The sequence below is a fragment of the Lactuca sativa genome, chromosome 7 (assembly GCF_002870075.4).
Source record: "Lactuca sativa cultivar Salinas chromosome 7, Lsat_Salinas_v11, whole genome shotgun sequence".
NCBI lineage: Eukaryota > Viridiplantae > Streptophyta > Magnoliopsida > Asterales > Asteraceae > Lactuca > Lactuca sativa.
In genome coordinates, this window is record NC_056629.2 from 80,916,865 (window position 1) to 80,988,626 (window position 71,762).

The window sequence follows — 71,762 nt, forward strand, 5'->3', positions numbered from 1 at the left end:
TTTAAAAAGAAAACCTCCATGACGCTTCTCTTTTTCCATTTGATTTATGTTTTTCAAAGTTGAAGATTACAATTACACATTTAAGCTTCTTATAGAAAATAACATTAGGTTAATGCATTACCACTTTGATCGGATAAAATTTAAAATATGTTCTTTTAGCTATCACATTACCGTTTTAAAGTTGCCAATATGTGTCGCCAATTTCTGATGTATAGTTTCAATAAAAAAGTTTTTGCTCTAACAATAAAGAATAAGAATGACTTTTTCAAATAAAAAGTCATAGGTTCAATTTTTATTACAAACGTAGATGGTAATTTATGAGTATAGATTAGTTTTTCATTCAAAAAAAAGATTATTCCAATAATTTTTATAAATTTTTATACGAGAGAAAAATAAAATACACCTTTCAATTAAACAAACATCATTGTTGAACCTGAAGGATAAAAGAGTACAATATTGACTTATAAGAAAAGCAAAAAGATTTTTCAAATTACCCGGATTAACTGGAGCAAAAGGTTCTACTTGCTAGAAGTGGCCCTCGCACACTCAATTCCTGTATCTCATCCAAATCGCACACACATATGGACACAATCCACAGTTGGAAGACAAGGTCATCTCGAGACTCGACTGCCCTTAATCAACAATCACCTCTTCTTCAATCTTGAGTCACATCCAATCTATACCCAATTCATAAAAACCATCGATTTCTGTCCCCTTTTCTTCCAAAACCCTCAGAGTTTTGATCTTCTCCGTACAAAAATGGAGGGCACATTCCTCCCAAACAGACCAGCTCTCCCTCTCCAGTTGACAAAACCTACACAATCAACCCAACAACAAAGACTCGGATTCAATCCAACAACTCTCCCGCCACAACCACCGTCTCCACAATCTTTCCCCATTGATCCTCTCGTCCAACACCTCATTCACCTCTCTTCACCGCCACCGACCACCACCCACAAGCAGAAACCTATACGATCAGTAAAATCAAGCAACACCCACATCGAATTCCCTTCTACTCGCAGTTACTCAAAAAAGCATGCCCCCAATCGAACACATTTCAGGAAGCCTTATTCAAGTTCACTCCTTACCCTTGAAGACCCGAAAGTTCAATTGGCGGGTATTGATGGTGATGGTGATGGGTCGCTTGATTTTCTTTCAATTGAGTGTAAGTCTATGCTGGATTCTATCTTGGAACAGTCTTCATCCAGTTTACATTTATTCTTTTATTCCGTTAAGTTCAAGTTGATTGAACTCGATTTGGTTAGCCTATTAAAGGGTTTAGATCGTTCGGGTAACTGGGAAAAAGCCCTTTCTTTGTTCGAATGGGTACTGGAGGATTCAAGGACTAATCAAAGCTTCAATATTGACAACCAAATGATCGAATTAATGGTCAAAATCTTGGGTAGGGAGTCACAACATACGATCATGTCAAAGCTCTTTGATAAGTATGGTGTTGGGGATTATTCTCTAGATGTTCGTGCTTTCACTACTATTATCCATTCGCATTCATGTACAGGAAAGTATGAAAAAGCCATTTACTTGTTTGATCGCATGAAAGCAATTGGACTTTCCCCAAATTTGGTCACTTACAATGTAATGTTGGATGTTTATGGGAAAATGGGTCGTTCTTGGGACAAAATCTTGAATCTGTTAACTGAAATGAAAACCGAAAAGCTTGAATTCGATGAGTTCACTTGTAGTACAGTGATATCCGCATGTGGTAGAGAAGGTTTATTAGAGGAAGCAAAGACATTTTTCGCAAGTCTAAAATCTCAAGGCTATAAACCAGGAATCTTTACCTATAATTCTCTACTCCAAGTGTTTGGGAAGGCCGGAATGTACTTAGAGGCATTAAACATCTTGAAAGAAATGGAGGAAAACAATTGCACACCCGATTTAGTCACTTATAACGAGCTTGTGGCTGCTTATGTGAGAGCAGGGTTCCATGAAAAGGGGGTTGATTTAATCAACACAATGGCTCAAAAGGGTCTAAAACCGAATGCAATCACGTATACAACGGTTATAGATGCATATGGGAAATGTGGAAAAGAAGATAAGGCGTTGAGTCTATTTAATGTAATGAAGAAATCCGGTTGTGTTCCTAATGTTTGTACTTATAATGCGATTCTTGGAATGTTAGGTCGAAAATCAAGGTCCGAAGAGATGATGGAGATTCTTCTCGATATGAAATCGAATCGAATTTCACCAAATCGTGTCACATGGAACACGATGCTTGCTATGTGTGGGCAAAAGGGTATGCATCTTTATATGAATTGGGTGTTACGTGAGATGAAAAGTTGTGGTTTTGAACCCGATAGGGACACGTTCAACACATTGATAAGTGCATATGGGAGATGTGGATTGGAAATTGATGCGGGTGAAGTTTATCGGGAGATGATTAAAGTCGGGTTTAATCCGTGTATTACAACTTATAACGCGCTTTTGAACGCCTTGGCTCGTAAAGGGGATTGGAAATCTGGGGAATCGGTGATTCTAGACATGAAAAGTAAAGGGTTTAAGCTTAGTGAAACCTCATATTCTTTGATGCTTCATTGCTACTCAAAAGGTCAAAACTTTAAAGGGTTAGATGCTATGGCAAAAGAGATATACGAAGGGAAGATCTTTCCAAGTTGGATGCTTCTTAGAACCCTAATCCTCGCAAATTTCAAGTGTCGATCGCTTTCCGGGATGGAAAAAGCATTTCAAGAATTGCAAAAACATGGGTACAAACCGGATCTTGTTATATTCAACTCCATGCTTTCGATTTATGCAAGAAACAAGATTTATGATCGGGCCCGCAAGATTCTTGATTTGATTCATGAAAACGGATTGCAACCGGATCTTGTGACTTTTAACACATTAATGGATATGTATGCAAGAACTGGCGAGTGTTGGGAAGCCGAAGAGATTCTCAAAAGTGTACAAAATTCGGGTAGAAAACCGGATCTTGTGTCATATAACACCGTGATTAAAGCGTTTTGTAGGCAAGGTTTAATGGATGAAGCTAGAAGGGTACTTTCGGAAATGACAAATAACGGGATTCGGCCATGTATTGTTACATATAACACATTTGTTGCGGGATTTGCGGCTCAGGGTTCGTTTTTAGAAGTAAACGATGTGATTAGTTATATGATTGAGCATGATTGTAAGCCAAATATGTTAACTTATAAGACAATTGTGGATGGATATTGTAGAGCTAAGAAGTATCAAGAGGCGTTAGAGTTTGTGGGGAGTATTAGAAAAATGGATAGTTCGTTTGATGAGCATAGTTTGCAAATGCTTGCTTCTTGTGCTCGGACAAATGTGTTATGACGATTTTGCCCTTGAAATGTTATTCGTTGTTTTGTGGGTTGATGTTGCTTTTGAATATATTGCCCTTGCAATGACAAACTTCCATGGTGTTGTTTCTAGATTTGAAGGGCTTGCAACGGAAGGCAAACATTGAAGATCACCAAAGGTACATTTGTGAAAGGGAAAATTGTGGGAAATAGCAATGTACTTTACTCTTACCCATAATAGCAACATACTTATATCTGTTTGACCTCAAAAGTCAAAGCTTCAACTCATTAACTCTTATAAATATGCTATGGAGTGATTGAAAATCTTTATCTTTTTTCCAGTTATTCTGTTACTTTATTCATCAAATTATATCACTATTGAGTTAAAGATTTCTTATAAATAAAAATATACATCTCATTCTTGTTATGAAACACCTCTGTGAAACTATAAAATTTTCAACTGATTCAAGTAAGGCTGGGTTTGTTATATGTGACTGGAAAAGCTTTTTAAGGCTATTTTAAATGATGAGAGGGCATTTATGTCTTTTTCACAGATTAGAGACTTAGAGCTTGTTGTTGTCCCACCTTTTTACATCTTTTTGGACGCGATAAAAAGTTGCAATTTCTTGTAACAGATTTTTAACCAATTTGTTCTTTGCAGGAAATAAAGCTTCAAGCAAAATCAAAGGATGAAGGGTTTTGTGTTAGAGTCCAAGATTTCAAAACAAAAGTTATGTTTTATTTACTTATTGGTAAGAAAGTATCGGGTCTCTTTTTGTATTTAGAGGTATGTTTATTTATAGATCGGAATTTTCATGTAAATGTTTGTAATTTATACCAAGAATTATGGGCTTTTTGGATCATATTTGTGTGTGATTCATTTTACATATGCTTTGCCCTTTCATCTTAGTGAATTCCCGAACAATAATGTTACAAAAACGTGTATCTTATGCAATAAAAATTATAGATTGTTTTTTAGTTTTTTTTATGGTACTTGGTGGATCGTGTGTGAATTTAATCAAATGACCAAATTCAAAGCTGTCGTACAATAATCTGAAATTAGATACATGCTTAAATGAGTCGGTTCATACAATTTTGAGTATCGACATTTAATGTGTGTGTTGGAAGATAAAAGTATTTGTTGGAAATAGTGCTTTGTCACAATTGTTTGTTAATATGAGAGTTACTTTTGGTTATACACGATGACAAATGTAAACGATATCGACAAAAGATGAGTTATAAAGATCTAGTTTGTTAATTAATTAAGTCTTTAATTAATTAAATGAAACTTGTAGATCTATAACGACTTAAATGTAATAATCAGAAATTCAAATAAGTATCAAACTTAAGGATAATTACTTTGTGATCAAGTAATTATCCTTAAGGGTCTAATCTTTCCCTATAAATAGAGGACTTCAAAATCGATTCGAGATTAATAATCCAAAGTGAGAAAAACTCTAACATCTCATTTTCAAGTTTTATAGGAAAGAAAAGAAAAAAAGAAAGAGATTTCCTTTCCTTTTTCTTCTTTTCCTTTTTTTTTTTCTTGCTCTCGTTTCCTTAGTGATCATCCCCAAAATGGGAGGAAATATTTAATGCAAAATAAGTTTTTTTTTTCCTTCCATTTTTTTCCTTTCCTCCTTAACATTATGTTCTCACGATTAAAAAAATTAAAGAGGAGGAAAAGGGAAGGGAGGGTAAAGAAAAGAAAGAATATGGAAGGAAAAATGGGAGAGGATAGATGTGTTCTTGAGTTTAAGAAGGAAAGAAAAAGTATTGTTAAATGACAAATATACTTTTGAATTTTTGAATAGAGTGTTGAAAATTTGAAACTAAACTCCTTCTGCACTTATCTTTGTTAAAAAAATTCATGCTAATTGTTCTTATTGTTGTTGTTGAGATAATAAAATTTTATTTTATTACTTCTTCTATTACTTACTTCGTACCAAACACTATTAAATATTGTTAAAGATACAAAATATAAATGTCAAAGTATAAGACATCTAAAAATTTATTCGAAAATTGCATCAAATAACTTTATTCTATATGCAAAATACTCAACGTATTATATACTTGTTTTTTATATTTTTTCTAGATTAATTTTTTTTTTTCAAAAATAACCCTTACAATTTTTATTTTTATTTTAATTTGGCCATTTTAGCATTTTACCCATAATCTTTCTGTTATATATATATATATATATATATATATATATATATATATATATATATATATATATATATATATATATATATATATATATTCATAAAAACCTTCATATTTTACAAACTTTTTTTTAACCAACTATTTTTGGTTTGGCTCATTATTACTTTGTTTTTAATGTTGTAGTTGTTGTTTATGTTGTTGATAGTTTTGGACATTAAAACCTGATGAATGCATTTGATTTTTTTCAAAACATAAAGAAAGGATGTTGTGTGTGATTCTTATTGGCAAAATGGATATGAACATTCATTTATAGGATGCTTGATGTAACGTCTCAAAATCATAGTAATTTTTTTATTTAAAAAAAATGACATTTCCATAGAATCATAAGTCACCAAAGCATTGTTTTACAACCATATCAAAATCAAAGTAATAAATCAGGGTATCTCTCAAAACATAAAACCAGTAGAAGATGTGTACAATCATGCATTTGATAACATCCCAAAAATATGATCCAAAAAATCCATTTTTAATTTAAATAAAACAGTATTCCAAAAACATTATACATACATCTCAAATGAAAATAAGTATCTCAATGACATAACAATTAGAGTGATTTCTCAAAAGTGGAATCCATGTGGTGAGTGTGATGCACTCATCCTACGCTCTTCCCCTTGAAACCGGAAGTACCTGAAACATAAACTAAACATCGTAAGCACAAAGCTTAGTGAGTTTCCCAAACTACCTCATACCATACATAATAAATCACATATTGCCCCCTACATTGGGCCACGCCCGACATCGGGCCCCACACGACATCGAGCCTCACTCGGTTTACAGATCTGTTATTCTCAGGTCTCGCCTGTCACTGGGCCTCGCCCACGATACAAATACAATATATATCACATAATCATGCTAACACATATAATGATCATAAACACTAACATATGTTCCAATCCTCAGACATCGCCTGACATCGAGCCCCACCCAGTATACATAGCAGCACATAACACATGCAAGGGCCACGCAGACTCCTAGCATCCTAGCATAATCAATAAGGGTCGGCATTGGTGTCTTAGACTCGCTAAACCGAGTGAGGAAACTCACCTCGAATGTTGAATCTTCCTGAAAGAAATCCTTAGTTGCTACCTTGACGACTCCCCGAGCTAAACAATCCATACTTGGAGTAAAATAACCATTTTCCCCCTGACTTAGTTTGAACCAAAATTGAGGCCCAAATCCACAAACCAAAAAGGCCCAAAACCAATTGTTCCTCCAAGGCCCAATTAGTCCAAAAGCTTGATTTCAGATGGCCCAATAAGGACCAAAGCAAAAAGGTCCAAATAAGTGGCCCAACCAAGGCCCAAAAGATACGAAGCCCAATCAGACCGAGTATGCGGGGCGTACTTAGTTGTATGCTAAGTGTATTTGCTGCATGGCTTTTATGTTGTGCGTACTGACTTGTACGCCCAACGTACTCCTCCATTAAGCCAACTTTTCCATTAAGCTCTTAATGCTTAAGTCCAATGGTCCAAAACACATATCTGAGTCCCAAAGAGTATCTAGAACCATAAAGTCACTGACTTGGTGACTTTGCATGCCCCAAAAGATCCCAACTTCGATTTATAACATTCTACATTCATAAAAATGGCCATAACTCATGCATGGATGGAACTAAGCTTCAAAGATGACAACTTTATGAATCTAGGACCAAAAGAACACCAATAGTGGCAACTCTAAGCTTCATAAGTGATATTAAACCACAAGATCTCATCTATGGGACCAAAAAGGGTCCAAAACTCAAACAAATGAGATCTAAGCTTCTAAAGAGCAACATTAAAACTTTATACCTCCAACAAGCCAGAAATGGAGTAGATAATCCAGATCTACAAGCTCCTCCTTGAACCACCACCTAGCTCCAACCTTCTCCTTCTTGAAAATGGGACAAAATGCACCAAAATGGACACTATAAGCTCAAAATGCAAGAGATTTCGAATATGATGCTTAAGGGTCTAAGGAGGCTGAGAAATGAGGGTTTCAAAAGCCATAAGGATGCTTATATAGTGTCCACACTTGAAAATTGTAACATTCATAAAATTTCAAGAAAATTTAAACTTTTCCAAACCAACCAAAATCATAGTTGTTTACGTTGTAGTTTTCAAAACATGTTCATTATCAGAGTTATTCCTAAAATCACAAAACATAACATGAGGAGGTGCATGATCAAACCTTTGCCTTCCCACAATCATCTGAGGTACCTGAAACATAACCATAACCGTAAGCCCAACGCTTAGTGAGTTTCCTCAGAATACTACCACAACACATAATCGTTGATATCACAAACAACATACATACAGAACCTTCAACATGTCTGGACCGCCGTACCGGGTCTTCAGCATGTTTGGACCATTCTTCGGGCCTTCGGCCTAACTGGTCTACCTCACAGGCCTTCAGTCTATCAGGGTCGCTCTGGGTTTGTTGGCCTTCTGCACACAGTATGACCGCCTTAACCCAAACATCCATCAGATATCCACATATAACATAATCTAACACATCTAACATATACAGGTAGTCATATAAGTCTAGCAGATCACTCTAGCATAGCACATCCTATCTACCAGGATGTCAATCTAACAGATATTACAGCATAACAAGCATACAATAACCAGGACAACAATCCAAAGGGCCGACATTGGTGCCCTCGACCCGAAAGTATAGTGAGGACAACTCACCTCACACTGACGAACTACACAGAAAACCTCTGGCTGTTGGCCCACTAAAATCATGAAATATCATAACAAATAAACATCCAATTAAAAATTGGATTACCACCCCTAACTAATAACCCAAACTTAGGGCAAATGACATCTTTACCCTATCCATAATTGGGCCAAGACCCGGACTCAATTCTTGATCCAAAAACCCAAAGTTATACAAGGCCCATCATTGGCCCACTTTTCCAAACTAGGCCCAAACTCCTTATTGGGCCTTATCCTAAGGCCCAAGTCTTCACTTGGCCCAAAACACTCATACTCATATAGACCAATAAGGGCCTAAGCATTCAAGCCAGAGTCCGAAATCCGACAGAAGGCATACGCAAGGCCTCCGAACCTCGCATTCACCCACATCGGTGTGGTTGATCGAGTACGCGGGGCGTACTCCTCCTTATGTGAGGCGTACCCTCGCAGATCCAAAAGTCCCATTTTGTGCTTAATGACTTAAGCACTTAAGCCCAAACTTTAGATTCGTGGTCCAAATGCACCCTAAAGTCATAAAGTCTCAAACTTTATGACTTTACACGTCCAAAAGTTCTTAATACAAGGTCTTAATCCATTACGACCCTTCTACCAAATACATGGGGACACTTCTAGCCATTGGGACCTCATTGTTATGATTAAGGATCCCTCCAAGGGTCTTAAAGGACGACTCAAAACATCCAGAACATACCATACTCAAGATGGAGAATTTGGGACCAAAAAGAAGCATAAAAAAACCCAACAAGAGATCTATTAATTAAACCATAAAGGTATTAACTTAAAAAACCCAAATAATATTTTGTAAATATGTAAAAGTGATAAATTGTATTGTCTTTCTAATAATGATTATAATTTGGTTAATAAGGTTAAGGAAATATCAAACCTAAAGTGTAATCATAAATAAACTAAATTTCAATATTAAAATAATATATTACTTCTACTTATAAAGCTATGTCTTTAACTTTTAACATATTATACTTAATTTATTATATTTAATATGTTGTTGTGTGTAAACCATTATTACTTTAAAGCTACAACTTTGAAACAGTTTGGACAAAATACTTAAACTGTTAATTTAAATATAACATTACAGTGTTAACTTAAATATAAATTTCAGTTCCACTTAAAAAATTCAACGAGTATTTTTCGAATAGTTAAAAGTGATAAATTGCAGTGCTAAATGCAAAAACCTAAATTATAATATCAATTTAACTAAAATATTTCCTAAAGATATTTATATAATCATTAAAAGTTTTCAAATAAGTAGATTAAAATAACTTACAATAACAATAGTTAAAAATAAGTCTATATAAATAATTATATTGTTATCTTTAAAACCAAAAAACAATGTCTGATATTTTAAATAATTATAAGGATAGAAATTAAAACGTTAGGAAAATAAATTTAAAAAAATTAATTAACAATAACAAAAACTATAAATAACATTAAGACATATATTATATTTAATTTTATTCATGAGTAACTTGTGGATAGAAGTCATTCAAATGGTTGATATTATACAATTATAATAGATGTATATATTATCATATAGCTCAAAATAATCAATATATTATATAAACTTAGTACACGAATCATTTAAACGGTTGGGTGTAAATAATTATCATCTTAAAGCTATAATTTTTGAACAATTTATATAAAATATTTAAATTATAAACTTAAATATAACATTACGGGACAAACTTAAATGTAAATTTTAGTTTAACCTAAACAACCCAAATAATATCTTGTAAATAGTTAAAAGTGATAAATTGTACTGTAAGTAAATATCAAATCTAAAGTGTAAACATAAATAAACTAAATTTTAATATTAAAATAATATATTACTTCTACTTATAAAGCTATGTCTTTAACTTTTAACATATTATACTTAATTTATTAAATTTATTATGTTGTTGTATGTAAACCATTATTACTTTAAAGCTACAACTTTGGAACAGTTTGGACAAAATACTTAAATTATTAATTTAAATATAACATTATAATGTCAACTTAAATATAAATTTCAGTTCCACTTAAAAAACCAAATGAATATTTTATGAATACTTAAAAATGATAAATTGTAGTGCTAAATACAAAAACTAAATTATAATCTTAATTTAACTAAAATATTTCCTAAAGATATTTGTATAATCGTTAAAAGTTTTCAAATAAGTAGTTTAAAATAACTTATAATAACAATAGTTAAATATAACTCTATATAAATTGTTATATTGTTACCTTTAAAATTAAAAAAACAATGTTTGATGTTTTAAATAATTATAATGATAGAAATTAAAAACGTTAAACAAATAAATTTTAAAAAGTTAATTAGCAATAACAACAACTATAAATAACATTAAACCATATATTATATTTAATTTTATTCATGAGTAACTCGCAGGTAGAAGTCATTCAAACGGTTGTGATTATGCAGTTATAAATGATGTATATATTATCATATAATTCAAAATAATCAATATATTATATCAATTAGTATACAAATTATTATATCAAAGTTAACAAGAACGTTATTGTTATATTTTAAAAAAACACATATATTTGTAAAGATTTCAACTATATAGGTGTTTCTGCGCAATGTGCGGACATTCACCTAGTTTTATATAAAATGGTGATGTCCTACATGTATTGGTTAAATGGTTGAGTAATCCGAAAGTACCACTCTTCCAACCTCCACAAGCTAAGACCTTTTAATAGCGTTTGTATTTTACATATGTAGCGCCTTTGAAATATGGGAAATATTGGATCTTAGCATACCTATTAACCTCCATTCTTCGATTTTATCTTCATTGGTATTTTGTTCATCGATATCAATTGTCGCTTCATCAGTTGCCATTGGTATTTTGATAAACAATGCTAAATTCTTTACTAAACAGTAAGAAATGCTCCTAAATTTTGAATATCATTACAACCTATAATGTTATTGAAAAAACACAATGTTACTGATTTTTTTTTTGCTAAATTATGAATGTAAAACAATCTAACACAAAGATAAACCAATGCTACTTGTTGAATTTGAAGTTATATGGTGCTACCGTCAAAAAATAACATAGAAGAAAACCGATATACATAATCTGTCGGAGATGTGAGAGGCATAGTCAAAGTTGTAAGGCAAAGATGTGAGCGCCAGAGTCAGAGATGCTGTCGCATCCTTACAACTGAAGTCAGAGTTGCAACATGAGAATGAGGAGTCACAACATGAGAGGGTGGAGTCGCAACATGTGACAATCGACAAAGGTATGGTGGACTGGTGGTCGTTGACCGAATTTCGATTCATCAGCAAGCAAGTAGGTGCAAAATTCTTCTTTAAACCACTGCCACAACACTTTGAACCATTAAAAGAAAGTCTAAGTTCATATATCCTATCCATAGTTTATTGCTTATGATGTGATTGAGAACTTATTGGTTTGTTTATGACGGTGACCGTTGTGGGGAAGGAAGAGGGTGGTACAAGTTTCAGGTCGAGGGTGGCCAAGAGGTGTTAAAAAGAGAAAAGAACCCACATTTTTCTTTATGATGACACATTGGTTTTTGGAAAAAGTTATGGTTCAAAGATATATTAGGTGTTGAGCAATTCAAAGCCTTTTTAACCATTTAGAGTTTAATTTTGACGTTACCAAATGACTTGAATGTTGAACAATTAAAATGTTGTCTCTTAACAGAACCATTAAGAGACTTACCAGCTAGCTTTAAGTCCACTTTAGGTGTGATTAGAAAAAACTTATTATTTTTTATGCTAATATATTCAATACGATTAAAAAGCTAATAAATAAAAGTAAATATTATCACACAAAATAAATAAATATTTAAATAGACTAAACCGCACAAATGATCCTTGTGGTTTGCTCAAAATTGTGACTTTGGTCCAAAAAAGTTTGGACTGGCACCAGAGGTCCAAAACTTTCACTTTGTTGCATTTTTGGTCCAATCTATTATGTCTTTTTTCAAAATGACGGATTTACCCCTGCTATATATGATTTTCTTTTTTTCTTATTTGCTTTTCTGATTAAAAAAAATAATACTAAAAATTAAAAATAAATATACAACTAATAACCCACCAAACCCCACCTTACCTCTCTCTTTCTCTCTCTGGAAACCATCTCCATATCGGCGCCCCTTCTCCGATCTTCGATCTCCGCTCCAGGAATTTTCTTTATCGGGTTACCCCTTCTGATCAATACAGGAATTTTGATTTATGGAATTGATGAATCACATGGCTTTCTTCTTCTGTTTTGAATCTAAAGATCAATTCGTTTTTTATTTTTGGTTTGGTGTTAAACCTATTTTCTTTTTTTTGGTTCAGTAAGCTGATGATTTTTTAATGAAATATATGAAATACATTTTGAAGGGCTTGGCTAACTTCTTTTGAAGAGCAATATGTGGCTCTAATCAGAAATTGAAAGACCATGGCAAATCTCTTATATGTTTTTGTTCTCCTGTGATTCGATTCTGTTTTATGGGGCTGACTAATCGATGGCCCCTTTTGACTCCTTATTCCATGTATTGTTCTCTACAGTTCAACAAAAAAGAAAGAAGAGACCTGTCGTGGCTTCTTGTGTGGGGGCAAGAGAGATTTATGACCAACCAAAACTCGAATTCCAGACATTTAAAGAAACTACTTCTTCTTCAACTCTTGTTGGCAGAAAGAATTATGGGATTTTCCGTCTCAAAAAGAGAAACTTGAAGAAGGAAATTATCTTAAAAGAATTGTTGTGGGTGGTGACCTTCATCATGATCATCTCTGATTCCTTCATCTACAATGAAGATCTGGTGAAAAATAGGGGTATGGTGTCCAATTAGTGGTAACGGGCAATGGAGATTAGGGTGTAATGGTATGAAGCCATAGAGAGAGAGAGAGAGGAAAAGTATTTTATTTATTTTTTTCTTTATAAAAAAATTATTAAAGTAAAATAGCAAAAACAATTAATGGAAAATCAACACACGTTTATACCCTTTGTATTTGATACTTTCGGTTTCCTTGCGTCAGAAGCTGTGGAGCTACTCAATAGAGTCTAACGGGTCATGCATTGTAATGTTATGACTCCAAGATTTATAGATGTTGTTTTTAAAAGAATTAGTTTTGCCATCCAAAAAAGGGGTTGCGACACAGTTTGTTGCTCGTTTACCCGCTATGTATGTAATTTTCAAGTAAAAACATTACAATGGAAAAAAAATTGCAAAAAAAAAATAAATAAATAAATAAAAGTATTTAAATAAATAAAAAACTAAAAAAGAAAAAAATAAGAACAAAATTGTCATTATGAAAAAGTTCAAAACAAATTGAACCAAGCTCGCAATAAAATAAAAACTTTATATGATGCTAGTGCAAATTATTTTAAACCAAAATAAAAATTTTGAATAAACCACAACGAACATTTGTACAGATTCGTTTAAACAAAGGTAAATAACAATAAATAAATAAGTATTTGATACTTGCGCACCACGACTGAAGTGTGTGTCAAACCGAATAAATACCGGGTGCCTTAACCCTACCCGCTAACGAATTTCCAATTCTATCCTTTTTCTTTCATACTAGTCCTACCCGCACACACTTCCGGCCGTCTTTTCAATCAGCTTCCAGAAACCCTAACGCCATTACAGATTCTTCCACACAATCTTCCCCTACAATGGCGGACGTGGATGCTACCATCTCAATCGACAATCCTGTGTCCGCTCCACCGGAGTCAGATGTTTTAAGCAAAAAGTGAGTTTTCATTACCGCTGCAACCATTTACTATCATTTCATGTTCTAAAGCGATTCTAGGGTTTTATATTCATTGCTTGATTTTGATGAAGCGCTCGCAAGAAGGAGCTGAAGAACAAACAGAAGGAGGAAGAGAGGCGTCGCAAGGAAGAGGAGAAGGAGAAAAAGGTGAATTACGGTTGTTTTCAATTTAGAATTATAGACCGGTATAGCTTCGATTTTGTGCTCATCAGACTAAGCAAATATTTTCTCTTCCCGTTTCAGTTTATAAATTCATTTTTTCTAACTCAATTTTTATCAAACCAGCAAATAGAGATTTTTTTTTGAACTGGGCAAGCTTAATGGACCTATTTTTTCTCAATCTTCCGTCTAATAAAGTTGTATGAATCTACTATCCACATTTCTCGAACATTAAGGATGTGAATCAAGTGGTTAGTCGACTATAAAAAACCCATTTCAGAGGCTTAATAACTTAACTAGGTTCTTAGTTTTCAATAATTACTGCACTGAGTATGAAGATAATGTGGCCTGCCGTATTTCTTCTTTTAGTGGCTTCTGAAATTACAACCTCTTTACCTCTGAATTGACTACAATAGACCATCTTCTGTTATGCTGCATTATTGTATAACGAAAGTGGCTATGCAATTGCCATGAGATAGTAACTATAATAGCTCATCAGACATTAGTATTATTGTGTGAAATTCGAAACACAATGCCAGATAGTGCGATTGTTTGTATCTGTAACTCAAAGACCCAAATATCATCATGGCTTTGTGCATTTTACAGGCTGCTGCCATGCCAAAATCAGCTGTCCAAAAGCAGTCAGCTGCAGATGATGAAGACATGGATCCAACGGTATAATTGTTTTCTTAATTATTTTTACAAGAGTTTTGTCTTAGTACTCATCTTTACTTGATTATCATACATGTCTCTTCTTTGGTTGCAGCAATATTTTGAAAATCGCCTGAAAACACTCGCTACTCAGAAGGCAGCAGGAATGAACCCCTACCCACACAAATTCCATGTCTCTATGTCCATTCTTGAATACATAGAAAAGTATGAAAGTTTAAATAGTGGAGATCATCTGGAGGATGTTCAAGTTTCTTTGGCTGGTGAGTATGAATCTAATACATGACCTCATCCATAAATTTCCTTCTTCATAATGATGTTGATAATTGTACTCTTGCAGGGCGACTTATGAACAAACGATCTTCTTCATCAAAGCTCTTCTTTTATGACCTCCATGGCACTGGTGGAAAAGTGCAAGTTATGGCTGATGCAAGGTAACCCAAATTTAATATTACTTTGAAATTGAAATTGCATATTACCTTTATATTCTTTTTAAATCTAAAAGCCATCTTTATTGCTAATTGGTTTTACAGGAGATCTGATTTGGATGAAGCTGAGTTCTCTAAGTACCATTCTGGTGTGAAACGTGGAGATATAGTTGGCATTGTTGGGTTTCCAGGTGTGTGATTTTTTTTTTCTTTTTATCTTTTAGTTCTACATTGTTTCTCATGCTCTTTTTCTTTATTGGCAGGAAAAAGCAAGAGAGGTGAACTGAGCATTTTTCCAAAAACATTCATGGTGCTTTCTCATTGTCTTCATATGATGCCAAGGCAAAAGAGTGCAGCTGTTGCAGAGAACGCCAATGTGAAGGTAAAACTTTGTTATATTGACCTATTTACCCCTATTTGTTGGGTCTTTTCTGACTTGGGTTTGTGTTCTTTATCTTCAGAAAATCGATGCTTGGACTCCAGGAAGTGGCAGAAATCCTGATGCATATATTCTGAAGGATCAGGTATTTGACATATACATACATATAGCCACTGTTGCATGTGTTTTTTTCTTTGTTTCACATTTCAATTTATTTAATTATATTTTTTTTATTCTAGGAAACAAGATATCGTCAACGTTATTTGGATCTGATGTTAAACTCAGAAGTCAGACATATATTCAAGACCCGGGCAAAGATTGTATCTTATATTAGACGTTTTCTTGATAATCTTGATTTTTTGGAGGTAAATCGCATACCATTCTTGATTTGTTAAAAGACGAAAATGCCCCTATGACTGATGGAATACACCATTGTTATCGAAGGTTGAAACTCCAATGATGAACATGATTGCTGGAGGGGCAGCTGCAAGGCCATTTGTGACCCATCACAATGACCTAAACATGAGGCTGTTTATGCGTATTGCCCCTGAACTTTATCTAAAGGAGCTTGTTGTTGGTGGATTGGAGCGTGTGTATGAGATAGGAAAACAGTTCAGGAATGAAGGAATTGATTTGACACATAATCCTGAATTCACCACGTGTGAATTTTATATGGCTTTTGCTGACTACAATGACTTGATGGAGATAACTGAACAACTCTTGAGTGGTAAGTTTAGGTTACAAAAATGGTCCCTGAGCTTTCTCATCTTTTCCGTGTTTAGTCCGAAATTGAAACCTTTTGCTTGTGATTCTTGTTTCAAGGTTTCATATCAGTTGTGTATCTTATTTTAAGGTTAGAGGGACCAAAGTTGATATGAAACCTTGAAACAAGGACCAAATTTGAAAAAAGTTTGAATTTTGTGGTAAACATGGTTACAATCAGAAGGCATAGGGACTGTTTTAATAATATTTGTTGTTATTATCATAAATTATAGTTGTTTTTGTGGGCAAGTTTGCTAATACTAATACATAATGAAATGAAACAGGAATGGTGAAGGAGCTAACAGGTGGATACAAAATTAAATATCATGCAAATGGGTTAGATAGTGACCCCATTGAAATTGACTTCACGCCTCCTTTCAGGTCATTACCTTACCTTACTAGCCTTATAACTGATACAAGGGTTGAATCCAAAAATAGCAACCTATTTTCTTTTATTTGTTTATTGTACTTTGAAAAATCTACTTCTACTCAAGTTATATATAGCAATGTCATCTAAATACAAACCAAGTGTTTTTTTTTTTAAATGTGATTGATATTTTACAGAAGGATTGATATGATTGGAGAGTTGGAGAAGATGGCAAATCTAAGCATACCAAAAGATCTTGCGGGTGATGAGGCCAACAAATATCTTGTTGAGGCATGCAAAAAGTTTGAAATCAAATGTCCTCCACCTCAAACAACTGCACGTTTGCTAGACAAAGTAATAAATAATCAATTCCATCTTTAAATAATAATAATAATATCCGATTTATATTGTATTATTTCATTAAAAAATTTTGTTTACAGCTTGTGGGACACTTTTTGGAGGAAACATGTGTGAACCCTTGTTTCATAATTAACCATCCCGAGATCATGAGTCCATTGGCCAAGTGGCACAGATCCAAACCAGGATTGACTGAACGTTTCGAATTGTTCATCAACAAACACGAGGTGAATAAATGCCATTTTGCAGATACTTTAATTATTATTATTATTATTGTTTTTTTATTTAAAGAATGATTTGTTTTGAACTTTGATTGTGTCAGCTTGCGAATGCGTACACCGAACTGAATGATCCAGTGGTACAACGCCAGAGATTTGCTGATCAATTAAAGGTAACGAGTCTGTGTGTGTGTTTTGATTATTATGATATGTTGGAAGAAAAAAATATTGGTAAATTATTTATTGTGAAATATTTTAGGATCGACAATCGGGAGATGATGAAGCCATGGCTTTGGATGAGACCTTCTGTACGGCTCTTGAGTATGGGTTGCCACCAACTGGTGGTTGGGGACTGGGTGTTGACCGGCTTGCTATGTTGTTGACCGATTCACAGAACATCAAGGTTTGTCATCTGTGCATTTTAATTTTTACACATCAAATGTTACTTTATGTATTTTCCATTACTGTTTTATTGTTTTTGATTTTTTGAAAATAAACAAACAGGAAGTTTTACTTTTCCCAGCAATGAAACCACAAGACGAAGCACCTGTCAAAGGTACATTTTTATTTTTTAAAACTATACAACAAATTCAGTTTTTGTTTGTTTACCAAGTAACAAATAATAATGAATTGCAGCTGCAGAAGTCGTGAAAAGTTGAGCTCAGAAATCTATCTTCAGTTTTGAGGAGATTTTGATGGTTGTCAAAAGTTTGTGATGAATAGTTTGGACATAGTGATGATTGTTAGTGCTATTTTCATGAGATTCGCTCTTGTCTGGTCTTACTTTACCAAATTTAAATATTACTTTGTGTCCTGATTTTGAAACTATTATGGAAAGAATTTATATTTATATTAGGCATTATATGTGTGTAATTGTTTTGGTTGCTCTACACTTTCTGAGATATTGTATGTATGAATACACACACGCTGAACCTGCAAGCCTCGAAGAATCAAGATCAGTTTAAGGGATTAGCATCCTAATACATTAAGCCATGTTTTTTTTGGTTTAAGCCTGTTTAGTTTTGGGCAGATAAATCGAACTAATAAACTATTTGACCATTTACATTCCAACAATTGTTTGTCTCAATATCCATAAATTTTAATGTGAAGGAGAATGAGCATATGAGATTAGGAGGAAAACAATAAAAGTGCAAATAGGTAAAAGGTAGGTGTCTTAGATCTTAATATATTAAGCTAGGTTTCTTTGCTTATTAACTCATTCTGTCCAAATTAAGAAAAGTTACAATCATGTATAGTTGTCTACATTAAGTGCTTAACTCATTAAGCTCATTAAGTAAAAAAGAAACAACCTGACCCCATAAATAACTGAACTTAGGCCATGTTTGGTACGGTGGAATAAAGGGAGGAATGGAATGAACCATTCAATTACTATATAAAATGTGTTGTTTGGTTATCAAAAGGAAAGGAATGTTTCATTACAAAGAGAATGAGATTCCTTAGGAACAGGCCTTTTTCATTCCTTGGGGTACCTTATTTTTCTTTCATTCCTTTCCCACCTCTGAAAGAAAATGACAAATATACCCAGCCTACCTCAATCGTATATTTCTAATTAGTTCTTGCGATAATTAATTTTTGACAAGTCAAAGAAAACCCCATTGAAACCATAATTATTATCTACTACATCTAAAAAATCAAGAAACTTTCTACAAATTTTTAGTAGGAGCAGTAGGAAGAATTACTATTCAAGAATTACTCTTGACAATCTAAAGAGCTTTTGCTTCATCGCTTAAGTTACATTTATATATTGCTTACTTCTTCATTTTTATTTGTCTTTGTTAATTGCAAAATCCAAAATTGTTTATAAGCATATTATTTATTGTTTAAACATCTTTGTCGTTAAACATGCACATGAACTTGCTGATGAAATGTCTCAATAATTTTTTCCATTGAAATGCTTATGATGTTGCTTATAAATATATAAAGAAATTAAATTGTCTTAATTTTTAATTGGTTCTAACTAAAGACATCCACGATTGGACGGTACATGCATAGTTCTTTTTTTTGGGTTTTGCATTTTTCATGTTTTGATAAACGATTGTTATTTTGATTATATAAAATGTTACTTAAACTATAAATCATATTGTGATTTATGAGGGCCCTTTGTAATTATCAATTAATTTCATTCTATTCATTTGTATCTACCAAACAACATGTATGAATGATGCATTCCATTCAAGGAGACTGACCAAACATGACAATGGAATGGTAATGATCGATTCTATTACATTGTGCATTCCATTACATCGTTCATTCCATTCCATCCAACCAAACATAGACTGAATGCTCTAAAGAAGTAAATTCATTCCACTTGAAATTTTTGGAGTAATATATATATATATAGGAAACAGAAACAAAAGTATATACTAAACTATGATAAAAACTGTGTTTTGGTCAGATTTACAGCAAAAATATGAAATCATTCTTACATTACATGCTGTTTGTTAGTCTATCAATTGAACGGATGTGATAACAGGTATTTTTTCTCTGAGTTTCTGTGACAATGCAACACGAACTGTCATCACCCCTGCTGCAGGCCCACTGAGTCGGACTTTAACATTGTAGTCTTTGATTTCTACAAACTCCAGAATTCCACCACCTGTGCCTACCAAGTATGGCCTAATCTCTGCAAGTATCTGCAATCTCAAAAAAATCTTGGTTAGCTCAACATTTTACAAAAGGTCTTATTATAAAAGTCCCTTGTTTTTGGATTTGGTAAAATATTGGAATTTTTGTCCAATGCACAAGGCCTTGAATGATGTTGTATCCAAACAGGGTATTCATACCTTTTCAACATTCTCCTCATTCAAATCGAGTCCGGTTTCGGTATCAATGAGTTGCTCAACATCCATGATTTCAGGGATTTTGTCTCTGAGTCGAGTCTCGATTCCCATTTTGAGTGTCATTGTTGAACTTGGACAGGAGCCACATGCACCTTGGAGTTTAAGGACAACAACAAGACCATCAATCTCATGCAACACAACATTCCCTCCATCCGCCATAAGTCCAGGCCTCACCTCATCCAATACCTTCTCCACATTCTCTTCCGTTAATGGAAGAACACAAACATACCCTACAAACAGATTCAATTTGAGAAAAAAGATTCATACCCAGAATCGATAGGGGACATATGAGACGAAAATGGTGGAGTTGAGAATTTATATGAAAGTTATGGGTTTGACCTTAAAAGTCAAAGTTTATCAAGAGAAAATAACCCTAGAAAACTTGTTTGATTCATGATTTATGAATTTCAGTGGACCAAATAAAGATGCAGAAATTTCAACCACATAAAGTTTCTTTTATCCACAGAAGTAATTGTTGATCATTCATCCTTGTAAAATTAAAGTTTAATTGCTTCATATGGCAACATACTTTCTCACAAAGTACTTTTAAATTATACCAAATAGCATCATACTTTCAAAACCAGTTACATTGTTTACTTAAGAATCCTATATGTTAGATTACATTGCATTTTAAATTACGCATTTACCCCTAATCAACCATACAAATTACTAATCCTCAACACTTTATTACATTGCAAGTTCATGGGAGAGAGTATGGCGTACCTGAACGCTTTCTTAGTCGTCGCCTGGTAGAATCTATTCGGAGAAATTGGTTTATGTGGAATTCTCCACTCAAAAATGACTTTTGTTTCGACAAATATGATCCCTGATTACAGAAGCAGAAACAGAAATGGAACAAAATTTCGTAACCCATTTCTAGTAAAAATGGAAAAGGTTTAGCGAAATGAGCGGAAATCGGTACCTTTCTGGGGAGGAAAACGTGTGAAGGAGAAGGTTTATCGTCTGATGAATAACAACAGATAGATGTTGAAGAAGATGGTGTTGATTTCAAACATCTTGTTTGAGTGGCGATTGCACCCATTAGTTTTGCTCGATCAATAATGAAATTACTGGGATTCAATTTCGATTGAAAACGGTTGATGAGAGATTGTTGATATGATTATGACGAAATCAAATTCGAATTTTTATGGATTTGGAGAGGCATTTTCCTCCCGCATATCTGTGGACAGAAACTCATCTTCAAATGTTTAGCTACTTTTCCCCTCATCGACACGGATAGGATAATACATTTTCAGTACGAAAAAGTAAATTTAAAAACATTTAAATTTTGAAAAATTGAGAAATCTAATCATTTTTCAATATTTTAAAAACAATAACCATGTAAAAAAAATGACCATCAGGTCCGAAACGGGTTATTCAGATCATGTTTTCGTCACGGTTATAAAATCCGATCTCACCCGGTTTTGTGGTCCCCTATAAATTTCATTTTAGAGTTAATTTACACGATTTCACTTATTCTGGAGGCCGTTTCGAACCTACATTCCATTTCGAACCTAATAAATCATAAATTTCTTCTTTATGAGACGAATAGATTCACTTTTTTATATGTAAGTTTATAATTATATGTCTTTACTACATATTGTATGTTAACGTCGGCATAATTTATGCAATTATATAGGTTTTATTTGTTTTTATGTGATTTTTAGTGGTATAAAGGTAATTATATGATTACATTTACTTATATATATATATATATCACATCAAAAAGTCTTAAAAATATACTCATTTTGACTTGTCCGGAATGAATCCAAAATCCGTAAAACACCTTCGGTATATTAAGAACTTGTCCGAAATACAACGAGCAGTTCCAAAATATAGATCTGGATTGTTATTTCCTGAAATCCATATCCAGAAAAGGATTCCAATTTTTTTGAACTGAAATAGTGGTTTGTAACGTGTATTCCGAAGTGTTGTCCGGAGCATACATGCTAAATTGTCTTATTAATGTTTCTTTTGATTGTGCGACCATGTTTAAGCAATTATGTTTTGGTGATTATGTGAACATGTCGATGTGTGTGGAATGTCATCATTTACTCTGTTACTATCTTATATGCATCGAATATACTATAATGATCCAATTGACCTACAATAGCTTTTATTTTCGGTACACGACTATCGGGGTTGCTTCGACAGGAAAACATTCTGCTTGATTACCAAGTTGTGGTTCGAGAACTATTCCACCCCCTCCCCCGCCACATTCCGATTTTGCATTGTTCTGAGATGTATGTCCATTTGTGTCGCCTTCACATTCGGTGATAATGGTTGACCTTATGCATGTGTTTAACAACTTACTTAATCAATTAGGTGATCCAGACACGGTGAGAGTCTCCCTACTGTATATGCTAAAGTAGGGAATTTTGGGGAAATACCCTCGACAACTGGTTACTAATGAACTTCTTGCAATTGTCTCTAATTTAGACGACTTTAATAGGTATATAGTTATTTGTATACATTATATGAAATGATACATATACTTATTAAGTGCAATTGTTGACACAGGTACACATAGGGCATAGTGATATGAGATTTCACTTACAAACAACTGTGTACTGTCTTTGATAATATTGATTAGCATTTGCACCCCACCCAACCAAGAGTCGCCAATAGACATACATATACCGTGCAGGGATTTGTCTATGCATTTAAGGTATGTCGACTATTTTAAATTCAACAAACAAATTTTAAAGAAAATCATATTATGTACACTATGGGTGATAAATATGAAAGTTTACAAAATGGAAGGGAGTGAAAATGACATTTTACAAAGTTCAAAGTCGAGGGAATTAAAGTGACATTTTAAAAAGTTGAAGGATGGAAAATGTCATTTTATTGAATTTTGACGATTTATTGATATACAAGGTTGGTACCGTTAATTAACTTCAATTCATAATGTTGTATAAAGATGTATTATATGTGACATGACTCATATGTTGGAAAAAATAAATAAAAATAAGCATGAAAACATACATAAAATTTACGTTGAAATGTAAAGAAAGTTGAAATTGACTCATACGAAGGAAGTGTACATAAAAATAAGCAAGAAAACATAAAAAAATACATCAAAAAAAGAAAGTAATCTTTAAAAAAAAAGTAACAAACGAAAGTTCTAAATTTACATCGAGGAAAAAACATCTAATTTAAAAACAAACGAACTAAAGTTCTAAATTTACGTTGAGACGTTGACCATCTCGAATTTATATCGACACATATATAAAAATAAACACATAATTAATTAGTTTTTTAAGTTAGAGAATGAAAGTTATTAAGAAAAACCAAAATATATTTTACAGGGGGTAAACATGAAAGTTTAGAAAGCCAAGGGGATGCCAATAACATTATAGAAATTTTGAAACCGAGTAGGTCAAAATGAGACTTTACAAAGTTGAAGGATCGTATCTATTGGTGGATGGAGCAAACATTAAAGTTTAAAAAGTCGGGGGTGAAAGTGACATTTTACAAATTTGAGTGGTGATAACTATAGAAAAATCAGATTATATATATATACTACAAAAGCTAAATACCAAAGTTTAGAAAATAAAACGGTAAAAACAACATTTTAGAAAGTTCAAAGTTGAGAGGGTTGAAATGACATTTTACAAAGTAGAAAGTGGAAAGTAGGTATGAAACTTAAAACCAAAAAAAAACCCGTATGACCGGAATATGCTAAATATATATTTTTAAGTCATTTTACATTTGTTATCTAGTTTATCAACTAGTTTTTACCAAATAATCTTATTTTATCATCTACAAGCTAATGTTAAACACAACCGTAATCAAACAACCATATTTGATAAACATTCAAATACCCATCCAACTTATCATGTCACATGACTAGTTTAAGTTTAAAGCCTTTGATTTTCTGTAACCATTGTCCCCTTATACCATCATAAAAGATAAAACTCACAATATATAATGAACCCAACACGAACTCATATCAATCCTTCTATACTTTCTTCAAAAATGTTTTTTTTTTTTTTTTTTTTTTTTTTTTTTTTTTTTTTTTTTTTTTTTTTTATATCAACCATGCCTATTAAACCATTCCATATTCGCCTTTTGTTTTGTCCACTCCTGTTTGGCATTGGTATGGCCATTGCCATTACAATGGCTGAAACATTATTTTCCACTTCCCCTGCTAACAAATGAGTACTAGACTATTATTTAGAACTACTCAAACAACAACGTAGTTTTCGATATAAAAATAACTTTCCTGATTTAATGGCTTTTAAAACCACTAAAAATGATATTTTGAGTAAAAACTAAGAGTGTGTTTGGTTGTGGAAAATTTTCTAGTTTTCTAGAAAAATTTATAAGAAAAACGGAAATTTTGAAAACGCGTTTGGTTCGTTCAGTTTTCCAAAGTTTTCTAAGAAAATGAGGGTGCGTTTAGTTGTGGAAAAATGGGCCTGTTTTCCGGAAAAATTTTCCAAGAAAAATGAGAATTTTGAAAACGCGTTTAGTTCGTCTATTTTTCTAAATTTTTTACGGAAAATGAAAATTTTCGGTTTTCTAAAATTACAAAGAAGTTGAAATTTTTTAGAAAACTGATAATCATTGTTTTCCACATTTTTCTAGTTTCAAATTTTTTCTAAAATATAAACACACACCTACTCTCATCCTATCCACCTCTACCTACCCCCACTATAACACCCCACCCCCCACCCACACACACACCCCAACCCACAAACACACACACACACACACCCCAACCCTACAACCCATAAACACACACATACATACCCACCCACCCCCCCCCCCCCCCACACACACACACACACACCCACAAACACATACACACACACACGCACATACCCACCCACACACCCACCCACCTACAAACACACACATATACCCACTCACCGACAAACACACACATACATACCAACCAACGCAACCCCCCCCCCCCCCCCCCCCACACACACACACAAACACACAATCGTACACCCACTCACCCAACACCACTACCAGACCTACCATCACCACCACCACCACTAACCCATCACTAGCACCACCACTGCCGCCGTCACCACCACTGACACAATTGCCGCCGCCGACCTGCTACCGTAGCCGCCCCCACCCATACCCTACCATCGCTACCGTTTTCTAAAAATGAAAACCGATTGAAAAATACACATCTAAACACATTTTCTAATTTTCTAAAACTGAAAACGAAAAATAAGTAAGTTTTAACTAAACGCGTTTTCTAAATTTTTCAATGAAAAATGAAAACGGAAAACGAAAACCGAAAAGGGAAAACAAAAAATAGAAAATGAAAACTATTTTTCCGTAACTAAACGCAACCTGAAAATTTTCAGTTTTCCAAATTGTATGTAAATTAGAAAAGTGATTTTTACAGTTTTCAAAAGTTTTCCAAATTTCTAAGATGGAAAATGAAAACTCCACCCGTTCCAAAAAAATGCGTTTTCATTGAAAATCGAAAATGAAAACTCAACCCTATTTTCTGAAAACATTTTTATAGAAAATGAAAACAGTTTTCCACAACCAAATGCACCCTAATGTTTTTAAAAAGAAATAATATAACCGGCCGCTTCAAATGACATAAATTTTTGTGGTTACGGGTTTAACGAAAAGTAGGTGGTTTTATCATTTATGATTGAACATAATTATATATACCTGTACATGATGGTATTAAAACATCCGATGTTCCTTCAACTGCAGCTTTAACAAACTATGTGAGGGTCAAGCTTCCCACTGCAATAGCTTGAATGAACAACCAAAAGTTGTTGCCTTCCTTTCCATTCCTCTCCAAGTTTCAATGTAATCGGGTATTCCACTGCTGCAGCCTCCACACAAAGCATATGCTTGTATTCATCATCTCCAAAATCAGGCATAGCCTTCGCTTTCTTATCCCATGGATTCCAAACCCCTACAAAAATATATATATCTATCATTTCATTTTTATAAAAAATTTAAAAATTTGTGCACATTGTTGTTAGAGTCTCAACAGTCGAGAGTATTTGAAAACTTTCATGATCTTACCAGCATCAGGAAGGCCATCTTTCCGAATGACAAATGTGCGTTTCTTTTCATGATCAATGATTGCAATCTTTGTTGGTGTGCTCAGGTAAACCTTGTCAATCTGATCATAATAAAATAACCCTACATAAGCCTCTAAGTCTAACCATGGAAAACAGTTTCAAGAAACAAAAATCATTACTTCTGATTCAAAAGTTATCGCATCCTCTTGTTCTGTAAATCGCTCCCGATTCTGCAAATTGTCAAGATAATCCAGCGTCTCCAATCCTTCTACACGGATTTCACTGAAACAAGACAATCAAATCTTTTTTGCAAACACAGCTAATTGGGAACAATTAAAACATGATATGGATACCTGATATCTGAAACAGAAAAATAGGTTTTATATGCAACAGTGAAAGAAAATGGTTTTCCATCTGTGTTTGTATTTCTGACACGAGATGTTAACAGCAAGTCTCCAACAGGTCCAAGACTAACCCTCAATCGGTATTCAAAGCTACAAAATAACAAAATGTAGTTTGAACTTTGAATTGAAGCAATTGAAAGACTTGTAAATAGCATAATTAAGAATGTCTAGTAGACAAAAGGGGTGCAATTAAGATCACCTGTGAGGCCATGTCTTCAAATCATCTTCAGTGGATTTGAAAATCAAGTCAATGAAAACTCTATTTGTGGGATTAGTGGGGAAGGGAGGGGGGTCATTGTCAACACTCCATAATCTGTTTCTTGCAAATCCATGTAGTTCAAGAGAGCCTACATTTGAGAACTGCATTCATGAAGCAAGTCTGATCATGTCTATGATATATCCAATTTTTTTTTATTGAAATAGCCAAAAAATACAAGGACGCACACATACGTGAGGGAAGCATATAGGAATTCCCCCTCGTATTGGATTTGGAGGCGTGAAGGTTGCCTGCAATGTAAATGTAAACATTCATTTCTAAATTATGGAAGATAACACAAGGTACAAATAGATTCAAGTCTGCATTAGTATTAGATTCTATAAGATTTGTAATACCTTATTACTCATAAATAGCAACTCTTCACCTTGCTCATTTTTCCAAGATGTCACATGTCCCCCATAAAGATATACCTTTAAATGACAAACAGCAAAAAGCACTAAGGACATAAGTCCACATTCAACTACAGAAAGAGTAAATCCATCTAATCACATGTTTGCAGTATGTATATATAACTACACAATTTATTTGTACAGAACAATGTCTGGTACACCATGTTATGTGTCTTTCTCTTGAGGAGGTCAAGAGTTGATGATAATTTCTGTTCATCAGCATTTGGTTATCAATGGTAGGTAGAGGATATTGCTATTGCCCGAGAGTTGTAGGAAATTAAAAAGTGTATGCATGATCTATAATACATAAACCATTTTATAACTTGTTATTGCACTATAGCCATCGCATAAAGAGGCCAAAATAACCCAATAGATCAAAACTTTCGTCTATCAAATATACATATGAAATACACGATTCACACATTGCCAGAACCAGAAAGAACGAAAATACACATACACCTGGATGATTTTAAACATGAATTCCTCCTAAAAACAAGAATGCGCATCTAGATTCAATTGCAAAATCGTCACATATTAACCTAAAACGACATAATCTACGTTTCATACGCTAGATGATCATCATTACGAATAATATTGTATATCAAATCAATCAACAATGCATGAAGAACAGGACACATACCACAAAATGATAGTAAGCGTAGAGGAATTGGAAGGAAATTGTTGGATCAATTATTAAGTTTACGGACCTCAACAGAACTGCCGTGGTGTTGATGGAGGACAACTTTTTGGAGGCCATTAATGCCATCAATGATCTCAACAGATCGGTTGCCGGAGGTGGAAATCTCTTCCGTCATTCGTCAAATTGCGTTTATAATCAATCTAGTGGGAAATCTCACAAGAACACCACTATATTTATGTGTTTATGAATCTCTTGTAAGAAACCGTTTCGCTCTCTTCTTCTCCGATAGCGATTAGAAATTGGCCAACTTCCTTCCTCCGTAAATTTACGATAAATAATATGTATTTTTGGATATATTTATTTTATATGACTAAATTGAATAGATTATAATGTATTTTTATAATTGATTTTTTTTTAAGATACCAATCATACCAACAATTAACGGACCACATTTTCAAGCATGCCCTAATAATATGTTGGGGTAAATGAAAAAATAGTAATGTATAGAGGTTTTGTATATCTTGTTATATTTATATTTTCAAATTAACTTTTTAGAGCATTGTGATTTGAAAAATCTATTATAATAAATGAAGATCAATTTTGCCACATGTCACTCTCTCATAAGTTTTGACACTTGTCATTTTGTGATATTTTTAAAATAAAATAAAATCCACATGTCAATTTCTAGATTTTTCAATTTTTAAAATTAAAGTCACATAATATTTACATGTATATATATAAAGTATTAAATATAGTAAATGTGATAATAAATTGCAATTAATATGTTTTTTATTCCTTATTTCAAAATTTTATTTTAAAAAATATTTACTATTTACATTTTGATATTTGATCTTTTTTTAATCAACCCGTGTATTACACGGGTTTTACACCTAGTATATTATTATAGGTTTATTTAACCCGATTTAAAAGATAGCAAGTTATCAATTGATATAATGAGATGTATTTTTAAAATAAAACGGTTTCATAATAATAATCAAAAAATACAATGTTGTATAAGAAACAAAAAAATACAATGAAAACTTTGAAAACCAAGCAAACTCACGGATCTCATTATAATAAGATAGAAAGAGGTAGATATGGAGAGCCATGCCTCCACATGGAGAAAACGATTGTGTCACAAAGATTACCTCTAACTCGTGTTAAAGAAAAATATAATGAAAACTTTGAAAACTATATTGTTTTTTTTTCTTGCTATAGTCCTTTATAAAATGCTCAAATACATATAGTTTTTTTCCCAATTTATGCCAAAATGCATTTAAACAAATACGATGTTCTCTACAAAATTTAGTATTTATTTTTCAATGGCAAACAATGTGCAATTTATTAAGTTTCTTAACAATACAGGAAATGTATATCATTTTAATCGAATCTTATGTAAATAAAAAACTATTGTATTGTTGAATGGACACTTTTACATTTACTTGCTATGACTAGCTCGTTGAAAGTCCAAAATAGTTTTGCTACCTTCATCCATATTTTTGCAAAATCAGTATTATTAATTTCAAATAATGAATAATCATGAGTAAAAGTATTAGGGATTTTCTAATATGTGCCATAAGAAGTATTAATTATGAAAAATATTACCATAATTAAATTCGAAATACATTTATTATGGAAATTATTAATGCACTTCATATTTAATTATGGTAACATTTCTTATAATTAATGTATTTTATAATTAATTATAGTAATATATATCATCAACTAATGTTTCTTATATGTGCCCTTAGGGCACATATTAGAAAATCCCAAAATATTATTCAATAAAATTCACGGTATCATTCATATCCACTAACAAAAATAAACATATCCGGTATCCACGATTGACCATCTATAACTTTCGTGTATATATTCCTTTCTATCTCACACTAGAGTGTCTCTTAAATTTCTGGTGATGAAATGCATTATATATCCACAACCTACTGAGATGTTACTTTGAAAACTTTAGTATAAATTATTGTTATGATAACATTTAATAAATTTGAAATTATTTAGATGTTATTAATAACTTAAAAAAGCAAAAAGTGAGATAGATTCGCCGCATACATGTCTCGCGTTAATGAATAAAATGACAACACTTTCATGTTAAATCAGTTATACAAAAAAACTAATGCACCAGCCGGGAATCGAACCCGGGTCTGTACCGTGGCAGGGTACTATTCTACCACTAGACCACTGGTGCTTTGATGTTTTAGCTCTCCCGTCAGATCTATAAATCCTATTTACCAGGGATGTAGTAAATTGGTTTCAACACATACGTTACTTTCGTTACCCTAAAAACGTTATAACCTTTTTCAATTTTGTCCTTTCTTGATTTCCACCGTCTATTTTGATTCTGATTAATTTTATTGTTCTTTTTTTTAGAACTGACATAAATATATTTAAAAAATTAGCAAGAATTTAACAAAGTTATAGAAACAAAAGACCGGTCATGCAGGCATCCAATCCAACTAAAGTTACATATTTTTAATTCTTTTGCTAATCCAAAAAATTGAAAATTGTCTTTTTTTTTTTTTTTTTTTTTTTTTTTTTTTTTTTTTTTTTAATTGATTTATATGGTTTTGCCGCTAAAAATCACAATGTTGTTTTGAATCGCATCAAAAAATTTACTTTGACTGCCATTAACCTTCATATCGTCCGTTAGGGCTGTTAATCGGGTTTCGGGTTAAACGGGTCAGGTTAGTCGGGTTTTTCTAGAAAAACTATTCACCCGAAACCCGACCCTAATAAGGTACGGGTTAGTCTGTTAATCGGGTTTATAGGGTCGGGTTAGTCGGGTTGAAGTTGAAATGTAAGATGAATTTATGTTGTGCCATTTTAATACATAATTCACATATATAGACTCTTAAAATGTAAAGTTGGTATTGGATATGAATTTTTGGAGTTTCTTTTACCATATTAGTAATGTAAACAGTAAATAAAATTCGTAAAATTGTTACAACACAACCGTATTGCATTAAGAAGAGAGGAAAGTTATGTCATTTAAAACATCTCTATACATAGTAATTTTACTATCTGGTTTGTTTAATTAGGAAATATGTATTAGTTGTGAAATCTCATGGGATCTTGAATTTATGTCATTCAACGCAGTAAAAAAAATTTGGTAATAAATTCTTAATTGGGTTAATCGGGTTATTCGGGTTAACCCGACTAACCCGAATTATTATTAGGGTCGGGTTTAGGGTTGATTTTTTCAAAACAATTCGGGTTTCGGGTCAACCCGACTAACCCAAGTTATTATTTGGGTCGGGTTTAGGGTTGATTTTTTCAAAACAATTCGGGTTTCGGGTCAACCCGAATAACCCGATTAAGAGTTCTGACCCTATTAAACCCGACCCTAATTACCTTATTCGGGTTCGGGTCGAGTCGAGTCGGGTTAATCGGGTTCGGGTTTTTTTGACACCCCTATCGTCCATCCACAAGATCCACCTATCCATAATTATGAGAGGGGCACACACCCTACCATCTCGCAATGAGACGCCGTTTAGTTAGCTAGTTATGTGTCCGGTCTTTATCTTATTTTTTTTTAACTTGGAAGGTCTTTTCTGTTTGTTTTTTGTTGCACTCTTGGTCTCTGACTTACCTAAAAAGACTATTTTGTTATTGATTGATTTATTTATTTAAATAAAACATCCCAACTCCACCCACCTCACCTCATTTTACCTAAAAAGACTATTTTAATTTATTTAAATGAGGGCATAATAGTCCTTTTAGATAAGACAATGACCAAACGTGTAACAAAAACAAATAATAGGGACCTTCCGAGTTAAAAAAAATAAATTAAGGACCAAACACACAAATTACCCAAAACCATAGGAACCATTCGTGTAATTTACTCTTTTTTTTAGAAAATCTCTTTTTGGTCACTTTTGTCTACAGGTGGACAAAAGTTTCATTCGCAGATTGTTTGACTTTTAGAAGACCACAATGTTAAAACATCTATGCATCCTCTCTCCAAAAAGACATGGTTCAATGTCTTCCAAAACTCACAGACGTCTCCTGAAAAAAAATGTTGATTTGAAAAATAGGTTAAATAAAAAGGATCCTATCTAAATGTTAATATCACGATTAGTTCTCCATCGCTTCTTCCTTTACCTGCTATATTTGCTACTCCATCGTTGGACCACTAGAGGACCGTCACCAATATGCCAATGCACCATGTAACGCCCATAGATCCGGGCTAGTCAATTTAGAGATAATAGGGATCGAAAACGACTTTTCGACAAAAGATTATTTAGAATAAATAATCTTAACCAAGTTGTAGAATATGTCTCAAGGGTTCCTACATATAAAGAGCACCAAAATCCGAATTATAACGAAGAAGTTATGACCCGTCGAAGTTTAGCGACGGAACCGGTACGACACCGGGAAGACGTAAATAGTGAATTTATGATAGAGCGACTTTTAGCCTTAGTAATCTAAATGAAAGTCGTAGAATATGTTAACCTGAGAGCGTCCATAAAAAGAACACCCAAATCTGACTTCGTATGAGGAAGTTATGATTTTTCGAAGTTTCGGCTTAGCGTACAGCCCGAAGTTCAAGTATTAGATCGAGCGGTTTTTAGCCGACACAGCCTAAACGAGAATTGAAGATCTCCTTATTAGTAGTTTAACGATAAAAAGACAGACGAAAATGGACTTCGGATGAAGAAGTTATGAGATTTTAACGGACCAATCATGTCCCGGCTTGTTAAAAATATAATTTTAAAAATAAAGTCAAAATTAGCCGATGGAGTCTAAACGAAAGTTATAGAGTACGTATCCACCTACGCGTGGATATAAATAACGTCAAAAACGGAGTTCGTATGAACGAGTTACAAATTATAATAGCATATTTACGTATTAAAATAAAGTATAAATCATATATACGTACACATATATATATACATATGTATATATCATTAGAAAGGTATCGACGATGCGGTCATTATAAGACTAATGTTGAGTTATTTCGACATTAGTTTATTACAAATATCATTAAATTCATTTAAAATAGTATTATAGAGGGGTGTTTAGTTGTTTATATAACTAAAAGGTCATTAAGTAATTATGGAGGGTAGTTTTTGAAAATTCAATTAGTATAAATAAGAGCCTTGGGCTCTCATATTTCTTGCACCATTCTCTTGATTCAAGAGTCTTTCTCTCCTTATCCCCCGAGCATTTCGGTCCCTCGTGATTCGACTTCTCTTTCTGTAGTTTTAGTATAGTAAGGTGAGCGCCGAAGCGCCGCACGAATCTTTCTTAGAAAGATTTAGCGACAAAGTTCTGCCCCTGCAGAGCCCGACTCCTAGCTAAAACCCCCTAGTAAGTAAGTTATGCTTACCCTATTTTAATATACCTTATATTTAAAAATTAGTATTGTTATTATGAACTTATAATAAATATTTAAGCTATTATTATATAAGTGTCGTTATAATATCTTTTTAACTACTCGCGGTACGGGGAATCTGGTTTAAAGGGCCGCATAGGGTTGTTGGATTTCAGAAGTGCTATAAGCTAAAATGGTCATGCCCTCCGGTATTTTATGTCTGGCCCCTGTCTGTACATAGTGTTTGGAAAGTATTGTTTAAACGCTTATGTAATAATAATAATAATAAGATTAATAATTAGTCACGGTAAATATTAGACTAAAATGTAGTAGTAATAATACTAGGTTTCGTCGAAAGAAATTATTTTAAAGTAAACGAAGCGCTATCCGAGTACCGAGTCACCACCTTCTCAGGTGAGTGTATAGTTACTTTCATCTTACACATAGATATGAAGTATTTTATATAAATTACGTGTTATGTGTGCATATTATCTGAATACTTGTTGTCTATGCTGGATGAACGATTTTATACATGTTTTAAATGATTTAAACTGTATATGTATTTTATATCTACGATAATATTGGGGTAAAACATAGGTAGATGTAATAGATGGAATATGAGTTTGATGATGAGTTTAGAGGTGTTATAGACCACGAGGTGAGGGTGAGAGGTGGACGATGTGAGAAGCCTTTTCCTAAACGATGGCCCCGTCATTCAGCAAAGTATGGATGACAACCACAAACTATTCTAGACAGTCCAGTGAAACACTAGCAGGCTCGCAACCTATAGGTGTTGTGAACGATGTGTTCACTCGGTGTACTCTAAACCCTGGCGTCCATGCAGACTTGGTGCCTAAACCTTGGTGATCATACAGACTTGATGCCTAAACCTTGGTGATCATGCAGACTTGATACCTAAACCTTGGTGATCATGCAGACTTGATGTCTAAACCATGGCGACTATGCAGACTTAGTGCCTAAACATTGGCAACTATGCAGACTTAGTGCCCGTTGTGTAAACCGTGACAACGATGGACTTCGTTCCGTTCCTTAGGATGATCCTTAGGAATGAATAAACGAGGAATAACTGATTCTTAGGGTAGATCCTTAAGACTAAAGAAGATAATGGGGATGGGTAATTGGGTTGATTGTTTGATTGTTTGATTTTTTAAACATAATAATTATATTATTGTGGGTTGAAAACCCTATGTACTCACCAGGTTTCCCAACCTGACCCACTCAGTTTATTTATATCACAGGTGTCGATATGAAGAGACATTACACTGAGAGATTAAGGAGATATAGATCACTAGTGTAAATGAATGTAAGTTCTATTTATGCTTATGTTTCTGTATTGACGATGACATCCCAAATGTTTTAAAATGAATAAAATACGTTTCTCCGGAAATGCATTGATAACGTATTTATCGTGTTTTTATGGGAATAAATTCCGCAACATTTTTATTAAAAGAGGTACTCTGATTTTCATAAAGCATAAACAAAATCGGTCTTTTCTGGCCGTGAAAATGGGGATGTCACACACCAAGACACCGTCGTTGAACGCCGACACACCATATCGTTGCAAGATAGTTGCATGTTCGTTTTTTCCCCTTGAAATCCTCGCTTAAATCAGTTTATATTCATTAAGGATGCATTTGGTTGTGGAAAACTATTTTCATTTTCCAAAAAAATGTTTTCAAAAAATAGATTTGAGTTTTTATTTTCAGTTTTAAATAAATTTTTTAGAAAATACGTTTGGTTGGAAACGGTGGAGTTTTCATTTTCCATGTTCGAATGTCACACCGCAAACTAGAACTACGGAAACGTCTGGGGGTGGATGACTTTCATGTACAGTATCATAACAAAATAAATAATAGTGATCAAAGCCATACAACCATCATATTGATAATTAAAAAGTTTACATTATATCCAAAAACATTGTTTACTTGATACCAAATATATATGACATAAGTAAATTACGTGACGCTGCAACGCCCCATCCTCAAAACCCTTTTGGTTACCTGTCTACCGATTTTCTGAGAATACAAGTGGTTTTGAAAAAGTGTCAACAATTAATTTGGTGAGTTCATAAGAGTTTTGTATGAGAAAAATCGATAACTTTTCCTTGTAAAAGTGATAGTGTATGTGTCCAGAAAATCCAATATTTTCTATAAAAGTGAACTGCATGTCTTAATCCCAAAGACCAAAATGTAGGTTGTACTGTACTGGAAAATAGTATTATGTAGTTTTATCATTATATAAAACTGATTGAATGGAAGTTAGCCCCGTAAACCAAATGTATTGTTAATACCCCATGTGAGTTATTATTAACCGTGCTAACGACTAGTTGCCTGCTACGACGTTCTTCAGGCGTCGGAATGTTAGACATTTGTCATCGTAGACCTGTCGGTTTAATTGCAGCTAACAGCTTAGGTGCAGGGCTGTCAGTCCCGTATAGATCTATACACAAGTGTCATGCTCTCTTACTGAGACTCTGGTTATAATTTCGGAACTTTAGTGTGTACTCAAGTAGGTACGATGAAGGCTATATCTCACAAAATTGTATTAACAGGTTTACGTCTAGTGTAATAAAAACCCCTTTTGCAAATGAAAGTATTACCCTTCCATAGTGGTTACATAGTGTAAAAATAATTATACCTTTAAATAATTATATGGTTCGTGCAAAATGATAAAGTAGTATTTGTGACTCATAAACTATACAAGCAATAGTTTATTATGAATGTTTTGTTAAGTCTATTTATATAATAAAACATAAAAATACATGTAAGTTATCATGTCTAGATGTTTTTAAAGATTATAACATATAAGCTTACATCTAAACACAAGTATAAAAACATTTAGTAGACAATTTCTAGTTTTTGACTTTTCTGTCCATGTTTATAGAAAAATCATCGTAAGTCGAAATTTGGATACGTAAACTCTCAGAGCTTAGAAAATGAGTCTACTTTGTCCATAATTTTACCTGACCTTAAGTGGTTCCTAACCAGAGTGAAAACGTTTATTCTTACAGACTAGTCCGAAAATGTTTTGAAATGATAAACAGTTTTGTAAAAATCACCATAGATTGTAGAAAAATCGTATTAACGCGTGCGAGTAGTCCTTAAAAAGGTATAGACCTGAACTATTTGCATATGGAACAATTTTGAAATATATGAAGTTTAAGCAGGGTAAAACAGTCCATGAACAGACCACAACGTTTTTGTAAAAAGCTGATTTTTAAGCTTAGATATCTTTTAGTGACATAACTTGTATTTTTAGTTTGAAAAGCCTTTAGATCATTTAAATAGGATTTGTTTACTTGTATTCAAACCCTAAAACTTGGAAAAACTCAAAAGTGAAGGGGTATGAACTCACCTTAAGTGTGTTTGTGGTTGGATAAAGAGATGAAGATGAAGATTTTCAAGCTTAGAACACTTGAAGATGCTTGAAGAACACTTGAATGTCGAATTATCATATGGATAATAACACATATAAATGTGTGTAAATGTGACAAAACTAGTATTTTTATGTGTAGAATCACTAGATTTATGAGAAAAACCTTACCAAAAACTTAAGAACCAACTTATGGATGAGAAATCTTTAGAGAATTGAAGAGTTTCTTAAGAGAATTATGGAAGAAAAGTGTTGAAGAAGATGAAGTGAGAGGGTGACAGGGGGAGGGGGTTAACTTGTAAGGGGGAAAGGGAAAAGGGTGGTGGGGGTGGGTGGGGTGTTGCATGGTTACATGTGGTGTAAAGGCTTGGTTATTTGTTGTGTAATAGATTTGTTGGAAAAGATGCATCCATCTTGTCTCCTAAGTCAACTCTTGTATATTTTATAAAAATGTTGGTAGTTTTTATAAAATAGTGGTATTTTTATAAGGAATTATGGTATAAAGGATGTATAAATATTTAATTTGAATTATAAAATTCAAATTATTATAAAAATCATTATTATTAAAAATAATAATACATAAAAAGATTAGGTTGATTTCTAAATTCTTTCTGTTAAAAATTGACGTTTTAGGTTGGGTATCAAATTTGTCGTATTTGGTGAAGAATTCACTAAAAATTTGTATATACAACCTTTGATATGAATTTGCCATGTAGTGTAAGGATTACGAACTCAACTACCTTATGTTATGAATATTATTTATACCCAAATAATATATAACTGAATTATCGAATTTCGTGTCGTTAATCCTAAATATGATTTTTATTCAATAATTGATGAAAAGCAACGTACTTTGTATTGATATTTGTAAGTTGTACATTAGGAATATTAGGAACAAAGTATTTATCCTAAATTTTTAATACTCGTCGAGTCGACTTGGTTGACTTGTTGACTTTGTTTGATACGGAATTGACAGTTGTCACATTGAAATTTAGAAAACTTTGGAAATATGAAAATTTTCATTTTTTTAGAAAACTTTGAAAAACTGAACCAAACACGTTTTTAAAATTTTTGTTTTTCTTGAAAAACTGAAAAAAAAATTCCAAAGCCAAATGCACCCTAATGTTTTCGCCATTTCCCATTAGAGCAATAAAAGATGGGTACCCTTTGGGTGTATAAATTTTTTTAATGATCTTGATATTTTTCTTCCAAAAGTATATCAAACATTTATGTCTTAGATAATGCTACCCCATTATAATTATTACTTTTCATATATATATATATATATATATATATATATATATATATATATATATATATATATATGTTTAATGAGGAATTTGATTTAATGAAGGAAGTAAATGTTAATTAAAACAAGATATATATTCCATAATTATTACACGAGTATATTAAAAAAAAATCAAGGTGTAAACATTAAACATTTTTAAAGTGAAATTTCAAAATACATACAAACGATGATGTTGTACAATGAAATATAAAATTGAATAGACTAAAAAAAACTATTAAGACAGTCAATCTTGAAAATAACATAGTTATGAAAAATTATAAATTAAGATAAAAATTATAAGATATTAGGAGATTTGTAAAAAAATACAATTAGTAAAAGCGTTACGGTTATTAGAAAAAAAAAATAAGACCGTTAAGATTAGTAAAAATACAATATATAAAACTAAATTATCACAATAGTAATGGAGTGTCATTATTTGATATTTCATATAATTGAAAGTTATACCAAATTACATTAATGATATACTAAAATTATTCAAAGTTGCGCCAAAACTAATGCAAAGTTTTTGCGAACACCAAATAAATAAGAACAAACATAAAAGCTAGTACTTATATTCATAATCAATTTAAAATAAACCAATCATGATTTAGAAAATTTAACATTCTATAAGTTATATTCATAATCCATTGATGATATACTAAAATTAAATCCACAGAACATTTAACATTCTATAAATTATACTATATGACTTTATTTGAATAAATGAAATAGTTGTCAATATTTAATGTAGTGGAAAAAAAGGTATATTGGTTGTCAATATATGTTTAAATTAGGTAACATTATTATGGAAAGAACATCTAATTAAATGTTTATAATTATATAATAATATCATAACTATATGAGACGAGGAAGGTCGTTCGACATATAAAAGAAAAAAAATTGTCTACAAAGAGGTCATTTAATGATTATAGATATTTATCGTTTTGAATGTATTTTTTACACATTTCAATAATACCAATAATCACATTTTTTTTATCATTATGCAATATCTGTAGACAATTATATGTTTTTTTATGTGTTCCCGCGTTTAACGCGGGCCATAATCTAGTCTTCCTATCATATAAAATGCAGACAAATAGATTAAGTTAGTATTAATTTCATTAAATGTGACACATGTTAACATTTGATATGGTAAGAGGATGAATAAAAATAAAATCTAGGAGGATTATCATATAATTTTGACTTCTTTGACTTGTAGTTTCAACTATTGAAGAGCAAAGAGAGCAAAGCCCAAAATTCATAGTATTAGGCCTATTGCTATAAAAACTAAGGGTATACGGGCCACTTTTAACCCAAAATTATGAATGACATATCAAAATTATCCTCAATTATGTTTGTTAAACCATTACTTAAATATATGTTAAAATGTAGAAGGATATTTAATTTATCATTTAATTTTGACTTCTTTGACTTGTGGTTTTGGATTATTGAAGAGCAAAGAGAGCATAGCCCAAATTTCATAGTATTGGGCATATTGCTATAAAAACTAAGGAACCCAAGTCAAAATTATCCACAATTATGTTTGTTAAACCATTACTTCCATTTAATAGTATGGTATGGCACCTAACTTTCATTTATTTATAATATAAATTATACTTTTAATTCTTGTTAAAGCAGTACTCTAAAAATCTTATATATTTATATATTATAATGATCAGATAACTTTATAAAAAAAGTGTTATAAAAAGCATATCTAGAACAAATAAACTGTTAAAATAACTTATTGGTAATAGAAAGAATTATGTTTAAAAGCTATAAATGCTACAAAAAGAAAAAAAATAGTATAAGTACGGTAGCTAAGATAACAAAACCAATATAATGGATTAGTTGAATGGTCGTTTCATGTTCCCGTCCTCATTCATGTTCTTAGTTTCTTTTTACAGTTTGAATGTGAATTCAACGAAATAAAAACCAATATTTTAGATTAGTTTTTTTGGAAACAACAAATATTTTATATATAATAACGTCTACATGATTAGCAAGAAGCTAGATCACGAGTAATACATGATAAAATTAGAATACATAAATTTAGACAAAAAGAGATATGCTCCACTCAACTTACATAGCTTTCATACCTTCAGTTCTATATTTGAACCAAGTATACGTCTAGGAGATCACTTCATCCACCACTTTTGTAGGGCACTTCCTTATTTGTTTAAATACTCTGTTGTTTCTTGCCACCCATATGAACTGTCACAACTAGGAATTCTATACCATATAACAACAACAATGATAACATTTGTGAACAAAAAATGTGAAAGCATGTATGATGCTTATTCAATAACAACAAATTTTCCATCAAACGCTCTATACAAGCACTTTAAATAGTCAACAAAGAATTGGAAACCCTAGAAATCCCGGTTTAAGTCCATTATGGACTAGGACTTCCTTATTGGACCTAATGGGCCAATAAGCTTCAAATTTGATTTTTTGGGCTTAGAACTCTTAAATGGGCTCTAATTGGATCAACTTCCATTTATTTTAATAATTTGGGCCATATTGGGCCTAGAATGAAATAAAATACCTGAATGGACCTTATTGGGCCATAACGAACCTAATTAGCCCTAATGAGCCATAAAAATCATTCCTTGATTTATTTTGGGCCGTGAACCCTCTCCAAAGACCAATTGGGCCAAAAATCATCTAATTGGATCATAATATGGGCTTAATCACAAAAGGCCCAATCTCTTTTCTTTCTTCTCCCTCTCTCAGCCCAAACCACAAAACTTGGGGAGGAAGAGTTGACTTTCCTACATGCCACCTCACAATTGTACATGGGGTATCCATGCACTCTTCTCATACTTCCAAGCAACCCATCACTTCACTCTCTCTTTTTCTTCTTCGGCCGAGAACACAAAGGGAAGGACACACACACACACACAATTCACTTAAAACTCTCTCAAAGAACACTCTTGCTTCTTCAACAAAAACTTCGAGATTTAAGAGCTTTCAAGAAGGATTTTCCATAAGAGTCATCATCTTAGGTAAGTTGATGTTTGGATCCATAGTCTAGACTCTTTGTTTTATCAAAACCCTCTCCTTAACTCATACAAAATTATTGATCTTGCATCTTAGAACACATCTAAGCCAAAGATCCTCCAATAAGCTTGCTAGGCCGAGAATAACATCATACTTCTTCCATTCTTCTTCAAAACCGAACCCACAAACTCAATGTGAGTTCATACCCCCTCTATTTTCGGTTTTCATGTGTTTTATGGGGGAGAATACAAGTAAAATGTGTAGATCTATGTGTATGTGTATGTTATGTGTGATTTCATGTGTTTATGTGGTAAATGTGTAACAAAAAGAATAGAAATTTGAGATCTATGGATCTAGGAGGAAGATAAACATGATCTAATAAGCATTACACTAAAACAAGTCAAGAAAAATTACCTTTTAAGATTTAAAAATATACATATTACAACATAAAACCCATTTTTGGGCTAAAATTGGCAAACAAACAAAAGTTGGGTTGAAAAATTGCCATTCACGGTTTTATTAAGGGCTAAAAGAGTCAAATCAGTAAACATAAATGTTTTTATGGATGTCATACTATTTTAAGGGCTAGAAGTGTAAATTGTAGTTTAATGGGCCAAATTTTGGGCTTTTCGGCCCATTAAGCCCTAATTTGCGAAAATTCCAATTTTTACGGGGGTGAAATGATAAAATTCTCAAACAAGGGGTAAAAAGGGTTAATGAAACTAATTCAGGGGTCAAAATGATGTATTTTCCAAACAAGGATAAAAAATGTAAACTTTTTGGATTTTGGACCAAATTTGTAAAAGTTACAAAAAGTTTGGGCTTAAACCGAAAAACAATTTTCTGGAAGGGCTGAAACTGATAAAAGTAAATTTTGAGCTAAAATCATCACTTAAACAAAGTCTATGGGTCAAAAATGACAAGAAAATGGTTTTAGGGCCAACAATGTCTTTTTATATATATAAGGGACTAAAATTGTCATTTGTATTAAAGAAGGGCTGAAAAGGTCAAACCAATATTTTGAGTCATTTATTCTATTATTAAGATATTTGAGTCAAAATTCCAAACCACAACTTATGAAAAATGACAAGATGATTATACATAAATTTCCAAATATCGTTATAAACGACTGTCCGGTCTCGTATTGACACAAATTTAACAATTGTTCAATTAAACATTTCCGACATCTATACTATACCTAAAACAAGTAAACATTAAATCCTTTGGACTTGAAAGTTCCAAACATGCTTATTGGGCCTTTGTGACCCATTAACATGATTTTTGGGACCAAGGGATAATTATAAATGTTATTGGGCCTTCTATGACCCAATTTCATATTTAAGGGACCCTCATTGGCTTTTAAGTGCTATTGGGCCTTAGTAGCCCATTAACATTGCTAGTAAGGTCAAAGTAAATCAAATGCGAAATGGGTCAGCGTGTCCTTCGTATAATCAATAGCCATAAATAATACGCGAGAATAGTAGGATCTTGTAATCCTCTTCTCCTCGTTTATTAGGCCTATTGTCAATCCAAGGAAACAAATACGGGTTGATAATCAATAGTAATCAAAGTCAATTGGGATTTAGTGAGTAATAACGGGTGACACCAACGTGTGTCGGTCGTAGTCTGTAGTTATAATCAAAGTCTCCTAGAGGGAGAGTGAGAGTTTATGTATAGATCTATACGAGGGTGACTCCCCCACACCTCAGCTGTTCGCTACAGTTAGACTCGGCCAGTCTACGGTGACAAAATCTTAAGATCAATTCTGGCGTTCACCAGAGTGTCAAGACAAACGAATTAGTCATTATCATGCATGGTTATAACAACTCACATAAATAAATCCAATAATAATCAAGTAATCAAGATAAATCAAAATCATTCAAGGGTGGGATAACAATATGCACAATTGTACGATATTTTGTTTATTTTCGGAAAACATCGGGTTTTCCGGAGAAGTTCAACAATTTTTCATTGGTACTTTTAATACGAAGTTTTTCAACTATACACGTTTTGAAATCATCATGCATATATTTACGGATTTTCACACTTTTATACAAACAATGGTCTTTTCAGAAAATATCGGATTTTCTAGGTTGTTTTCTTACAAATTTCACAAAACATTTTCATATCAAACCTACTTATGAACTCACCAACATTTCATATGTTGACCATTTTCAAAATAACTTGTATTCTCAGGTAACAGGTAAGTTGAGGAGTAGTACCAAGTTATGTTAGAGTGTTGTGCTTTTGAAAACTATCAAACAATTTATGTTATGGATTTGAAATGTTAAAACAATGTATTTGATGTGAACAATGTCAGTTGTAATATATTGATGCATGGTGATACTTATGTTATGATTCATGTATATTCATTGTGATGATATTCAAATTTAGTCACGTGAGCCCTCAGACGTTTCCGCCGTCTGGTTCGGGGGTGTGACATGAACCATAATAGTCCATAGAAAGGTTCCCCGGTTCGCCACAAAATTAAGGAGATCTGTCACACCATTGAATTGATTAGTAGGCATTTCACACCATTTTAGAATCCATTGTTGGGCCTCCATCGCAAATCAACAACTGATTAGAATATGATCACATGTTTCTTTTAAATTAGTTGAGTGGTAAATCTTATACAATATATCTTGACATCCTCGGTTCGAGTCATACCCAATATAACTCTAGGGTTGTAATTGGAAATAAAATTGGGCATTTTCAAAAAAAAAAATTAAAAATAAATCAAAATGTCAGCTGTTTCTTTGGGTTAATATTAACTTTATGATGTGGGGGGTTATTGTCGTCAGCATCCTATGTGGCTTGGATTGGTCAACGACAAACATAGGCCTATGGTCCTCTTTTTCATTGAGAGTTTAGAAATGTTAAATAAAAATAGCTAAGTATCACTTAGGTTACTCAGTATGGTCAACAGTTGTTCAAAGGGAACAGATTAAAAATTACCTAATTTCACAAAAATTAAACAAAATTGAAAGTAGAGTTTTTAAACACTTAAACCACTTCAATTAACATTGAAAAACTTAGCACAACTCGAAAACCTAGACTCCACAAAACTTTAGGATTTTACAAGATAAAATTCAAACGTACATGTCCACATGTTAAACAAGGTAACATCTCTCGCTTTTAACTTTGTCATGCACCATTCACCATCTCACGCATGGGAGGTGCCACCCAAATAAGACTGTCGATATACTCCACAAATTTTTCCATGCTGTCATTTCCATGACAAAATTTGTCTAAGATTTTAGCTTTCCTTGCAGTTGGGTCATACAAAACAATACGGAAATCATCATCTACAATAAGAACCTCATTGTGTGATGTGAATCCATAACCTACACCACTCGGTAAATGCAAATGCGACATAACATAATGTTTCGCCCATGATTCAGTCACCCCATACTCATCCATCACCCACACCTCACATACATCATCCTCCTCATACCATGACATCACACAAAGCTTTCCCCCCAAACCTCCTAAAGCATTCGAGCGTTTGCTATCAAGTACAGAATCTGGAAAACGTATCTCACGGAATGTCTCTGAACCCAAATCAAATGCCACTATCGTTTCTAGCTCCTCCTCCTGATCAAGAATAAAGGCATGCCAATGAAGATATCCACCATGCCCATCTACACAAACGACGTCGCAATTGATTAGCATTATGACGTGCGATGGTAACCTTTGAGAAACAAACTCCCATGAACCTCTTTTCATGCTATAAACCTCAACTTGCAGCCACTCTTCAACAATATGTGGTAAAGTACCGGTAAGGCCTATAATCTTAACAACTTTGTAATCCTCTGTTTTTGGATCAAACCCAAACCGGAAATAAATTTCATAACTATGATCACTGGAGGGTATATAATGTGGTGGGAGAGTTGACACGGTGGAAATAGAATGATTCCAAATTTGAATGACATCATAACCGTAACGAGAGCATATTAAGCCGTGAACAGAACCGATGACTCTGATGCTGCTGGTAGTATGTCCAGATTTGGGATTAACCGCAGGGAGTTTGATGAAATTAGTGGGTTCGGGATATGGAGATCGACATGGGTGTACAGTGAATGGTTCAGGGTCAGAAGAAGATGTCTCGTTGTAGAAGACCAAGAGAAGTCGATCCTTGTTATTGATGGAATGATGGAGGTGGGATTTTATAAAGGATGGATGAGATAAGAAGGCATTCCAAGATTTCGAGACAGATCTCATTTGAGCAACCTGTTTTGCCAATAATCGGATGAATATGTTTACCAAAGCATCATCCGGGAGATTTTCCATAGTCGTTGGGTGTTGAATTTTAGACCTGTAGGATCAGTATAACAGATATCAGTAAAGTCACCACCAAGAGCATTAATATTTAAAAACAACAGTGTGTTTAGGAGTGTACTAAAAGAAAGACCAACCAAGTAAAGGTTTTCTGTTTGCACATTTGTTGAAGCTCTGATACCCCAGTGGAAGCAGAGATGCTAATAGAATTCGCACCTTCATATGATCCTCCAGTTGAATTCTTCGGTTCATGAAATCAAAAGTGTATCAAGGTTTTAAACATTATGGTTGGATAAAGCTTCAATACAGAGACCTAAGAATATACGTATTCCTAATGAAGTTGTAAGAAAAAAGTCCCCTCCATCTACTTTTGATAGTTAATTGTAATGACTCTTGAGTTAGACTTAAAACTACTAATAAATTAAGTAAAAAAGTAAACATCAAGAGAGCAACTTACATTTCGCCCAGCCTCCTGAGAAACACTCTGGGGTTCTTCATTCATCTCTGGGGTCATAAGAGAGGCAAGTACACCATCAGCAGAAATATTCAATTGAAGTAATACAAAAGCTATTTATTAGTATGAATATATCGAAGCTCATATTTACAACAAGAACCATTGCCGCTTATCACTTATTAATTACCAAAAACTAAATTCTTGCATGAACTATGACGTGGTAAAATAAATGCTTTTCTAAAGTCAAAGAAGGAAACCTAACCAATTGAAAAAAGATGCAGCAATCATCCAATGAAACAAACTAAATACTTACCAAGCAACAACAATCATAATACCTTACGATAGCCATAACAATTAGCATCAACACTACAGCCAAATAGACCCCAAATATTAATAATTGTTTTAATCGAAAGAAACAGTGTCGAACCTGGACGAAAAGGCCTCTTACGGGGTTTTTCTTCGGCTCCACCGCTTTCGTAGCGAGCCCTTCCATCGTTCACCGTCGCCATAAACTTAAGCTGGAGAATTGAGGAGATGAATACTGAAAACTAGGGGGGTTTTCAGGGTCCTAATAGTCATAAGAAAAAAAGCCTAAACCGATACAAAAACCGACGTGTGGTTTTTATGTTCACAAAACCGACCATCGGTATGATGCGGTTTACCTAGAAACCATTATGTTAAAATTTTAAATAATTATATATGTCAAACTTCAAAAATTAAAATTTCACGCCAAAATATCTTTAACCTTATAAACATTTTTTTCTTTTTTTTACAAAAATACCATTTTTTTTTTAATTTTTTTGGTAAAGTAGTCACATTCTTTGGCACCTATTGTTCCAGGGAGGTCTCCAGAATTCGATTTCGAACCATTGTTTCGGAATACATTTGATTTTTTTTTTTTTGCGTGTAAGTTTTGTTTTCATAAAATGTAATACATTGTTTCGGAATATATTTGTAATACATGGTTCCAGAGTATAATGTATAAGTTTTGCTTTCATAAAATTTATAATTTTTGGTTTTATAAAATATAAAATGTAATTAAACGAACTAACAACTAATAAATACATAAACTAAATAAAGTATGTGTGTGAGTTATATTACAAATACGATGTTTAAATTATCTTTGTCTTTATACTCAAAAATATTTCCGCTAGTCGTTTTCTATAACCATAGCCTATGGACCAATGGTTTTACCCTCTATATAAATCGATTTCCTGTTGATCGACGCCTTCAGGAACTAACACAAAAATACCTCACAATCCCCTCTGCTGCCAATCTGTTGTGGTATGTATGGGGTTTTTTCGATGGGTTATCTTGAAACTCTCGAGTGAGATTGAATCAGTTGGTTCGGTACCCAAGTAGTTGACTCTCACTAGCAGTTTGTCGATGCAAGTTCTCATACCTATAAACCAATCCTTGTTTTTCGAATAGTAGTCGCCCTTCAAATAACTATGGTATATAGTCGTTTGGAATGTCTTCAAATCTAAAACATCCGAAAAACAATGAGCATGTGGTATATTGATTGAAATGTATAGCTACAAAAAAATGTTAAAAATAATTAATTAGTATATAAATACTCAGGCAATGTAATCCAAACAAAATTATATCGTATCACACTCTGCCCAAACTGGGTAAACGGATCCGTTAGCCATGACACTTCAGTCAAATGTAGCAGTGTTGAAAATTAACGGTACAACGTCCACCAAACATCAACCGTTCTACGCTATACCAGCAATGAGATCCATATCATTATGTCTACAAAGTTCATAAAAAAATTACACATGTTTAAAAAGATCCAACCAAAAAAGAAAATATTATTTACAGAAATGGTAAAAAAATAAAAAATCAAAGTGTGTTTTTAATCAAGTTATAAAAAATTTGTGGAAATTATAAAAAGAAATTATATTAAATCCGTAAAACAAAGTTTAGAACAATTGAAGTTTTAAAAAAAAACAAAGTTAAAAAAAAATTTATATCAAAATTCTAAAAAAAAAAGATAATTTGAAAAAAATAAAAGACTAAAAAATTTAAAAAAATAAATCAAATGTTGTGCCACACATAACACACAAATTTTTTGTAGTGTGAAAACCTTGAAACCTAGACAAAGAGCCCACCTGAGTGTGACAAATTTGTTAAATTTGTCCTTCTTCATTCATTTTTCTATTGTTAAGTTTAAATGAATAATATCTTTAAATATTTGATCTAAACCTTTTATTAGACCATTGTATTTATTTTTTCTTTTCATTTTATTATTTTGTTACTTATCTGTTTTTCCAAAAAAAATATTTTTAATAAAATTGGCCAAAACTTTCATGCCGAAAATCAAAATGTTACATTATATGACCAAATAGTAACGTTTTCATAGCTTCAATGGTTATTTAAGTCACTCGTCTATTTTAGAACCTAGTTTCCATTCCTTAAAACCGAACTGTATAAATTGATTTAAACGAATCATTCAGTTGATTTGAATTAGGTTTTAATTTTATTTTATTAATATCTATACTTTAAAAACCAAAATCAATTTGAATTAGGTTTAACAATCGTGTTGTGTTTGGGTTAGCGGGTCAATATATACCAACCCGAACACAACCCATTTAATTATATAGGTCACGGGTTAGCGGGTTTGGAACATAAACTCATATATGATCCATCAACCCACTTATTTATATGGGTTCACATGTTGTCGTGGTCGGAGTTGGGTTCGTGGGTCAGATTTGAGTTTGTGTGTGGTCGGATTCCATATATAAAATTGATAATTAAAGATGAATAAATTCTTGATGCAAACATATCCGAATTTTAGAAACTTAAGTCTTAAACATCCAAATGAAAATTAAAAATATTTATGGAAACATGTTCAAACTAAAACATTAATACAACATAGATAAATTCAATCGCATGCTTCGACGTCGTTCGATAATGATTCAATCATTCATGCCGCCGTTCTTTGTTAAGTTAATTTGATCGTTCATCACAAATGGGAGACTGGGAGAGGGCTTATTCGATTTTGTTTATGAGATACTGACATTATTTAGGGCAAATGCCAAACGTATTACAAATCAGCAAACGGTTAACCACATGTCAAATGGTCAGTATCAGGTATTAGGTATCCTATCCTAGTATAAAGTATAAACTATATGGTGTATAATATTTAATATATTTAAAAAAATATAGAATTTTTTTATTAAAATTCTAAATGGGTTGGTGGGTCAACCCGTATATGCTTTTAGAAACCCATATATGACAAGTTTAATAAACGGATTAACGAGTTAACGGGTTAAAAAACTCAACCTAAATCCGATTATTTCGTGTCATATCACACGGATCTTGTCGAAAATTATAGATCTATCTTATTTATTAAGTCAAATTGGTGTCAATCGACCCGTACTATCAAAAACCCTGGCCATAACCTAAACCCTTAACCCTTCATGTAATTCACTGATTCATTCTACAATTACAAACACTAATTTTACCGCTCTATTTTTCTCCAAGCTCCACCTTTCACTTCATCTGTATACGCGATTTAATCTCCACCAGCTTCCCGTATGGCGACGGCGAGCGATGGAAGGGCTCCGTACGAAAGCCGTGGAGACGGTGAAAAGTCCCGCAAGAGGCCTTTCCGGCCAGGTTTATCACTGTTTGCTCTAAGTCAGATCTATTTTTATTATTTATTGCTCCCGTGTGCTTATTTAGGGCCTATTTGATTTCTTATGGCTGCTGCATCCTTTTTCGACAGATTATTTTTTATTTTTTGCTGTATCTTTGAATTGCTCATCTCTTTTTATAATGTACGTCTTTATCTTTAGACATATGTGTTTTCTATTGATTGATTAAGTAGTACACTGCCTGTGCTTTACTTCATTATGGCTGCAGAAAGCCACTTACGTGTTCATGATACTTTTTACTCATTTAATTTTGTACTATGCGAAAGTTTAGTGTTCATGATGATACTTTTTGGAGGTGATCGAGGGATGTATCACGATGACAGTGAAAGTTAGTCAATGATCCTCATCATCTTCGAGGTGTAGTATGTAAGTGTGTTTATATGAAAAGAAATCATTTTTGTGTTGGATGAATATTATTGTTGAAAGTTTTTGTCATCGGATTCAAGCATGTGGAAAAGAGAATATCTGTTCATGTGCCCAATTTGGATTTTTTAACTTTTGAATTGTCACGTGGTGGGACCATCACAATATACAATATATATTAACCATTAAATAAATCATTACCTGGATCATTGTTTTCATATTAGGTTATGAATCTAAACATCTGTTTGTCTCTCATAGATTTGCATCTTTAAATAAATTTTCTTGTGGTAAGTGATAAGTGGTAATGGGTCAGTCTTATTGTCGATGTTTCTATCTGTCTGTCTAAAACTTAATATATTCATTATTAATAGCCTTCTGTATTACTTCAGTTGACTTTCTGCTTATGATGTACATGCCTCTTATGTGACCAGAGCTTAATGAAGAACCCCAGAATGTTTCACAGGAGGGAGGGCAAAATGTAAGTCGTCTCATAAGTTTTGCTAAATTTAGTAAGATGCAAAATGATAATTTTTGTACTTTTTTTAATGTTAATTTCTTCATGACTTGTGTTGCAATTATAATATACTATTTCTTGGGAGTTGCAAGTGTTTTTTTATCGTTGGAAATGCTCTTAAGCTAAGCTACCTGTAACATTGTTGGCAACAACTTATTTAAAAAAGCTCGTTTGATAATTTGAAAATAGTTTCAACCCCATACTTGAGAGTCATTAGAATTACCTATCAAAGTAGATGGAAACCTAGTATAAATTGGTATCAGGTGTAGTATCTTTTTTTATGTGTTCATTGGTAATATATATTCTAATGTCATTGTCTCAATGCATTATCCAACCATTTTTTCTAAAACCATTGTAACCTTGATGCACTTTTGATTTCATAAACCGAAGAATTTAGCTGGGAATCGTGCTAGCACTTCTGTTATCATTGGGACATCTGAGCTTGAACAAATGTTGAACCAGATGACCTTTACTAGGTTGGCTTTTCTTTAAGTACAATCTTATACTTTAATATTATTTACATTCTATTTTAGGTGCCTCATTCATTCTTGAGAATTATTCGGCCACTAGCTACTGAGGTTTTATATCCTGTTACAGTTCTGAAATCCAACGCCTGACAGCATTGCTGCATTCAAGAGCTTGTGATAATGTTGTTGTCGAACGCGATGTTCCAATGACACGAATGGCTTCACCACAACAGACAACAAGTATAGAGAACCTTTCGGGTGATCTTCTATCAAAAATATTCATCCTCTTAATGGCAAAACAGCTCGCTCAGATGAGATGCGTCTCGAAATCATGGAATGCCATCTTATCTCAATCCTCCTTTATAAAATCCCACCTCCATCATTCCATCAATAACAACGATCAAATTCTCGTAGTCTTCGTCAACAATCTGTCTATAAACCACAAACTGTTCACCTCATACCTCTATCCGACTCATTCCCCCCATCGCGTACTCGCTAATTTCATCAAAATCCCCCGGGTGAAGCCTGGGTATACTTATCGTATGATCAAAATTATCGGTTCTGTTCACGGATTGATATGCTCTAGTTATGGTGATTATGTCATTCACATTTGGAATCCCTCTCTCCGCGCTGAGTCAGCTCTCCCCCCATATTCTTTCCCCTATTGCGGTTGTTATGAAATCTCTTTCCGCTTCGGGTTTGATTCCAAAACTCTGGATTACAAAGTTGTTAAGATTACAGGCCTCACCGGACCGGAGCAAACATCAACATCAGAAGAAGAAGAAGAAGAAGACGATGTTCCTAGTTTTCGGTATCTCATCATAAAGTGGCTGCAGGTTGAGATTTACAGCATGAGAACGGGCTCATGGAAGTTAATCACTCAAAGGTTTCCATCTCATATCACGAGGATTTTCGATAATGATAAGGCCTGTGTAGATGGCCATGATGGGCGTCTTCATTGGGTTGGTCATACTAATGAGAAGCTTGATTCAGAAGTGATAGTGGCGTTTGATTTGGGTTCAGAGACTTTCCTTGAGATGACTTTTCCGGATTCTATACTGGATTACTATCGCTCCAACACTTTAGGAGTTTTGGGGGGAAAGCTTTGTGTGATGTCAGGAGATGGGGATGCTGAAATCCAGGTGTGGGTGGCTGAATCATGGGTCAAACGCCATGTCTTTCACTTTTCACATGATCCTGATCACGCGTTTAATGGATTCACATCACACAATGAGTTTTTCATCGAAGATGCCGATGATTGTCTTGTTTTCTATGATCATATTGCAGACAAGGCTAAAATATTGGAGAAATATCCTGGTGGAAAATGTAACACAAATAGGATCGTGGAGTATGTCGACAGTCTTGTTTGGATTGCACCTCCCCCATGAGATGAGCAGCGTCTATTGATTTCACATTTTGAAGAATCGTCTCTACAAAAGACAAGGCATCAGATCTACTTCTTCTATATGCTTCGTGACTTTTGAAAGAATTTTATATCTTTTGAGTCCTGTGGCTAACAGGAGCGTAACATATTTACATTAACAAATTTTAAACGCAAAACGTCGGTTATGTATTTTCTGTTAATCTTTTGGTTTGCTCAAGATTACAGACTTCTAATGATTAAATCTGCCAACATCATCGCTCTTCTATTTAACTGTTTGTGATTCTTTTAATCTTTTGAATGGAGGCTATATATATGATTGCTTAACTTTTTTGGATTTTTTTTTACAATCTTCAGTTCATAGATGCCATGGCTAGGTGGTTTTTGACTTATTGTTGAGATCATATTGTGTTTAACCATTTACCTGGTTGAAATTTTCAATAATACCATGCTGTTTGATGATTCTGGATGCTCCCTTTGTTCTAACATATAAATACGTTTGTACTTGTACACTCAAGGATCCAAAGATATAGAACAAGTATTTATTTGTCTTTCAGTTTTGACGTAGCGAGTACTTCTAGTTTCTCTCTTACGTGGTATGGAAAACCGGTTATAGTAAGTTAGTTACCCAAATAAGCAGGTAAAACTTGAGTTTATGCCACTACAATGCAAAACAAATTATAATTATTAATAATAAATAAATAAAAACTTAAGGGCCCTTTTAAACCAAAAACCAATACTTGATTGGCTACATTAACAAAAACCCCACTTTGGAATTTCAGGCTAAAAAGTCTAAATTTGCTAACTTGCCTATTTAAGCACCGTACTCAACTTCTTTCCATATTATGGCACAGCCTCAATGTATAACATTCTACCTTGGAGCCTTTCTCTTATCAAAGCAAGATTGTACACAAGAAGCATTCATACATGGCTGTAAATTAGTGGTTTAAAATGCTTGTAATCTTCAACTTCAAAAGTGCAAGACAAATCACGATATAGACTAAAACACATAACTAAGGAATGCATGTTTCGACTATGTTGTCATGTCATGTGTCCACAACCAACAATTCTAGCCTTGTCATTACCCAACAGTTAACAAGTTAAAAGCTTTCTAATTTCATGAAAGTGAAACAAAATTGAAAGTTGAGTTAAAGAAAACATAAAAAACACTAGAAATTTGAACACAACCCAGAAAAATAGAGTCCACAAGCCTTTAGAAATTTTAGAAGAAATGAAACTAAACCATAAAAGATAAACATCCTGACTACTCAATTTTCTCACAGTATAAATTAAATGAGTAAAACGTACTACCAGTAACCCTAAATTGCCTGATTCCTTATGCTGATGTGGCTTTCTGTTCTGCAACCATGCATATTGAAGAAACCTCAAGAAGTTCAAACAGAGCTCTAATATTGACTAAGACGAAACTAAATCCTAATTGCATGACATATTATGTGGTTAAATAAATGCCTTTGTACAGCGAACGAAAATAAATCAATCAAATAAAAAAGATGAAGCAACCATCTAATGAAACAAAAAAGCCCTAAAACAAAGTCACGCCCATTATGATATGATAGAAATAAGAAATAGCATCTGGTTACAGCCAAATAGGCCTCGAATAAGCTCACGGAATTAAAAACACAAGTAATTCGGAAAAACGGTGCTAAACCTGGCCGGAAAGGCCTCTTACGGGACTTTTCTTTGGCACCGTTGCTTTCGTAAGGAGCTCTTTCGTCGGACGCCGTCGACATATGGAAAGTGAAGCTATTGAGGAGATGACTTGTGTAGACAGAGACCGTAAAAATGAAGAGAGAATAGACATAGATATATGATTATATGGAGCGGGAAATCAATGTCTACGAGACTACGACTGCGGATAGACAATTTATTATATCTAAAATAAAATACAATAATCAAGTGCTGTTTGTTTATTTTAAGCAAAATTCAAGTTTCTGCGAACTCTGTAACCATATACAGTAGAGGTACATCAAACGGTTGCAGACACAAGAAGCGTGTTTGTTTTTTTAATATCTGCTGCAGATATTAAAAAATTAAAATAAACTGATTTTATAATCCGAAAATAGTTTTTTAATACCAAAAATTTAATAATGTATAATATTTCAGCAAAAATTTATCATATTTCAGCAAAAAAATAATGATATTTTAACAAAAAAAATATAGATATTTTAGCATAAAATAATGATATTTCATCAACAAATTATTATTATTCAATATTAAAAAAAAAAGAAAAAAATCAATCTGAATAAACAAAAAAAAAACGAAAAAAATGTGAAATAAGATGTTAGCAATATATATTCAATATTTTAGCAAGAAAAAAAAAGAAGAAGAAGAGGTTGGAAGAGGCAAAACAAGTGTTGCGCCAACAAGAACATGCGCAAAGGTTTTTTAATCTGAAGACTTCTAAAAAAGAAACAGCTGCAAAATAAAAAGTGTTGCGCGTGTGTTGCGTCGCGCAGCAATAAGAGCTCTGAAGATGTTTTTCCGAAAAACAAACAACACCTTACACTTTTGATCCCTTTACTGTGTAATTTAGGTGCATATGAAATGCAATTAATCTTTTTAGGAACCTACAAATAAGTTTTATAAGATGACACACGCCTAGCAAGAAGCAAGCCTTCGTAAAGGAAAATACAAAGTTTATAAAGTATCGGTTACAAATAAAAGTACAAACACACCAATTTTCCATTTGAAGGAGCATTTAGCTCTCCTGTGTTTGTGTTTTATCCAAGTATACACCAACAATTTAATATTGTATCATTGGATGCCACCTTCGTTGGAGTAATACGATATTATTAAACAACCTTTCATTTCGTGCCTTTTCGATCCACACTAAAACGAGCCGTAACAAATACTCACAAATGTTTTCATTTTCTTTTGGCAATTCCCCCACTTGGAAGCATGGTTTATGTGACAACCCCATATTTCAACCAATGTAATGACTTAAAGTCAATTATTGTAACTTATATTTTGTAATAGTGGATTTATATCGTCAAAATTAAATTATTCCGAAATCTTAATTGGATAGTATTGAGTGGTAAATATCGTTTCAAGGTTTTCAAAAATATAAAAATCGCTAAAATCCGAGTTATAACGAGGAAGTTATGACCAATCGAAGTTTCGCAACAAAACCGGTAAAAATATTGTTAAGTGTAAAACGCGAAATCCCAATAAATACTTTTTAGCCTTAGGTATCTAAATGAGATTCGTAGAAAACATTAAACCGTGAACATACATAAAAAGAACGTCCAAATCTGACTTCGTATGAGGAAGTTATGATTTTTCTAAGTTTCGGAATGGCAGTAGACAGCTAAAAACTCGAATCAGTGATCAAGTGATTTATGGCTAGCACAACCTAAACGAGAATCGAAGATCTCGTCAATAATAGCACAACGGTAAAAAGTATGACGAAAATGGACATCGGACGAAGAAGTTATGGATTTTTAACGGGCATTTCCAGTCCCGGCATGTTAAAAATATATAATTAAAAATAAATTCAAAACTAGCTTACGAGTCTAAATGAAAGTTGTAGAGTACAGTCTCACCTACGCGTGGATATAAAGAACGCGAAAAACAAAGCTCATACGCAAAAGTTACGCAATTTAGAAGTTTGGACATTCAATTACGCCCCGCGTACTAAAGGATAGGAGCCTCGTCCCATCAGCCAACAAGCTCTCCCATCGGACAGAAGCCCTCCTGTAACACCCAAAGTTTGGAAGGCCAAGAAAGGAAAGAAAACCCTAATTTTAAGGGGAGACTCGGCGAGTCCGAGCGGGATCCGAGTCGAGGAGTAAGTGACCAACTCGTGAGTCGGCCAAGGAGACTCGGCGAGTCTGGTCTGTACGAGGAAAACTCTAAATCCGGGACTTGGAGCCTATTTAAACGTCTCATTCTCTCCCCTAGGGTTCCTTTACTGCCTCTTTCACCCAGAACACCAAACCCTAGCCGCCATATCCATTGATTGAGCCAATTGTTGCCTTGAAGAGTGCATTAAAGCTTGGAGAAGGAAGAAGGATCTTGGAGGTGCAAGAAGGGGCTCTAGATCCGGGATTAGGAAGATATTTCTTAGCATTTGGAGGTAACAAACTAGTTCTTGGACTCTTTTGCACCTAGATCTATGTGTGAGTTTTGGGGCTTTTTAGCCATGATGGTATCCATTTGAGTTAGAAGCCAGATCTGAAGTTGCTACTTCGGATCTAAGCATATTAGGGTCTTGAGAAGCATAAAGTATCTGCCCTTGAGTTGATTATGGAGCCTCTTGGCCTTAAACCCCAGTTTATGGTGTATTTTTCCTAGATCTCCTTCTCTACACGTAAAGTTTGCAACCTTACGTGAGGAATAGGCTTGGGAAGGGTAGATCTACAGTTGGGAGTCCATGCATGACTCAAAAGTCCTCTGCATGTATGGAGATCTGAATGGACTCGACGAGTAGCATGAAGATTTGGAGGAACTCGACGAGTGGGATGAACAGCTCGTCGAGTCAGATGAAGTTGGGCAGGAACTCGGCGAGTTGGATGAACAACTCGACGAGTCTGTTGAAGGTTGTCTTGGACTCGGCGAGTCAGGTCGCGAAACCCCAAACCCTTCGAGTTAAGACTCAGATCAGTGAGTTGAGTGGGGACTCAGTGAGTTGGATAGGACAGGACTCAGAAATCGGTAGACTCGGCGAGTCAGGGGCTGACTTTGCGAGTCGATTCGCGAATGAAAGGATTCTGAGTGTATGAACTCGGCGAGTCAGTAAGCAGACTCGGCGAGTAGGGTTGACCTGGAAGGTTGACTTTGACCAGGACTTTGACGTTGTCAAGAGTTGACTTAGTTGACTTTTGGAGGACTGTCAGACTAAGTGTTATATTGTTATTGGTAGCTCAGAGAGCTAGAGGAGCAGCTGCTCAGAGGGTTGTCGGTTAGCAGCCAGAGGGTTATCAGCAGAGCTCAGCAGTTCAGGTGAGTTTCCTTCCAGTAGGAACGGGTCTAAGGCCACAATGCCGGCCCGTTTACCTAGCAGTAGTTTTCGGACTTCAGTCCGATGCAGTAGTTAATATGTTTGATGCCTTCGTGGCTCAGACAGGATTTATGCGTTATGTGTTCCGGGCTACGACCCAATACAATATGCAGTATATGTGTGTTCATGCTAGTTGATATGTTTATGTTATGCTATGTTCAGTCAGTTTCTGGACTTCGGTCCGATGCAGGGGGCAAGGCCCCAGTTAGTCCGGACTTCGGTCCGATGCAGGGGACAAGGTCCCATTTAGTTCCGGACTTCGGTCCGATGCAGTTTGTCCGGACTTCGATCCGATGCAGGGGACAAGGTCCCAGTCAGTTTTCGGACTTCGGTCCGATGCAGGGGGCAAGGCCCCAGTTAGTTCGGACTTCGATCCGATGTAGGGGACAAGGTCCCAGTCAGTTTCCAGACTTCGGTCTGATGTAGTTTCCGGAATTCGGTCCGATGCAGTGGTCAAGGCCCAATATGTGTTTATATGTTATTGTATGGTATGTAGTAGTTTGGGGGAGCCCACTAAGCTTCGTGCTTACGGTTTCAGTTTTTGGTTTCAGGTACTCGGTTTTCAAAGGAGGAGCTCGGAGAGGTTGCAGTGCACACACCATAGTCAGTTAGCCTGGGAATGTTTACTCTGATAATAAGATTATGTTTTGGATTAACAATTGGAAATTATGTTATGACTTACGATGCAGTTTTTATAAATATGACTTTAGTAATGTTTTTAAAAGAAATTTTTGGGTCGTATTTTGGGATGTTACATAAAGTCAATTATTGTAACTTATATTCTGCAATAGTGGATTTATATCGTCAAAATTAAATTGTTCCGGAATCTTAATTGGATAGTATTGAGTGGTAAATATCATTTCAAGGTTTTCAAAAACATAAAGATCGTTAAAATCCGAGTTATAACGAGGAAGTTATGACCAATCGAAGTTTCGCAACAAAACCGGTAAGAATATTGTTAAGTGTAAAACGCAAAATCCCAATGAAATACTTTTTAGCCTTAGGTATCTAATTGAGAGTCGTAGAAAACATTAAACCGTGAGCATACATAAAAAGAACGTTCAAATCTGACTTCGTATGAGGAAGTTATGATTTTTCTAAGTTTCGGAATGTCAATAGACAGCTAAAAACTCGAATCAATGATCGAGTGATTTGTGGCTAGCACAACCTAAACGAGAATCGAAGATCTCGTCAATAATAGCACAACGGTAAAAAGTACGACGAAAACGGACATCGGACGAAGAAGTTATGGATCTTTAACGGACATTTTCAGTCCCGGCCTGTTAAAATATATAGTTAAAAATAAAGTCAAAACTAGCCGACGGAGTCTAAATGAAGGTTGTAGAGTACAGTCTCACCTATGTATGGATATAAAGAACGCGAAAAACAGAGCTCGTACGCAAAAGTTACGCAATTTAGAAGTTTGGAAATTCAATTACGCCCCACGTACCAGAGGATAGGAGCCTCGTCCCATCTGCCAACAGGCTCTCCCATCGGACAGAAGCCCTCCCATCCGAAGTACGTAAGCAGTTACATCCGCTACGCCCCGCGTAACCCCGTACGCCCAGCATACCGAGGCGGTTCAGCCTCCTATAAAAGGGGTGCGACGGTTCCGGGCATAATTGCTCATTTCTTCCCTTTCTCGTGCTTATGCTCTGCGTTTAACCCTCCGAAGCCATCCCAACATCCCGATTTTCATATCCAAGTTCAGAAGGAAGTTTTACGCTCCCGAGATTCCCGAGAAAATCAGCTTTTCCAGTCAAAGTTTTGCTCGATTTTGTCTCACTTTCTTCAAACTACCAGGTGAGTTCATACCCCTACAAATACACTTCAAATACGTTTTAAATTCTTTTTAAATACTTTTAGGGGGGATACAAGTAAACACCCGGTTATTATCATATGAAAACATTTATATTTTGATATGCATTTCATACTGTTGTTTTTAACTATCATTTAAAGTAGTTATCATGAAAAACACTTCACCAACACTTCTTTACCCTGTTGGGTTACAATGCATTTTATAAATAAGAAAATATGTTTTATTTATAAGTATACATTCATCATATCAAGGATAAACTTTTCATTCAAGCGATTTTCATAGTATTACTCGTGATCTTATTTGTTAGCAACTATGTGGTGTCGTAGGGCTTTGTTTGTACCAAACGAAAGTCTCCATCTATAATCAGAGTCTCTAGGAGGGAGAGTGCGAATTTGTGTATAGATCTATACGGGGCTGACAACCCTCCACCCTGACTGCTAGCTACAGTGCATCTTTTGGGGTGACAAATGTTGACATTTGGTACTCTGTTTAGTATGGTTATAGAAACTCACAACGCGGAAACAATAACTCATGAATAAAGTAATGCTCCTATCAAATACCTTCATTCTTAAGCATGGCATATTTGCTTATTGGTTATAGTCTTGGTTATTTAAGACTGCATCTCACTTATAGGAAAATATAGGATTTTCTTGGTTCAAATACATTCATTTTATACAACTTCGGTTTTTACAACATCATTCCTAAGAAAATATTGGATTTTCTGAAATCAAATGCGGACTTTTCAAATGGCATACAATCATGCAAATGAACTTCTTTATGAACTCACCAACTTAAATGTTGACACTTTTTCTTTGAAATAACTTGTATTCTCAGGGAATCATTAAACAGGATTAGCAACTGCTTTGAAGACTTACGCCCAGGCGTTAGTTTAATCTTTTGAACATCATAATGTAATTGATTTCTTTTGCAAACATGTAATACTACAATCATGTAGACTTTTCAATTATGTATATGATGGTTGTGCGTACTTTCTTTACTATTCATTTGTTATGATACTTGACATTACGTCCTCCGCCCCCGAATATTTCCGCCGTTCTGGTTTGGGGGTGTGACAATTTAATAGTTCCCACACTGATTCAAACTATGGTTGTGAACCGATCCTTATGCGATCGATATTTTCCTCATCCGACATGCAATAACCACACATGGCATAACTGAGTCGTACACCTCATTTCATTAGAGCAACAACCGAAGGTAACGATTGATGTTGGCCCTCCAAACGAAGAACAATACTTTAATGGGAGTATCATTATTCCAATAAGTTGGGAAGCCCCTATAACTCATCGATGGTCGATGACATCGATTGCATATATACCATCCGTTGTTATTTCCGCTCGAGAATTCTAGGAGAAGAAACAAATAATTGATGATAGGTTATTAAGTTCGTGGATCTGAGCATCTACACCAAGCCCACGAGGTGCCGTCAATTTGAATCAATTCCGATAAAAAACATCTCTTTAATCTTTCCAATCGGAACACGTTAGGAAATTGGTTTTTGAGGGGTTCATTGTCAATCCAAATATTGAGCCAACAGAGAGTTTTATCACGACAGATTATTTTCTTTTCAATTACATCATCCATATATACACCATATTTCTTCATCTCAGTCGTAATACTTGCTATATTGTGTGAGACACCCGAAATTGACCTTTTTGATAAATAGTGAGCAGGTTTATATTAAAGATTATTTGTAACACCCCGTTTATTTAATACATGAATAATAGCCCTAAAAGTAGAATAGTGTGGCAAGGAGCTAGTTTTGGGGGTTAAAATGTAATTTCCGGATTAGTTTGTAAAGTATTTTGAAGGTTGAAGGATGTCTAGTAAATTATGGGCTTATTATGATGGGATTTTTGAGGTCAGGGACTGTTTGGTAAATATTGGATTAAAGTTGAGAAGATTTTATGGGTTCAGGGGCTAAAGTGTAAGTTTTGGGCTTGATTCGAAAAGAATTTCAGAGGGCTGGGTTGAAAAGGTAAATTATGGGATATGATTAAAAGAAATATTATGGGGAGGGACTATAGTTGTTGTTATGGCAAAATTTTAATGGAAGCGGGTATTTAAGGGCTCTGTAACCATAACCCTAGCGGCCTTGGATGCAGCCACCACCCTCTCCACCTTCAACCTCTAGCCGCCACCCTTATCCCTCCATTTCGATCAGCTTCCAGCCGCCATCGCGAAGCGCTACCACCACCTGACTCCCTCTCGTTCTCCTATCTGTTGAAGCCCCGAGCAACTGCTGACGTCGAAGTAGAAGAACACGATCTGTCACTGCTGTCGTTTGCCGGACGGGGTCGTGACTTCCCTCCTCTTCCCTATTTGTTCTGTTGTGCGTGTTCCAGCTCGTGTATGCATCCATTTTTCAGTAGTCGTCGTGTGATGTTGGCCGGAGAGCAAGGGGGCCACCATGGTGGTTGTCGACGTCCAAACTCCTTCTGCCGCCACCAGCCACCGTGTGGGTGTGCGTAATGGTGCTATGTGTGCGCTGATTCTGATTGAAGTCGTTTTTCCTTGGGATTGCTTGATCGAAATCCAAAAGAAACCATTGCCACCACCATGAGGTGGTGGTTGTCGTCGCCAAAACCTTCACTGCCGCCGTCGTGATCCACCAGGTGGGTGGCTGGAGTGTTGTATGCAATCTGAAGTATATGTGTGTGTGTTTGTCTAGCCGGAAAATTGAGAACATCCACCACCACCACCGTGAGGTGGTGGCTGCCGCCACGTACCACCATCGGCCACCACTAGAGTGGCTGTGTGTGTGTGGTTATGTTAGTTCGTGTGTGTATGTTTAGTTTTGGATTAAGCTTTGTAATTGTAATTAGAAATGTGAATAATGAAAAGAAACTCTAACCACCACCGGCCGCCGTGTCGGGTGGCAGTGTGCCTCGTTTGTATGGTGACTCGTCGTGGATGTTTGGATAAAAGGTCTAATAAACCCTAATGGGCCTAATAAACCCTAATGGGCCCAATGAAACCCTAATGGGCCTAATAAAGCTCTAATTAACCTAAAAGCCCAAACATGTGACTAATGGGCCTAATGAAACCTAATTGATCAAAAGACCTAGTATTGAGCCTATTGGGCTAAGATGGGGTTGGAAACCCTAATTAGGGTTTAGAAAACCCTAATATTAGATTTATGGGCTTGGACTTATCGGGACCCACATTTGGGCCATTGGAATGGAATTGTGTATTAAGCCCAGTCACACCATATAATCTATTTAGAAGAATGATGGAATTAATGGATTAAGTCCTTAGTGGGTTAAGTGAGAAACACTTAACCCTAATTATCATTTTATGTGAAACCCTAATTTCACTTGGACTTTGAGTTGGGTCTTCCTATTGGGCCTTGGTGATTAGGATAATAATGGACCATCTAAGAGCAAGAAAATGGACCAGAATAATTTAATGGACTTAGGATAAGACCCACGTAAGCAGTTTGGGCCCAATTTGGAAAATTGGGCCATAGTTTGGGCCTTGATGATTATGAGATATTGGACCATCAAAATGTCAAGTATTGGACCAAGAATAAATGGTTGGGCCTTAAGGCAAGACCATGTAGAGACTTGGGCCAAATTGGGAAAATTGGGCCATAGACGAGCCATAGTTGGGCCTTGGTTCATTATTGGACTTTTGGGCCTTTGGATTGGGCCTTGGGCTTGAGTCAAGATAAGATAGGGGTAAAGCAGTCTTTTACCCCAAGTATAGACTTATGGGTATATGTGTCGGAACCCAATTATTAATTGGGTGTTATTTGGATGTTGACAGATTCGGGAATCTGTCATCCAACAACTAGGGTTTTGTCAGCAGGAGTTCAACGATGAGAGGTGAGTTTTCCTCCAGTAGGAACGGGTCTAGGGTACCAATGCCGGCGCGTTTATGTGGTTACAGTATGTCGGGGTAAGCTCGATGCAGTTTATATGTTCAGTTTATTCTGAACTTCGATTCGATGTCGGGGCGGTCCTGAGAAGTAGTTATGTATGTTTGATGTCTTTGTGATTCATGCATGTTTATGTTATGTGTTATATGTTCCGAACTCCGATCCGATGCCGGGCAAGACCGATGGAGTTCATGTGAATATGTTATATATTTACGTTTATGTTATGTTTAGTCTATTCCGGATGCCGGGCGGGGCCCAATATATGTCGGACCTCGGTCCGATGTCGGGCGGGGCCTGATGCAGTGGGCAAGGCCCAGTATTTGTTATATGTGCTGTTGTATGGTATGTGGTAGTTTGGGGGAGCTCACTAAGCTTCGTGCTTACAGTTTTCAGTTTTGGTTTTAGGTACTTCCGGTAGCAAGAGGAAGAGCTCGGGGTGATCGCATGGCACACACCACAGTATTCAGCCTGGGATTTGTTTGAGACTCTGATTTTATACCATTTGTTATTGAGATAGTATTTTATATGATATTTTGAGACACATGACACTTGGTTTTCTTATTGAGTATGGATGATTATAGTTTTTATAATACTTTTCAAACGAAATTTTTGGGCCGTATTTTTGGGATGTTTCATTATTAATCCCGATCACCATTCGACTCCATAGTGAAGAGGGTTCGGTTCTCAATCGCCACCATTACTTCACATTGAGAGAGATATTGAGCACCCTTAGTGATCTGATGCCAAGTCCCCCCCACAGGGAGTAGCCACTGTTGTTGTTAAGGTTGTTTGGCTTCACAATCCTCTTCTTGAATTGTCATGTTTATTAACTCGTATTAATGTTGTTTTTGTGACAATGTTTTCTTGAATTGTCATGTTTATTAACTAGTATTAATGTTGTTTTTTGTGACAATGTTTTCTTGAATTGTCATGTTTATTAACTCGTATTAATGTTGTTTTTTGTGACAATGTTTTCTTGAATTGTCATGTTTATTAACTCGTATTAATGTTGTTTTTCGTGACAATGTTAGTTCCATGTACCTGGATTCAAACCAATGTAGCACCAAAGAACCAAACATATGGAAATAGATTTACATTTTGTTAAAGAACGTGTTGTCATTGGTCATGTACATGTACTGCATGTTTCTTCTGCTCATTAGTTTTCTAATATTTTTGCTAAAGGATTACCTACACAGTTATTTTTAGATTTTTGAAACAATTTACATTTAGGTGTCAATAACAACACCGGACAGGTCCACTCTTACAAGTTGGATCCGCCCTTAGCTATACTTATAGCGCATTCATTATTTTTTGCTTAAGTGATTAGTACTATCTTATTCTATATTATAAACCATAATAGTCATATCTTGAGTTTTAAGAAGTATAAATTATAAAGTTTTTTGTACAAATCAATTATGCATAAATATCATTAATATTTGTCAAAAGTTTGAAAATTTGACTTAAGGAAGGTTATTAATAAATTTAATTTGGAGCAAAATGACAATTTTAAAATATTAAATTCATGTATATAAATTAATTTAAATTTCTTAAACTAGACACTAATATTTATTAATTTACATTAAATATATAAACATGCAATATAAATATAAAGCCTAAACATAAATATTTTATTTAAAAGTGGTTATTTTTTACATAATAATTAATAATAAAATCTAATAATTATTTTCCCATGAGAAAGTTGTTAACCAAAAAAGCTATTTATTGTCGTGCATTCAAGATGCCAAGTATCCCCTTTGGTATGATACTTCGAAAAATTGAAAGTGTTTGTTATGCAATAGTTTTTTTTGCCATGTATAGCAATTTAGCCTTACAAGCATGAACAACAAAAAAAGATAATAAAATAATACATGTTATTTGTTTATGATAAAAAATTTATATACGAATCACCTCTAATACTTTTACCTTAAAATCACATTTTCTAGTTCAAGAGAAGTCCAAAGTAATAGTCTTATTAAATAGTAACAAGTTTGATATTTGTTTGATATATGCATCACAAAGTTTTATATTTACCTCTTTTTTTTTCCATTTTTATGAACTTTTACAGGCTAAACATATAATTTCTTTTTCTTCTTAAAGATGATATAGAAATCAGGTAAACTAATCAAAAACAGCATTCTACTTGGTCTAAAATCACACTTTTTTGTTTTAATAAATGATTGGTTTGGGCAGAAGATCTAACCAATAGTCAAAAATCATGGTACATATAATATTTCACAAACATCCAACTACTTGGTTACTTACTACTCTATGAAATTTCACAAACCCTAATTGAAACATATAGCATATGAGTGAGTGTTATAACAGAATAGAAGAGGATATAATGCCTTGCCTTCTGCACAGCAGCTCATTTCATGGAAGGCTAGGTGCTACCCAAACAAGACTGTCAATATACTCCACGATTCTCTTTGGTCTATATTTTCCACGACAATGTTTCTCCAAGATTCTCGTCTTGTCAGCAACTGGATCATACAAAACAAGATGACCATCGGTATTTCTATAGATAAACTCACTGTGTGACGTGAATCCATTCAATGGACAACAATTAAAGTGTGAAAAGCAAAACGAATGGCGTTTGACCCATGACTCAGCCACCCCGTACTCCTCCATCACCCACACATCTATTCCCTCATCCTCAAACCACCTATATGACCTCACACAAAGCTTTCCACTCAAAACTCCTAAATGATTCATGCGGTTGTCCTCAAGTATAGCATCTGGAAGAGGCATCTCAAACAATGTCTCTGAACCCAAATCAAACACCACTATCGTTCGTGGCTGTGGCTCTCCTTCCTCAACAATATAACCAGACCAATGAAGATGCCCGTCATGCCCATCTACACAAACATAATTGTGTTCGAAAATCATTGCAACGTGAGATGGAATCCTTTGAGTAATGAACTTCCAACAACCCTTTCGCATACTGTAAATCTCAGCTTGCAACCACTCTTTCACAACTAATATAGAAAAACCAGGACGAATGGTGTGTGGCCCAAAAACGCCTGAAATCTTAACAACCTTATAATCATCGGTGTTGCCGTCATAACCAAACCCGAATGACACGTCGTCACCAAGAGAGCACGAATATGGCGGGAGAGTTGACACGGCGGAGAGAGAAGGGTTCCAGATGTGAATGACATCATCAGTATAACGAGAGCATATTAAGCCATGAACAGAACCAATAATGTCCGTGAAGCTAGAATTATCTCCAGATTTGGGATTGACCGGGGGTAATGGGAGTTTGATGAAATTAGAGAGTTCAAGATAGGGAGGTCGACAGGGGTATGCCACAAACTTTTCATGGTCAGACGAGGATGTTTTTTCATAGAAGACCAAAAGAATTCGATCGTTGTTATTGATGGAATGATGGAGATGGGATTTTATAAACGAGGGATGAGATAAGAGAGCATTCCAAGATTTGGAGACACATCTCATCTGCGCGAGCTGTTTTGCCATTAAGAGGATGAATATTTTTGATAGAAGATCACCCGAGAGGTTCTCTATAGTCGTTGGCTGTTGTGGTAAAGTCATTGGTGTGATTGGAAGGCATATTGTTGCATCTGCATCATCACAAATTCTTGAATGCAACAAGGCTGTCAACCGCTGGACTTCAGACCTGTAGCATGAGAATAGAGACATTACTTATCAAATGAATCACCATGCGATACTAAAAACATTGCTATTTGATTGATGAACTCATGGTTTAATATCATTATAGGGATTAGGAGAAGTTAAAGTATTATGCTTAATTGGGTGAGTAAATTAGCGATAGATTCGGTTGCCTCTTGAATGCTAATCATTGATCTGTAATTCAATTGTCTTCAATAAAATTACAGTTAATAGGTTCAAGATCCTAACCCGCAGGCAGGAACCTTAACCCGGCCACCTGTAGTTCGAGAAACAGGGAGTTCTCCAGCAAATAGCCTAAAAAACTTTTATTTCAGCATAAAACCTGATTAATCCTAGAACATTAATTATATAGTCGTATTAATCCTAATCATAAACCAAAACCAGTTCCTAAAAAATAGGAATTCTAAACTAAATAAAAAACTACTATTCTAATTAAAAGAAAAGCTAAATAAAAGGAAACATTTAAAAACTCTTTCTTGAATCTTTGATGCTTATCCCTTCGTCGATAGACTTGACCAAAACGACCAACATGGGTCGTATCATTACTCCCCTCCCAAAAACGCACCTTGTCCTCAAGGTGGAACTCAGGAAAACGCATGTTCATATCAACCAGATTTTCCCAGGTGGCTTCATACATGGGCAAATTCTTCCAACGAATCAAAACCTCATGACCCATGGCCCCATCTCGAACACCCTCCAGTTGTTCAGGTTGCATCAACACCTCCATGTCATCAGTCAAAGTAGCTGGTAGTTGTGAGTTTGCTTCCCTGTTACCGATCGCCTTGCGTAGTTGTGAGACATGGAACACATTGTGGATACGAGCGGAGGGGGGAAGCTGCAATTTATATGCCACCCTACCAATTCGAGCTATTATTTCAAAAGGACCAAAATAGCGGGCCGCCAGCTTCTCATTCACACGCCTCGCCACAGAGTGTTGTCGATAGGGTCGCAATTTCAAGAAGACTCGCTCCCCGACTTCGAATTCCACCTCTTTACGATGCTTATCAGCCTGATTTTTCATTAGTTGTTGAGCCTTTAATAAATCACTCCGCAACTGCAATAAAACTTGGTCCCTCTCCTGAAGGTACTGATCAATAGTACTAACCGGCGTCCTTTGAGTTCCATAATGCAACAAATGAGGTGGATCACGACCATACAAGACCCGAAAATGAGTAGTGCGAGTGGAAGTATGAAAAGTTGTGTTATACCAATATTCCGCCCACGACAGCCAACGAACCCATTTTTTAGGCTTATTTGAAATGAAACAACGGAGATAAGTCTCTAAACAGCGATTAACAACCTCAGTCTGCCCGTCCGTTTGCGGGTGGTAGGCTGTGCTTCGTTTTAACTGAGTACCCTGCAACCGAAACAGTTCCTTCTAACATTCGTGCCAATACATTATCCTCATTCTGTTCCGGATTGCCAAAATAAACTTAGGAAGACCTTATCTCGATCAGACACGATAGATTCCGGAATACCATGTAAGCGCACAATCTCTCGAAGGAACACAGTAGCAACTGTTAAGGCAGTATAGGGATGCTTTAACGGAACAAAATGAGCGTATTTACTTAGGCAATCAACAACTACAAAAATGACTGTAAACGCATCTGACTTGGGCAAACCATCGATGAAATCCATAGTAACTTCGGACCATACCTTGTTGGGTAACTCCAGGGGTTGTAATAACCCGCTAGGCGCCATGGTAGAATACTTTTGTCGTTGACAAACATCACACTCCGCAACCATTCTTGCAATGTCGCGCTTCATTCCCACCCAAAAAACCTCCCGAATGGCCGGTGGTGGACGCGGGATTGGAGGCGAAATTTCCGCTGAATTCATGTGAACTAAAAACCTTGTGTCTTCGTTGTGACATAGCTTAAGCATGGACTTGCAAGAGACCAACGTTCTTGTTAGGCTCGGATCACCTGTAATGGTAATTTGACGACTACCATCCCAGAACTTCATCCATAAGTCTCGCCAATTGACTGTCATATCGCCTAGTGTCTGAAGCCAAGAAATCCCAAGAATAATATCCGATCCCCCTAAATTTAAGGGATAGAACTCTTCAACAACTTGTAGCTCTGGTAAATTCAATACCACTCCTTTGCATGTACCCTCACTTTTTTCCCACATACCGTTCCCAAGCCGTACCCGGACTGCACCAGTTCCCGAAACTGTCATTCCCAGTTGAGCAACCACCTGTTTAGAGATGAAGCTATGTGTTGCTCCGCTATCAATTAAGACTAGCACAGGCAAACCTCCGACGAAACCCTTCACCTGCATGGTTTGAGGAGACGTGAGACCGCTTACCGAGTTAAAGGATACCTCGATTTCATCGAGGTGTGCATGTTCCACCCCTTCTCCCACTTCATTATCCTCTTCCTGTTCATCGACGATTAGCACCTGCAGTGTCTTACCATGACAACGATGCCCTGGAGAAAACTTCCCGTCACAACGAAAGCAGATGCCCTTGGATTTTTTCTCAGCAAATTCGGCTTCTATTAAACGCTTGAACTGACCAGTAAGGCCTGTCGAGCCAGTACCAGTCGTGGTGGTACCCTTGCTGCCTACGTTAGTTGAAGACGAAATGCTAGAAGCTCCACCTGGTCGACTAGACCCGCTGTTGTTGGACCGAATTACCCCACCACTAGTCTTGGGTGTGCCGATACTGAATTTGTTTTCATCTATCATAACAGCAAGAGTCATGGCTCTGGCCAAGTTTGCTGGCTGTAAAATACGAACGGCCGAACGTGTGTCCTCCTTAAGACCATTAACGAAGGTGCCTTCTAACACGCTTTCTGGTATGTCCCCCAACTGACATGATAGTCTTTCAAAATTGCTTACGTAGTCACGTACAGATCCTTCTTGCCGGATGGCGAGAAACTGATGATAGAGATTGCCTTCACCTGTTAACTGGAAACGCTCCAACAGCCGTTCTTTTAATTCCTCCCACGAGCGGAACGGGTCCCTTGCTTGACTCCAACGAAACCAAGCCAACGCCTTGCCGTCCAAGCAAATTGCTGCTGCCTTCAATCGATCGCGTACACCAATGTCTTGGATCTCAAAGAAACGCTCCACCTTATAAATCCATCCAAACGCGTCTTCCCCTTCGAAAATAGGAGCCTTAAGCTTCCGAAATTCCCCCATTTGTCGACCCCCACCCTTGTTCTTATCGTCCTTGGGTCCCTTTTTGAAGGATCCAAACTCGAGCTCAAATTCAGGATCTTCCTTGTCCTTCTCCTCTTCTTGAATGTTTTTCCCCTTGACAGTTTTCGTCAAGTTATTGATAGCTTGCAGGACTTCTGCGAATTGTGCAGCATTCTCCTTCTTGGCGAGTTCAGCTTCCTCTCGAAGCTTGGTAAGATCCTGCTCCAGGGCTGCAACTCTTGCCTCCAATCCAGCAATCTTTTCGGAATTTGTTTTTGAAATGTTGACACCAGAACCGTAGCAGCTCTGATACCAATTAATAGGTTCAAGATCCTAACCCGCAGGCAGGAACCTTAACCCGGCCACCTGTAGTTCGAGAAACAGGGAGTTCTCCAGCAAATAGCCTAAAAAACTTTTATTTCAGCATAAAACCTGATTAATCCTAGAACATTAATTATATAGTCGTGTTAATCCTAATCATAAACCAAAACCAGTTCCTAAAAAATAGGAATTCTAAACTAAATAAAAAACTACTATTCTAATTAAAAGAAAAGCTAAATAAAAGGAAACATTTAAAAACTCTTTCTTGAATCTTGATGCTTATCCCTTCGTCGATAGACTTGACCAAAACGACCAACATGGGTCGTATCAACAGTTTATTGAAAAAAAAGTCAACACCTAGAGCGTAAATAATAACAGTAAAAAAAGCCAACCTAGTAAAGGTCATCTGTTTCAACATTTGTTCAAGCTCTGATTTCCCAACACCAAAAGTAACAGAAATACTAGCATAATTCCCAACTTGATCTGAATTCTTCAATTCATGAAATCAAAAGTGCATCAAGGTTATAGTTACTTCATCAACTCCACCATTATTGTCAACATTTATCACTTTGTGGCCAATTCAATGATAAAAACACTACAACTCCAAAAAATAATAGAATATATTTGCTCAAGACTTCTAGTAAAAGACACACACACGAATTCAACTCATAAGAGAGCATAACTCGGTACTAGAAACAATATGTAGCAATCACGGATGAAAGCAGCAACCAGTCTCATGAAAAAATACCATAAAACCCAAAAAAATATATATTAACCATTTTCCCTCTTATTAAATTTAGCAAAAATTGAGAGACAACTTACATTTTGCTCTGCCTCCTGTGAAACATTATGGGGATCTTCAATCTCTGGTCACATAAGCAGAAATTCAAGTGAAGTAATAACAAAGGCTATTTATTATTATGAATATCTTCAAGTTCCAAATAGACAAGTACATTTACAAAAAGACTGACATATCGCTTCTGATTAGTTATTACAAGATAAATTATTTAAAGATGCAGATCTATGAAAGACAATTGGATGCTTAACTTCATAAGCTGGTATGAAGACAATGATCCACATAATGATTTAGTGGTTAGCAAAAAAGAATATCCTTCATCAGTTCCTCCAACACAACCAAAAAAGCAAAAAGGAAAAAAAAAAATTCTATTCACATCAACACACTCACAGACTACACCTCCACATGGTAATGACAGGCATTGACCAACTTTCACTATCATCATAATGCATCCCTTTATTACCCCCAGAAACTCTCATCCTGAACACTAAATCATCTCAAGGTACAAATTAAATGAATAAAAACTATCAGTAACCTTAATCTGACTGATTACTTCACGTATACATAAGTGGATTTCTACATCCATCTTAAAGTAAACCTTAAGCAGACCATACATGCAGCAAGAACTATTCTATCAAAAAAAAACAAACATGCCAAATTAAACCTACAATATAAGAAAAGATAAGCAAACTAAAAGTGCAGAGCTTGGATATCAAGCAACACGAAACTAAATTCTAATTTTGTGACCTACGATGTGGTACAATGCACTTCTTTCTATAGCCAAAGAAGAAAATCTACTCAATCGAAAAAAGTGGCAATCGTCCAATAATACAAATCCATAACAAATCAAATATACCCTAAATAAGCTCATAGGGACAACAAAGAATTTAAAATAGATAGCAACAGTGTTTAACCTGGTCGTAAACGCTTCTTACGGGACTTTTCACCGTCTCCACGGCTTTCATAGGGAGCTCTTCCATCGCATTCGCCCGCGGTCGCCATAGGAGAAACTTGAGCTATCGAGGCGATCAATCGCGTAGACAGAGGAAGTGGGAGTGAAAGAAAGAAAAAGAAAGCTAAGTGGGTGTAGTGGGTGTTTGTTTTAGCTTATTTTTCA

General features: G+C 34.7%; 7 protein-coding genes and 1 non-coding gene across 10 annotated transcripts; 3 read left to right on the forward strand and 5 right to left on the reverse strand.

Moving 5' to 3' along the window:
- The first annotated feature begins 522 nt into the window (after positions 1-522).
- On the forward strand, positions 523-4,260 carry LOC111913999 (pentatricopeptide repeat-containing protein At2g18940, chloroplastic). Its single transcript, XM_023909737.3, has 2 exons — positions 523-3,457; positions 3,940-4,260. Exon 1 carries the CDS (start codon positions 760-762, stop codon positions 3,310-3,312), a length of 2,553 nt encoding a protein of 850 aa, XP_023765505.1. The 5' UTR covers positions 523-759; the 3' UTR covers positions 3,313-3,457; positions 3,940-4,260.
- Positions 4,261-13,713: 9,453 nt separating this feature from the next.
- Positions 13,714-18,152, forward strand: LOC111913998 (lysine--tRNA ligase, cytoplasmic). Its single transcript, XM_023909736.3, has 17 exons — positions 13,714-13,919; positions 14,012-14,087; positions 14,706-14,774; positions 14,866-15,031; positions 15,109-15,202; positions 15,302-15,387; positions 15,460-15,578; positions 15,658-15,720; positions 15,815-15,940; positions 16,020-16,302; positions 16,622-16,718; positions 16,902-17,058; positions 17,145-17,288; positions 17,384-17,452; positions 17,539-17,682; positions 17,784-17,835; positions 17,916-18,152. The coding sequence occupies exons 1-17, from the start codon at positions 13,843-13,845 to the stop codon at positions 17,936-17,938; spliced, it is 1,845 nt and encodes a 614-aa protein (XP_023765504.1). The 5' UTR covers positions 13,714-13,842; the 3' UTR covers positions 17,939-18,152.
- A 1,429-nt stretch (positions 18,153-19,581) lies between these two features.
- LOC111913997 (nifU-like protein 3, chloroplastic) lies at positions 19,582-21,367 on the reverse strand. Its single transcript, XM_023909735.2, has 4 exons — positions 21,063-21,367; positions 20,864-20,966; positions 20,084-20,370; positions 19,582-19,933 (listed from the first exon to the last, which is right to left on the reverse strand). The coding sequence occupies exons 1-4, from the start codon at positions 21,180-21,182 to the stop codon at positions 19,742-19,744; spliced, it is 702 nt and encodes a 233-aa protein (XP_023765503.1). The 5' UTR covers positions 21,183-21,367; the 3' UTR covers positions 19,582-19,741.
- A 4,373-nt stretch (positions 21,368-25,740) lies between these two features.
- Positions 25,741-28,042, reverse strand: LOC111913957 (putative glucose-6-phosphate 1-epimerase). The gene is given in 8 exon segments (XM_052765730.1): positions 25,741-26,045; positions 26,159-26,258; positions 26,337-26,439; positions 26,511-26,668; positions 26,712-26,921; positions 27,012-27,068; positions 27,174-27,248; positions 27,935-28,042. Coding segments are annotated over 8 exon segments (1,017 nt in total). The 3' UTR covers positions 25,741-25,839.
- Positions 28,043-29,999: 1,957 nt separating this feature from the next.
- On the reverse strand, positions 30,000-30,070 carry TRNAG-GCC (transfer RNA glycine (anticodon GCC)). Its single transcript has one exon. It is a non-coding gene; the product is annotated as a tRNA-Gly (tRNA).
- Positions 30,071-43,869: 13,799 nt separating this feature from the next.
- Positions 43,870-46,207, reverse strand: LOC111913996 (F-box/kelch-repeat protein At3g06240). The gene is made up of 4 exons (XM_023909734.3): positions 46,037-46,207; positions 45,613-45,659; positions 45,293-45,396; positions 43,870-45,192 (listed from the first exon to the last, which is right to left on the reverse strand). The coding sequence occupies exons 1-4, from the start codon at positions 46,116-46,118 to the stop codon at positions 44,022-44,024; spliced, it is 1,404 nt and encodes a 467-aa protein (XP_023765502.1). The 5' UTR covers positions 46,119-46,207; the 3' UTR covers positions 43,870-44,021.
- A 2,803-nt stretch (positions 46,208-49,010) lies between these two features.
- LOC111913949 (F-box/kelch-repeat protein At3g06240) lies at positions 49,011-52,269 on the forward strand. Its single transcript, XM_042896636.2, has 4 exons — positions 49,011-49,233; positions 50,066-50,112; positions 50,539-50,624; positions 50,746-52,269. Exons 1-4 carry the CDS (start codon positions 49,152-49,154, stop codon positions 52,001-52,003), a joined length of 1,473 nt encoding a protein of 490 aa, XP_042752570.1. The 5' UTR covers positions 49,011-49,151; the 3' UTR covers positions 52,004-52,269.
- A 12,604-nt stretch (positions 52,270-64,873) lies between these two features.
- LOC111913995 (F-box/kelch-repeat protein At3g06240) lies at positions 64,874-71,744 on the reverse strand. Of its 3 annotated transcripts, XM_023909731.3 has the most exons (4): positions 71,560-71,744; positions 70,672-70,715; positions 70,242-70,339; positions 64,874-66,367 (listed from the first exon to the last, which is right to left on the reverse strand). In XM_023909731.3, exons 1-4 carry the CDS (start codon positions 71,645-71,647, stop codon positions 65,104-65,106), a joined length of 1,494 nt encoding a protein of 497 aa, XP_023765499.1. In that variant the 5' UTR covers positions 71,648-71,744; the 3' UTR covers positions 64,874-65,103. The 3 variants fall into 3 exon arrangements, with proteins under 3 accessions (XP_023765499.1, XP_023765500.1, XP_042752301.1); XM_023909732.3 differs by lacking the exon at positions 70,242-70,339 and having other exon boundaries at positions 71,560-71,743; XM_042896367.1 differs by lacking the exons at positions 70,242-70,339; positions 70,672-70,715; positions 71,560-71,744 and adding an exon at positions 68,038-70,234 and having other exon boundaries at positions 66,230-66,367.
- Positions 71,745-71,762: the final 18 nt, after the last annotated feature.

What these genes read in the sequence shown, in the direction of transcription:
- LOC111913999 (XM_023909737.3), top strand. Translation starts at nt 760, where the DNA reads ATGGAGGGCACATTCCTCCCAAACAGACCAGCTCTCCCTCTCCAGTTG.
- LOC111913998 (XM_023909736.3), top strand. Translation starts at nt 13,843, where the DNA reads ATGGCGGACGTGGATGCTACCATCTCAATCGACAATCCTGTGTCCGCT. An exon ending in TGGCATTGTTGGGTTTCCAG is followed by an intron (nt 15,388 to 15,459) that starts GTGTGTGATTTT and finishes CTTTATTGGCAG; the next exon opens with GAAAAAGCAAGAGAGGTGAA. An exon ending in CCGATTCACAGAACATCAAG is followed by an intron (nt 17,683 to 17,783) that starts GTTTGTCATCTG and finishes ATAAACAAACAG; the next exon opens with GAAGTTTTACTTTTCCCAGC.
- LOC111913997 (XM_023909735.2), bottom strand. Translation starts at nt 21,182, where the DNA reads ATGGGTGCAATCGCCACTCAAACAAGATGTTTGAAATCAACACCATCT. An exon ending in ACGACTAAGAAAGCGTTCAG is followed by an intron (nt 20,371 to 20,863) that starts GTACGCCATACT and finishes ATCTGTTTGTAG; the next exon opens with GGTATGTTTGTGTTCTTCCA. An exon ending in ATGAGGAGAATGTTGAAAAG is followed by an intron (nt 19,934 to 20,083) that starts GTATGAATACCC and finishes TTGAGATTGCAG; the next exon opens with ATACTTGCAGAGATTAGGCC.
- LOC111913996 (XM_023909734.3), bottom strand. Translation starts at nt 46,118, where the DNA reads ATGGCGACGGTGAACGATGGAAGGGCTCGCTACGAAAGCGGTGGAGCC. An exon ending in TAAGAGGCCTTTTCGTCCAG is followed by an intron (nt 45,660 to 46,036) that starts GTTCGACACTGT and finishes TTATGACCCCAG; the next exon opens with AGATGAATGAAGAACCCCAG. An exon ending in AAACAGAAAACCTTTACTTG is followed by an intron (nt 45,193 to 45,292) that starts GTTGGTCTTTCT and finishes CTGATCCTACAG; the next exon opens with GTCTAAAATTCAACACCCAA.
- LOC111913949 (XM_042896636.2), top strand. Translation starts at nt 49,152, where the DNA reads ATGGCGACGGCGAGCGATGGAAGGGCTCCGTACGAAAGCCGTGGAGAC. An exon ending in CAAGAGGCCTTTCCGGCCAG is followed by an intron (nt 49,234 to 50,065) that starts GTTTATCACTGT and finishes TTATGTGACCAG; the next exon opens with AGCTTAATGAAGAACCCCAG. An exon ending in CACAGGAGGGAGGGCAAAAT is followed by an intron (nt 50,113 to 50,538) that starts GTAAGTCGTCTC and finishes CATAAACCGAAG; the next exon opens with AATTTAGCTGGGAATCGTGC.
- LOC111913995 (XM_042896367.1), bottom strand. Translation starts at nt 69,528, where the DNA reads ATGGGGGAATTTCGGAAGCTTAAGGCTCCTATTTTCGAAGGGGAAGAC.